The 55,404-nt window shown below is 38.3% G+C and overlaps 4 protein-coding genes across 4 annotated transcripts; 2 read left to right on the top strand and 2 right to left on the bottom strand.

The window, feature by feature from the left end:
* Positions 1-644: 644 nt before the first annotated feature.
* LOC18031188 (probable membrane-associated kinase regulator 6) lies at positions 645-1,511 on the bottom strand. The gene is made up of 2 exons (XM_024190111.1): positions 786-1,511; positions 645-684 (listed from the first exon to the last, which is right to left on the bottom strand). Exons 1-2 carry the CDS (start codon positions 1,450-1,452, stop codon positions 677-679), a joined length of 675 nt encoding a protein of 224 aa, XP_024045879.1. The 5' UTR covers positions 1,453-1,511; the 3' UTR covers positions 645-676.
* A 25,723-nt stretch (positions 1,512-27,234) lies between these two features.
* Positions 27,235-30,803, top strand: LOC18031287 (G-type lectin S-receptor-like serine/threonine-protein kinase At5g24080). The gene is made up of 5 exons (XM_006422008.2): positions 27,235-27,428; positions 28,163-29,529; positions 29,637-29,817; positions 29,917-30,370; positions 30,459-30,803. Exons 1-5 carry the CDS (start codon positions 27,235-27,237, stop codon positions 30,801-30,803), a joined length of 2,541 nt encoding a protein of 846 aa, XP_006422071.2.
* Positions 30,804-35,027: 4,224 nt separating this feature from the next.
* On the top strand, positions 35,028-41,516 carry LOC18032068 (WD repeat-containing protein 91 homolog). Its single transcript, XM_024190145.1, has 16 exons — positions 35,028-35,198; positions 35,464-35,956; positions 36,048-36,170; positions 36,603-36,744; positions 36,845-37,140; positions 37,561-37,619; positions 37,742-37,836; positions 38,206-38,308; positions 38,416-38,510; positions 38,584-38,646; positions 39,493-39,568; positions 39,644-39,752; positions 40,073-40,185; positions 40,323-40,381; positions 40,816-40,924; positions 41,187-41,516. The coding sequence occupies exons 2-16, from the start codon at positions 35,569-35,571 to the stop codon at positions 41,319-41,321; spliced, it is 1,965 nt and encodes a 654-aa protein (XP_024045913.1). The 5' UTR covers positions 35,028-35,198; positions 35,464-35,568; the 3' UTR covers positions 41,322-41,516.
* A 506-nt stretch (positions 41,517-42,022) lies between these two features.
* LOC18031614 (receptor-like protein EIX2) lies at positions 42,023-43,561 on the bottom strand. Its single transcript, XM_006422005.1, has one exon. It carries the CDS (start codon positions 43,559-43,561, stop codon positions 42,023-42,025), a length of 1,539 nt encoding a protein of 512 aa, XP_006422068.1.
* Between the last annotated feature and the right edge of the window lie 11,843 nt (positions 43,562-55,404).

Below are 55,404 nucleotides of genomic sequence, written 5' to 3'. Positions count from 1 at the left end.
TTTTTTTTTTTGAAATGTGTAACCTCCAAGTTAATGTCAAATGAATTTTTTTTCCCCAAAGAATTCTGTTAATTAGATATATTCGAATTAAGCTACAGTCAGTCACCCTTAGATAAATTTTTGAAAAAATAAATAATTAAAAAATCTATAAAAAGATCTAGAGATAAATCCATGAGCTAAATCAAATAACTTCAAGCAAAATGAAAAAGATGAATGCTACATGGTCGATCCTTAACAACATGCAATAATAGGAGATTAATAAATAATAATCCGTTTGCTCTCATCACCATGTGTTCTATGGATTAGAAACATACCTATGAATAAAAAAGTACAGCTGATTTCATTAAGCAAAACACTTTAAAAAACTAAGGGAGAGACATTGAGATTGTTCACATATAATTGGTAGCTTTGCTTCCAAAATGAAAAGAGACAAAGCCAAAATTGTAATATATGCATAATTATTTCTCTCTCTCTCTCTCTCTCTCTCTCAGCCTAGAGCTTCCATCGACAAATTTACATTATCTTCTCAATTAAAGAAGAGAAGCAGAAAGGACAGGCATCACAAGTTGCTGCTCATTTATCTTCTATTCACATGTGAATTTGTCATGGCTAGCTCCTTGCTTTTGTTCCATTCTCCTTTCCTCTTTTACTTTTTTGTACAGTAGCTAGCTCCAATTTATTTTCCTGGAAAGAACAAATAGTAACCAACAATATCAATACCTTATATTTCTTTTTCATTTTTTAAACAGAAAAAGGGTTGGCTAAAATCAAAATGAATCACTTACCAATAGATCTTTTACAATGAAGAACTGCCTCGTAAATGGAGCTGTCAGAATCACAAGACTTGCGCCAATTATCATCAACAGAATAAGCAACGCTTGTTCTTGGAGATGTTTCTGCTGAATATACCCAACTATTCATAACATGAACTCTTGAATTGCCGCCTTCAGCTCTAGAACTTGATCTCTTCCCTCGTATTTTTTGATACAATGGCCTAAGAAAATCCAAATACTTCTGAAATATTCGTTTAGATAATTTTCGACACCTTCTTAAAGAAGTACGATTTGTCTGCTTACTGCCTTGGACCACAAGTTTTGATCCATGTAAAGAGGAAGGCAAGGGTAGAGCTGAATCTGGAGCATCAAAAGCCTCCATCTTCATTTGGTCGACGAATAGAGGCATAACATAACCATTGGAGAAGAGTTCATCAGCATGAACAAGAGCAAGAGGTGACTGTGAAACAGGGAAATCAAATTTGAAGTCCTGAGAGTTTCTAATGAATCTCTTAGATGGTGGCAATCTTGGGTCCATTTCGATGAAAGAAGCTTCATCGCATGCATCAAGCGATGCCCTGAGAGAACTATCCAAGCTTTCTAGAGATGGTTTCAGGTTCACTAACCAACTATACGAAAAACTTTCAATGGAAAGAGGCTGAGAATGAGAAGTTTCCATGGTTACTACTATTATGTAGAAAAAAGAATAGAAGATATACACACAACACAATGAGAGAAAAGAAGATTGCTAGGTGGGTAACAAGAAAGGTCACTCCCTTATGGAACAAATCTTTGTATATTTATATACCTTAATATCCTCTCTTTGCTAACAGTTGTATATGTGGTTGTCTGGCACAAGACAATGAATTTTAATAATTGAAAAGGGAAAAGGAGAAAAGAAACAAAAATGTGAGCCCCCACAGGCACCCATAATGTAATGTTGCATCACAAGTTTACCCCACCTTTTGCTTTTAACTTCACCAACAAGAAGAATAAGACCCCTACTTCTACCTCATAAACATGATTTATACTGATCAAAAGGAATTTAAAGAAAAGAAAGAATAGGTTCATGCATATTCCTTTATTCTACTTAAGAAACCTCTAGAAACTAAGAGAATAATCCGACTTAGAGTAGTATGCTTTAGAATGTTTGTTATAAACCCATATGTTCTCACAATGTGAACTATATTACAAATTAAAAGGCAAGCAGAGGTTTAGATAAACATGAAGCAGGTTCATGCACAAACTCTATTGTTGATTCAAGTTGTCACTAGGCTAGGAATAAAGGATGTGCCATGGCTCTTTATGCTTCAGGAAACTTACGTATCATATACAAAAAATATGACTTGGCTTGGTTTGCTTTTGCCTTGTCATTATCTTTTTTATAATGTTTATTACTTTCTATTTATTCAATTTTGGGTGAGCATGACTAGTTTGAAAGGATCATGAACTCACCATTCTGATGCTTACATTCTAACTACTGGCCTCTGAACTCAACCTAGAAGTTAATACTTTAATAATTTCCACAATATTATATAGATGCTGGTAATGCACTTGATGCTGGTGTGCCACTCAAATGTTGGCCACACAGTTAGTGCTCACCAATGAGTTTTCTTCTCTTATTTATGCTATTAAGGAGTATCTCAATAAGGATTGATAGGTTTCTATCTCCCACGTATACAGAGAGGCGAACTCTGTTGCGGATTACATAGCGAACTTTACTTTTTCTTTGCCTATTGGCCTTACTTTGTATCCCAGTCCTCCGATTGGGGCTAGTTCCCTTCTTATGTATGATGCTTACGAGGTTGCTACCCCCGTCTTTTGTTCTCTAACTCTTGATTGAGCCCCAATTTATCAAAAAAAATAAAAGCCCTAAAGCTTGTACGTAAGTTTTATAATAGAGTATAACAAGCTTGTATGCAACTTTTCAAAGAGTTACATCAAACCAGCATTATACCATATGAAAATAATAATATTAACGTCAAGTTAATAGCGATTGATGAGATTAGTAAAATTCAATTTTGTGCTCTATTCTGGACAAAAATGTAATCGCACAACAATATTAACAGTCTTCGGATTTTATTACAACATCAAAACAAAGCCACAAGAAGACATCCCACATAAATTCGAAAACTCAGCACTGAACAGATAAACAGAAGATGATACACATCGTCATACGTAGCAACAATCTTGTCCTTGAATTAGTTAAAGTGAGACATCTAAAATCGAAGGAAAAGAAGGGAGAAAAGGAAAATATCACTAAGTTCTCTTGGCAAGGAGATTCTAGGCTACTACATCCACTAGGGGTCTGAGTGGTGGTGAAATGCAATCTTCTCGAGACTTAAATGCTTGAGAAAGCAATGTCGATGTCATGTAAAATAGTACTAATTATTATTTGCAGACAATCTACAAAAACAAAAATAGCAGACAGGGGTCCCAAAGCTGTCGGAGAATGAAATAGACATTGACCAAAGTTTCTGCGACAGAAGCCAATTAAAGATTGTAACTTGTAAAGAAGTGGTCCCCCTCATTGTATGCCTTTCAGGACAATAAGCAATTACTAGAGAATCTATGCATCAAAAAGCAATTAGGTTACAAAAATAATGTCTTTCATTGCATAAAGTTTAATCATGAGAAAACATAATTATTCTTTCAGTACATCAAAATAACAACTTCACGCAATAGAACTGCACAGAGTTTCCAACATGAACTTGGAACAAAAAAAAAAAAGAGAGAGAGAGAGAAGCAGGAAAAGAAAATAGTCCATAGTGAGGAAAAAAGTAAATTTACGGTGAGTTGTCTAAATCTCGTTGCATGTTGCAAAGTATACCACCCCATACCCTGCACAAAGGTCTAATGGCACATGCTGGGTTAAGGAAGTGGCCCGGATCCATAATTGTTATTGACAAATCCCTTTCTATGGGGAGTCAGGGTGAATATGCGAGTGTAAATTCACGGTACGGGGCGAAAATCTGACCTTTGATTCGAAAAGGCACCTAGATGAAGCTCTTAAAATGTTTCCACGTTACAATTTTTCTATGGTTGCGGTCTCTAAACTGTCAGTCAATAGACTAAACACAGTGGATCAGATCATGACGAGGCACTAGGCTAGATACGTGTTTTTCAACCTCAACTTAGTTTTCTTATCACAGGAGTATCCTCTAGATGACAGATAGTATATTGTTTTCAGGACAGGACAAAACCTGAAATGCTGTCATTAGAAAGGATTGGTAACACAAGGCAGGACCCCCTAGAATGTCTGTCAAGATAACTCTTGGTAATTTCTAGTTCCTAAATGTCAACACCTTTATAGCAGTTACGGGAAGGCAAAAATGAGTGATATCTGATAAGGGAAAAAAAAAAAAAACCAGAAATCTTGGATAAGAATTGAAGCCAACAGGTTTCTTGGTTGTGCAAAGACAGGCAGCCATTACCAAGCCTAGGAACAAAGTGGTAGCCTCCTCTTCATACTGGAACGTGCCAAGAAAAAGCTATGGACTCAGCAAAATTGAGCACCGGGCAGGCAAATACTTTGTCACTCTGAGGGCGAAGAGGCTGCCGTTAAAGCTATTGGTAAACACTAACAGATGTGGTTAGGAAGTTAAGCTTGATTTTATCTCAAGATTCCTGAATGAAAAGCCTACAATACCTTTATTATTTTTTGTTAAAATTATTATTCAAAACTCATATTTATCATACAAAATAAACTTTTTATTTTACAACAAGAGCTTTTTTATACACCACAATAACAAATGAAGCCTAAGGCTTAAATCTGAACCAATCTGATTGAAGGAGAAGAAATTTGAGAGACACTTGTGAAGGATTACAATATGAGTAAGATCTTTAACCATATCTGTAAAGGGACCGAACGAGGTAAAAATGGCCAACGCACGGCACGACTCATCAAACCAAGGCCCATGGGCTGGCACAGCATAGCCCACTAAGCGAACAGGTGTGCCGTGCCGCGCTCAAATTTTTTTTAGGCTTGGCGTTGCCCACGGCATGAGCCCATGTGTAAGCCATACGCAAAAAAGCATGTCAATCTTTTTTTTCACATGCTTAGCGTGCTTTTTCAAGCCCATTAATGTTAGCCTATATGGCTATAAATATTGATTTTGATGATAACAAACCACATGTATTGATTAAGCAAAGATTTATGAATTGCACTTTTATAATAAGAAAATGATGTTATAGAATCAAAGTGTTTTGGACTAAAATGAATGTATTTTAGAACCTTTGATATTGTTTTAACATTCGGATTTGGACCTAGTTGAAACTATTTAAATATTTTGGGTCATTTTATAATTTCACATAGTTTGGGTGAAATCATAATTCAAAAAGTTTTGGAATTGACAAAGTAATATTTAAAAATTCTAAAATTGGACCTATTTGCAAAGTTTCATAATGTTTTGAGCCATAATACAGTTTTATAAAGTTTTGGGGTCAAACTGTAAAATTAGAAAATATTTCACTGTAGCAGTTACTGTAGCAAGCGGCTAACCAGATCCTGACAAATAGAAATCCGGTTGTTGGGCAGTAAGCTTCTGAGCATAAGCGGCAATCTGGATTTGACAAAGCGGCATAACGGATGTTCAGAAATTCAAAATTATGGCTGTAACGGTAACATTAAATGGCTAACCGGATGTCCATAACCGGCAATCCGGTTACGACCAAAATGTGCATAACGGCTAGTTTTTGAGCTCAAACTATAAGAACTCAAATCCATCTCATTTTCAATCTCTCCAACAAGCAAAAACAAAAAGAACACGAGATATCTTGAGCCTTCAAACTTGCAAAATAAAAACATTGAATCATTTCTTATTCTTCATTTTTGAATATCTACTCATTGAGTGAGTTTCATTGTAACCTTCATTTATTTATCTCAATTGTAAGAGTTTGAGTGTGTGAGACACTTGAGTGAAGAGATTGTGAGATAATCTTTTTGTTGTAAAGGTTCATTGACACCTTGAAGTCAATTGTAATCGGTTGAAGCCTTGGAAAGGCTTGAATAGTGAAATCTTCAAGCTTGGATCGCTTGGAAGCGTGGACGTAGGCGGGGATTGCTGAACCACGTAAAAATTCGTGTGTTTATTTCTCTTCTCTCTTACTTTTTAATTATTGTGCTTTTATTGAACTTATTGCTTTCAATTTTTATTAAGACATTAGATTGCTTGTTGTGTGGATTTGCTAGGATAATTTTTTAAAATTCCAATTCACCCCCCCTCTTGGGTTGCACACTTATATTTCATTTGGTATCAGAGTGAGGTGCTCTTATTTAGACTTAACCGTCTAGAGCTAAAGATCAATGGCAACTCAAAATGATTCTACATTTAGGGAAGGACAGTCCACAACTAGACCACCTTACTTTAATGGAAATGATTGCCCATATTGAAAAATTAGGATGAGAATTTACTTGCAAGCCTTAGATTATGAGATTTGGGAAATTGTTAATGATGGTCCTTTCATGCCTTTGACTAAAAATGAAGTCGGAGAAGATATTTCAAAACCTTCACGAGATTGGAATGAATTCGAAAAGAGAAAAGCCTTTCTAAACTCCAAGGTCATGAATGCCTTATTTTGTGCACTAGATAAGAAAAAGTTTCATAAAGTATCTAGTTGCGAAAGTGCTAATGAGATTTGACACAAACTTGAGGTTGTCTATGAAGGTACAAACCAAGTGAAAGAATCTAAAATAAGTAGGTACACTCGACAATATGAATTGTTCCAAATGGAACAAAATAAAAATGTGTACTCTATGTATACTAGATTTACGGACATAGTGAACACTCTAGGTGCTATAAGGAAGATTTTTTCAAATAGCGAAAAAGTCAAGAAAATCATTAGGTCACTACCTAAGGAATGGAGACAAAAAAGGACTGCCATTGATGAAACAAAAGATTTAAATGTATTACCTATTGATGATTTAATTGGTTCTCTCATTTCATATGAAGAAGATTTGGCAGCTGAAAAAGGGCATGAGGAAAAAAAGAAAAACATTGCTCTCAAGGCTTCAAAACGTGAGAGTGATGAGGAAAGAGAAATGGATGATGAAGAGTTGGCTATGTTGGCTAGAAGATTCAGAAAATTTTACAAGAAGAATAATGAGCAGAGAAAGTTCAGAGGCTACAAGAATAAGAAGGAGAAGAAGGAGCCAATCACTTGTTATGAATGCAAGAAGCCCGGACACATACGACCGGAATGTCCCCTTCTCAACAAACTCAAGAAGAAAGCTATGGTGGCCACATGGGATGATAGCGATGAGGAAACAAGTGATGAAGATAAGCAGCAAGAAATGACAAACTTAGCTCTCATGGCCGTTGGGGAAGAATCATGTGATGAACTTGATAAGGTAAATGTTCTTTCTACACATGATAAATTACATGATACCTTTAAGGATTTGCATGATGAGCTGATGAAGATTGGTAAAAAGAATATATGTCTTAAAAAGAAGATGATAGAGCTTAAAAATGAAAATAAATCATTTAGTGCAAAGATTACATGCCTAGAATTAGAAAATAAAACATTGCATGATAGCATAACATTATTTGAGAATTCTAGCACTTCACATGAGCACTTAGAATCACACATGAATGACTTGAAAAATGAAAATGAAATGCTTAGAAAGAAGAGCAATGAATTAAATGAAATTGTGCTAAAATTCACAAATGGGCAAAAGATGTTGGACAATTTGCTAAACTTACAAAAATGTGTATTTGACAAAAAGTGGCATTGGTTATAAACCAAATTTGAAACAAAAATTTTACAAGAGCTATTTTGTGAAGAATACATCTATTAACAATCAAATTGTATGTTATTATTGTAATCAAGATGATCATATGAAAAATAGATGTGCAGTGAAGAGAAATGCATATTATGGTGTGAAATGTGTTTGGGTTCCGAAAGGAACCATTGCTAACTCTCAAGGATCCAAAAATGTTTGGGTACCTAAAACTTGAGATTTTCTCTACAGAGCTTGAAGAAGAAGAAGAATAAGTGGTACTTGGACAGCGGTTGTTCAAGACACATGACAGAGAATTATTCTTGGCTTTCAAGTTTCACTAAGATCGAAAATGGTGGAGATGTATCGTTTGGAGATAATTCAAAAGGAAAAATCATTGGGATTGGAAATGTCAGTAATGTATCCTTTACTCTCATTGAAAATGTGTGTTTGGTTGAAAACTTGAAACACAATTTGCTTAGTATTAGTCAATTATGCGATAAAAGATATAGAGTTATCTTTGATGAATCAAAATGTGTTATTGAGAATGCATGTGATGGTAAAGTCTTGTTTGTAGGAAATAGATGTGTTAATGTCTATACTATTAATATAGATTGTGCATCATTACATGATAAATGTCTCTCTGCATTGCATGATGATGGTTGGTTGTGGCACAGAAGATTAGGTCATGCAAGCATGGATTTGATTTCAAAATCGTGAAAAATGATTTAGTTAAAGATCTTCCAAAAATCAGTTTTCAAAAAGATAGAATTTGTGAAGCATGCCAATTTGGAAAACAAATCAAGACTTCCTTTAAAAGCAAGAATCATATCTCTACTTCAAAACCACTTCAATTGCTTCATATAGATTTGTTTGGACCTTTTAGATATGCTAGTTTAAGTGACAAATATTATGCATTTGTAATTGTGGATGATTATTTTAGATACACATGGGTATTGTTCTTAACTATAGGGGTGGGCACGGTTCGGTTCGGTTCGGTTCGGTTCGAAATTAAGTAGAACCGATTTAAATCGGTTATTTTATAAAAAGAACCGAATAAGAACCGAACTCAATAAGAACCGAACTCAAACGGTTCTTTTCGGATCGGTTCGGTTCGGTTCGGTTTTTTCGGTTCTTGGCCTATTGAGCTTATTTTTAATTTTTAATTTTTTAGTCCATTGGGCCTCATGAATGTAATAATTTTTTTCAACAATTAATTTATCCTAATTTTATTACAAATATTAACAATAAATACAAAGTATTCAAAACACATTTTATCACTAATATCTTACTAACTATTAATAAGATACTCCCAAAATATGAAATATTAAAATTTCAAAATACATAACCAAACTCCAATACTCCATCTATATAAACATAATCATAATGTTATAAAGAGAAATAACACATGTTTGATTTGAATAAAATCATGTTTGATTTGAATAAAATTATTAACACATGTTTGATTTGAATAAAATAAAAAAATAATTCGGTTTTTCGGTTCGGTTTTTCGGTTCAGCTAAGTGAACCGAATACCGAACCGACATTTCGGTTTTTTTTACAAACGGTATATTCGGTTTTTTTAAAAAATAAAAACCGAACCGAATTAAAAAAAACCGTCGGTTCGGTTCGGTTTTTTTAACACTACGGTTTTTTTGCCCACCCCTACTTAACTAATAAGGATGATGCCATTGATGCATTTCGAATTTTCTATAAAAAGGTTCAAAATGAAAAATGTTATTCTATTACTTGTATTAGAAGTGATCATGGTGGAGAATTTGAAAATCATGCATTTGAAAATTTTTGTAATGACTTTGGCATTGAACATCAATTTTCATCACCTAGGACTTCACAACAAAATGGAGTAGTAGAGAGAAAAAAATAGGTCTATTTAAGAAATGACTAGGACCATGTTGAATGAAAATTATTTGCCTAAGTATTTTTGGGCCGAAGCCGTCAACACTGCTTGTTATATTTTAAATAGGGTGTTGATTAGACTTAATCTTAATAAAACTCCATATGAGCTTTAGAAAGATAGAAAACCCAACATTGGCTATTTTAAAGTTTTTGGATGCAAATGTTTTGTTTTGAACACAAAAGATAATCTTGGTAAATTTGATCCAAAATCTGATGTTGGTATTTTTCTTGGTTATTCAAATTCAAGCAAAGCTTATAGAGTTTATAGCAAAAGAACTTTAGTTGTGGAAGAATCTATGCATGTTACATTTGATGAGTCTAACCCCTCCTCTACGGAGAAAGTCATTGTTGATAATGCAGAAGAAGAAGAACAAGAAGAAGCATCAAATAACAACCAAGAAGACGCACCACATGGAATTCAAGAGGAACATCATGAAGAAACAAATGTAGAGCAAAATGAAGGTACTTATCAAACACTCCCCGAAGAGTGGAGGTATATTTCCTCTCACCTTAAGGATGTAATTTTAGGAGATCCCTCACGAGGTGTTACCACTAGATCATCTCTTAGGAACACATGTAAGCATGCTGCATTTATTTCTCAAATTGAACCAAAATCCTTTGCGGATGCGGAAAATGATGAATTTTGGATTATGGCAATGCAAAATGAGTTGAATCAATTTGAGAGAAATAATGTGCGGGAGTTAGTTCATAATCCAGGACATTAATCCATTATAGGCACTAAATGGGTATTTAGAAACAAAATGGATGAATCTAGTGTGGTTGTAAGAAATAAAGCTAGATTAGTGGCTCAAGGTTACAACCAAGAAGAATGAATTGATTTTGATGAAACTTTTGCACATGTAGCAAGGTTAGAATCCATTAGGATGTTGTTAGCATATGCATGTCATAAGAATTTTATTTTATATCAAATGGATGTCAAGAGTGTTTTCTTAAATGGGTCTATTATGGAGGAAGTTTATGTGAAACAACCTCATGGTTTTGAAAATGAAAAATTTTCAGATCATGTGTATAAGTTATCCAAGGCTTTGTATGGTTTAAAACAAGCGCCTAGAGCTTGGTATGATAGGCTTAAAAACTTCTTGTTGGATAACAATTTTTCAATGGGAAAAGCGGACACAACTCTTTTTGTTAAGCATAAGAACCAAGACATATTTATTGTTTAAATTTATGTTGGTGATATTATTTTTGGTTCTACTAATGAGTTGTTGTGTAAAGATTTTTCATCATGTATGAGCCAAGAATTTGAGATGAGTATGATGGGAGAGTTGAAGTACTTCCTTGGACTTCAAATTAAACAAAACGAGGAAGGAATTTTCATAAACCAAGCCAAGTACGTGAAAGATCTACTCAAAAGATTTGGCTATGATAATGGAATGGCAAAAAGCACTCATATGAGTACTACCATCAAGCTGGACAAAGATGAAAAAGGTAAGGAAGTTGATATAAAGACATATCGAGGTATGATCGGATCCTTACTCTACTTGACTGCTAGTAGACCTGATATTATGTTTAGTGTATGCTTGTGTGCTAGATTTCAATCTTGTCCTAAGGAGTCTCACATGCTTGCTGTCAAACGCATTTTTCGATATTTGATGGCACCATTAATTTTGGCCTTTGGTATCCTAGAGGAACTCATATTGATTTAACTTGTTATTCGGATGCCGATTTTGTTGGGTATAAGGTTGATAGAAAAAGTACTAGTGGAATATGTCACTTCCTAGGACATTCTCTTGTCTCTTGGTTTAGTAAGAAACAAAACTCTCGGTTGCGCTTTCAACCACCGAGGCAGAATATATTGCCGCAGGTAGTTGTTGTGCACAAATTCTTTGGATGAAACAAACCCTTAGAGACTATGGTATTAAACTTGATCAAATACCTATCTTATGTGACAATACTAGTGTTATAAATCTTTCCAAGAATCCCATTCAACATTCTAGGACTAAGCATATAGAAATTAGACATCATTTTCTTAGAGATCATGTTAAAAAAGGAGATGTAATTAAATTTGTTTCTACTGAAAATTAACTTGCGGATATCTTTACAAACCTCTTAGCGAAGAGCATTTTATAAAGATAAGACATGAGCTTGGAATGATGAATGTTGCATCTTGATTTATGTTTTACTACATGGCTTGATATGTTTGTTATTATGTGGATCTATGCTTCATGAATTAGATAGCTTGATATGCTTGTAATTTTATGATTTTATATTTCATGCATTAAATGGCTTATTGAAAGGTTTTAAATCTCAAAATGATTTAAAATTAATCAATTTTAAAAAGCCAAAAATTAAATGGTGTGTGTAATACAAGTATAAGAGCTTGCCAAAAATCAATTAAAGCCAAATAGATTTCCAATGACTAAATCGGTTTATCACTTTCTCTTATCCGGAAAACCGCTTTCTTATTGATTTATCTCGGGACAAGTTCCGGATAACCGGATTTAGCACCCGGTAAGCCGGATTAGCTTTGGCTACTCTCGGGTCATCATTCGGATAATCGGATTTATCAATTCGGAAAACCGGATTTGCTAAGCCTCCTCACTGCCTCCAAACCGGATAACCGGTTCTTAAAACCGAAAAACCGAATTCGAGAAGCAACTTTCTGCCTCCAAACCGGACAACCGGTTAGATAAACCGGAAAGCCGGATATGGTTTTCTTGCTTTCTGCCCTATAACTGGCTAACTGGTTAGTGAAATCCGGTTAGCCGGATTCGCGTGATTACTTTGTTGGACTATAACCAGATTTCCGGTTGAAGTCAAACCGGCAAGTCGGTTATGGGTTGTAAGCTTCTGGTCACAACCGGCTAGCCGGTTAGTAAAATCCGGAAAGCCGATTTCATGAACTATTTCATCTATTCATTTTCCTCACTCATTCGGTATTCCAGTTCTCTCTCTCTCACTAAAAATCGATTGCTCCTCACTTGATTTCACTCAAAAATCCATTTTTTTCTTCCGTTTTCGCATCAATTTGAGTCTCAAAAATCATTTCCCATCACTTTATTTTCTCAAAATCATCCTTAAACTCCATTTTCAACATCCAAATCTCTAGATCCCAAATTTAACCTAGGTTTTGGGCTGATTTTCCTCTCTCTAGATTTCTCCCTCCTTAGCCGTTTTTGATCCAATTTGTTTCTCAAACTATCTTTCAATCTTCATCATCTTCATTCTCTTTGCTGTTTTTATCTTTAAATTCATCAAAATCACAATGTCAAGCTCTCGGCCGGTTCGAAGAAAAGGCAAAGAACCGGTTCAGCCAACCAACTGGTCACGGCAAGCAGGGGGCACCTCCGATCAATCCAATTTCGAGTCCACACATTTTTAAAACAAGAAACATCTAGCCAAACGTTTTTACCAACAGTTCATGACTCGTGAGGTACTCCAAACCTTTTTTGTTTTACCGGATTGGTTGAATCATTTTAGTATTAGCAATAGAACTTTATTGCAATTGTTGGAAGATGTTGGTTGGCTTAATGCACTTGTTGTTGAGGAAAATGTATATCCTGACTTGGTGAAAGTGTTTTACTCGAATATGGATTGTTTTACGGAGAAAGAGAATCGAGTAATCACCACAGTTGAAGGAGTTTTGATTGAGTTTGATGATTCGGAGTTGAACTCCATCCTAGGATCTTCCGATGATGGCCTAGAAATTTTTTCACCTAGGAAACCTCCTAACATTGATGACTATGTTTATATTGATGCTGTTAAGAATATATGTCGTCGTGTCGACCTTTCCAATGAAGATTGTACTATCCAATTTCGCAACAAATGTCTTTGTTTTCAAACTCGGATATTACTTCGTTTTATTCAGAGTATTGTCCTTTCTAGATCAGGCCATTTGGATGAGGTCTCTCATATGGATGTCGCCTTGATTGATTGTATTCTTAGACATCGTCCAGTCGACTTAGGATATACCATTGTCCGAAACATGCTCAGTATACCTAAGATGATTACTCGCTCCCTTCCTTATGGTCATTTCATTACCCGAATCCTGAAATTTTTTGATGTGCCGATTAAAGAACCGTCGTGTAGACCGTCTAAGGGTATCGGGGATGATGCTATTCTCGGCTTAGGCTTTGAGTGGAAAAATAGCACTTGGGTCAAATATACTGAGAACAAGTTTACCTTTCTTGCTCCAAGTGATGATCGGCCACTTAATGCTGTGGTTCCAGCTGATCAGCTACCCATTTTCTCATTCTCATTTCGGGGGCAGCGTAGACGCTGAGATCGTCCCGTGATTGCTTCAGCTCCCGATGTCTCTGCATCTGTTTCATCACCGCCACGGCCTCCTACCTCTGGAGATGTTACTCTTCAGCAGCTTATGGATGAGGTGCAGACACTTTCGGTGCGGCAGATTGAGTTTCAACAGCAGCAGCTTATTCATGGACAGTGCCTTCTCTTTGAGCACTTCGGCATTCTATATCCGTATCCACCTCCTTCACCTCCATCCTCACCACCTGAGTAGTTTTCTTATGCTTGTATTTGGACACACCTACATCTCATTTACTGCATTATGTTCTTTTATTTTTGACTCTATGGATAGTTATTATGCTTTTCGGTTTATGTATTTGTTTTGGATGATATGGATTTGTTTTGATTGATCATTATGGATTGTATGGATTTCCTTATGCTTATGAGTATTTTTTTAACTAATGTGCTTGAGTTGCGACTTTAATGATTAATAGAGGGAGCTTTTATTCTTTTGATGATAAAGGGGGAGAATAATTGAATATGTGTTATAAAAAGTGTTATGAAAATATGCATGTATCCAGAGGGAGTATGCATGTAAAAAGTGTTATAAAAAGTGTTATGAAAATATGCCTGTATCTAGGGGGAGTATGCATGTATGCAGGGGGAGTCTCGTTAAATAATTTTCAAATCATTTTTTTTAACTTGCATTGATTGAGGGGGAGCTTTTCATAACTAGATTAAATTTTTTATAATGTGTTTAGTCATCATCAAAAAAGGGGAGATTGTTAGCCTATATGGCTATAAATATTGATTTTGATGATAACAAACCACATGTATTGATTAAACAAAAATTTATGAATTGCGCTTTTATAATAAGAAAATAATGTTATAGAATCAAAGTGTTTTGGACTAAAATGAATGTATTTTAAAACCTTTGATATTGTTTTAAATTTCGGATTTGGACCTAGTTGAAACTATTTAAATATTTTTGGTCATTCTATAATTTCACATAGTTTGGGTGAAATCATAATTTTAGAAAGTTTTGGGATTGACAAATAATATTTAGAAATTTTGAAATTGGACCTATTTGCAAAGTTTCATAACATTTTGAGCAATAATATAGTTTTATAAAGTTTTGGGGTCAAACTATAAAATTGAAAAATATTTCACTGTAGCAGTTACTGTAGCAAGCGGCTAACCGGATCCTGACAAACGAAAATCCGGTTGTTGGGCAGTAAGCTTCTGAGCATAAGCGACAATCCAGATTTGACAAAGCGGTATACCGGATGTTCAGAAATTCAAAATTGTGGCTGTAACGGTAACATTAAACGGCTAACCGGATGTCCATAACCGGCAATCCGGTTACGATCAAAATGTGCATAACGGCTAGTTTTTGAGCTCAAACTATAAGAACTCAAATCCATCTCATTTTCAATCTCTCCAACAAGCAAAAACAAAAAGAACACGAGATATCTTGAGCCTTCAAACTTGCAAAATAAAAACATTGAATCATTTCTTGTTCTTCATTTTTGAATATCTACTCATTGAGTGAATTTCATTGTAACATTCATTTATTCATCTCAATTGTAAGAGTTTGAGTGTGTGAGACACTTGAGTGAAGAGATTGGGAGATAATCTTTTTGTTGTAAAGGTTCATTGACACCTTGAAGTCAATTGTTATCGGTTGAAGCCTTGGAAAGGCTTGGATAGTGAAATCTTCAAGTTTGGATCGCTTGGAGGCGTGGACGTAGGCGGGGATTGCCGAACCACATAAAAATTCGTGTGTTTGTTTCTCTTCTCTCTTACTATTTAATTATTGTGCTTTTATTGAACTTATTGCTTTCAATTTTTATTAAGATATTAGATTCCTTGTTGTGTGGATTCGCTAGGATAATTTTTTAAAATTCCAATTCACCCCCCCTCTTGGGTTGCACACTTATATTTCAATTAGCTCATCCACTTATAACAACAACAACAACAAAAATTTTTATTAAGGAATAATTAATATTTCACAACTATATATTTAATTTCACAATAATCAATTATAATACAACAATACATAAATTTAATTCTATAGATCATAGTAATGATTAATAAAAATTAAAATTACTATAATTGAATAACGATTACAAGAAGTCACAACTACGAAATATTAATTATAACAAGTCACAAGTCATGACTTACAACTACGAAATGCGGATTACGACTAATCACGACTACAAAAATACGAAATATTGATTGTTAAGTCCGAAATAATGTTTATTAATATTTCATATTATTAATGTCATAAAATTTTAGATTTATCATTTATAAAATCATGATATTTATAATTTTATTTATTAAAATCAAGATATTATTTATTCATTTAATAAATTATAAACATAAAACAATTAGAATTTTTTTAAACTAAGACTTAAATTAATTTTAAAAGCCTATGCTAATAAAATATATTAAAAATTTAATTTCAAAATATTTAGAAAATCATAACATTTTATATTTACTTTTCATTAAAAATTTTTACTTTAATAATACTTTAGCTCACATGCTATTGATGGTCCACGAGCCACGTGCTAACCCATCAATGAAGCGTGCTTATTATGTACTTTTTTGCGTGCTATGTTTTGGCTCATTTCTAATTGTGTTGTGCTTTTAAGGCCCACATGCTTAAAATTCTTAGCCTGGCCCAACCCACGTGCATGCCGTGTCGTGTCGCGTGCCCTACCGAAATATACTCATGCTGTGTTGTGTTGTACGAACACATGCCGTACCACGTGCTGCCCAACCTGTTGGCCATCTTTAGTATGAGGTTTGCTCTATGTGTGTCAAGGACTCCTTTCTAAAGATGATTGTGTCTGCTACAAGTGATATTATCCAAGATCCTATGAACCACAATGAGGCAACATGGGAGGGCCTCTCAACGCCTTCTTTTTTTTTTTTCCCCATTGAAGTTATTTCACAAATACCTGCCATGATAAGGAAGAGGAAGGGAACAAGCATAGTTGGAGAGATTAATACAACGGAGAGTTGTATGCTGCATTCGGGAAGGATGAATCACAGAAACATAACCTGCAAGACTAGAAAAACTCACTTTGCTTTTCTTCCAAAGAAAAATCACAAATTGTTCGACCACGTTTCCCATAAATACAAAAGTTCTGTTGTTTTTATAGATGCTTAAACACAGAACAGTTCATGCAAACATTAAATACATAATTCATGATATTGAGATGTGACATTTACATTAAACATGAAGCTAGAAGACGACTAAAATAATTTAGAAAAGAAGAACCACAATCCAAAAGAAAGTCGCTTGTTATCTAAATAATTGGGGAAACGCTTGACATGAAACCCGAGCTAATGTACCATATATAAATGATTAACACAATCAACGCCTTTATCATTGCCCACGCTTTTGACAGCCATGAAAAGATTTATGCCGTCAATTTTTCTTAAAAGCTTGAAAAGCAAGAAACAAGAGCTTACCGTTTAGAGATATGAAACTCTTATCTATCACAAACGATTTGAATAATCAAATTCTCTCCAAGTCTTCGTGCTTAGAGCTCTCAAATCTTCATCATGAAATTCCTAATTCAACTTCACCAAGTGTTGGCTGTAAGGTGAATTCAAACACATTCTCAGCAAATGACAACGTTTCCAAGTTTGTTCAAAGCTTTAAGTGACTCACGTGAGAAGCATAGCTAGTGTTTAAACTGAAACGACATTATGTGAGATCGTTTTGGTAACACTCAGTTTTAGTTAGATCACGGAGCAATCACGTGACCATCGATTGAAGCTGAGTTCGTTATAAATAGACTTGATTCACACGTGTCAAAGAGCTGTATGTTCTGGGTTGTTAAAGTTGTTAAAGGACGGGTATATATGCTGTTGACCTTCTGGATTGAAGGAGTGTGTGTAAGATATTGAGAGAAACTGGAGAAAAGGTTTACTTGTTCTTGGTTCTCAAAATCTCTGTAACAAAAATTCTTGAATCATTCAATAAAACTGACTGATGAATTCACTCGTGGATGTAAGTAGGGATGGCAAAAATTCCCACAGGGACGGGTACCTTCAGGGATTTTCCCCATTCGGGGAGGGTATGAGGATAATTTCATAACCAATTTCTTATTCGAAGAAGGGACAACGAAATTTTTTTACCCAATTTCTCATTCGGGGAGGGGACGGGGATGATGTGGAATCCCCATCCCCTACCCATTTCCCCATTTTCATTTTTTATTTTATTTTTATTTTTTGAAATTACTAGTAAATAAATTATAAAATTATAAATATTGGTAAAAATAAAAAATATCAAAATATTTATATTATTAAACTTTTAGGCTTAATTAACTAATTAAAGTCCTAAATTTTTATTTAGGACATTAAAAAAATCGGGTAAATTCTATTACCCCAAAAATTTTGTTTTAATTTTAATATTCATTAAATATTTTAAACTTAAATCTATTTTTTTATTTTTAAATGTTATAATTACCCACAACGAATCACAATTTTAATATCTAATCTAATCTAATCTAGTCTAATATAATATTTGCTCTTGATTTACTCCGACTTAATTATTGTGCTGTAAAAGGAATAGTCCACATTTATAAAGTGTCCACGCCACCATTGAAAAAGTTAATTTTGCATCTAAATTCAATTTTATTTATAACAATTTTGTATTAGACTATTAATTTATTCACGATAGTTTGTAAAAGAAGTTTATATCCCTTACATGCTGTGTTACTTACTAATTTAATGTATGTGACTTTTGTAATGGATATTAATGTAAGATATATTTCAAATTTTACTTTTATTTAAATTTTTTATTTTAATATGATTAATTCAAAATCGAAAACAAAAAATATATTAGTTATTCGGGGATCGGAAACCCTTGAGGATCCCCTGTTATTATTTGGGGAGGGGATGATGATTCTCTCAAGTAATCCTGACGGGGACGGGGACATAAGCAAAATATCGAAGATGGATACAGGGAGATTGGTCCCCTCCCCTCCCCTCCCCATTGCCATCCCTAGATGTAAGCCATTAATGGCTGAACCACGTAAATAATCTGTGCTCTGTTCTTTCTAATTGGTTTCTTTGTATTGCTTGGTTTTTGTGTTCGTGAATACTCTTTTGTATCTAGTATGAATAGGTCACTTGATTCTCTAAGTCTAATCTGATCTGTTAAAGCATCTTGATTAATCTTGGTGGAGAATCTTAGGAGGGTCTAATTTTGTAACACTAAGTTTAACCCTTTTAACCTGAAGTATAAATTACAAAAACTCTAAAATTTTTCAGGTTAATTCAGCTGCATATTAAGAATTTAATTGAAAAAAAAAGCAGTGGGCTTAATTGAAGAATATCATGATTCAACTACACTTAGCTTAATCCACTTAAGTTGCAAACGATCTTGAGCTTAAACAAATTTACGTTAGAACAAAAAAACTTTTGATGAAAACCATCACCTGTAACCCAAGAATATTCATGTTGTATCACCAAGAATTAATAACGAATTATGCGGAAGCATACTTGAATCCATAATGCAGGAATATTTATGTTGTATCACCAAGAACCAATAACGAATTATGCAGAAGTGTACTTGAATCCATAATGTGGTAATGCCGTTGTACGGTTGGCCTTCCAGATCAATACATTCTCCTAGAGAATCTTTTAATTTTCTCTGTGCTCTCTTTCTCTGATAATGAGATGTCTGAAAGAATAGAAAGATACATGTGACCTGGGGACTATAATCACTTATATAGGCAACTTTTTCATGTTGTCATTTGATATTCTTAATTTTATCCATCATATAATTAGAATACTATTAGGTCTCTATACATTAAAGACTCACACTTTATTACATACATTAAAGTCCATAATACCGAAAATTTTAATAGATCACTATTAATTAGATTTAACCTTATATAACAGTCCGCAACACATAATTATTCACATATAAACTCAATGTTGGATTAATGATCCAACAATGGTACATTAAAAAATCCAACAATTTGTTTCATTCCCCAAGGATATAAATAACAAAAATCTTTTTTTTTTTTTTCAGTTTGATTATGCTACTTATGGAGAATTTAAACGAGAATATAAAATTTAAATTCTCATTCTCTTTGACAAGAAAACGGTGCGCATTGAAATTCAAATAAGAAATAAGGAGCTTACGTGAGTTAGAGATGTAGATTATGCAGTGACACGTAAGCTCGGGTCGACGGAGTGAAAATGGAGTTTCACAGGGGTCACCCAGCGTGAACAGAGACTAAAACGCACCGTTTTAGCGATTTATGAAAAGGGGTACCGTCGATCCCAGAATGGCAGATTCCTCATGCTAACTTTTTCATAGGGATGTGAGAATGTATCGCCGCCACCATGCATGCCATCATCCATCCATCTTATGTCCGTCGTTAAAAAGTTTTACAAGTCCCACAACAAGGGAACAAGAGCTCTTTCTTTTTTTCTTTTTCTTCTTTTTTTTTTCTTTTTAATATATAAATTATTGCGCATTTCGGCTTAATTTCTTTGACTACAGGCTGTACAGATGTCAATTCTATTTGTTTACTAGCAGTTTGAAGGTTTTCTTGCCTACACGAGGGGCTTAAGGGATGAATCTTTGAAATTAATCCATCTTCGAAAGTCAAATTTTGATTTGAAACACATTTCTCTTGGAATAATGTCAAGGTAAGAAAATATGATCCATGATTAAGTTGAAATTCGGGGAGCAAAAGTAACTTTAGTACCCATTGTACATAATGTATAAGCCACGTCTACAATGTTTTATTATTTACAATATACATAAATGGGATATAAATAATTTAGCGATTGATACGACTTGGCCCATTGCTGTGAATCAGATCGAGCTCCAAGAGACAGCAATGGAAGAAACCCAGCCTACAGAAATGGAAGAAGCCCAACCCTTGAATGAAACTCAAGCTAGAGAGCAGCTCAAGACAGGACCAGCTCGCGCGAGAAAGAAACCAGGATGGCTCAAAGGCTTTGTTATTTGAAGAAAGTTCGAGAATGCTTGGGATATCAGAATAACGAATATTGTCCTGTTTCAATTATTGTTTTGCTGTTATTATCGATTTTATTATATTTAGTTAGTTAAAGGTGCGTGACTATTTCGGCTGGAAGAATATATTTGTATTGTCAAGGGACCCGTGAGGTCATTCAAGAAATATAACATTTTGTCTTTTTCTCACCTTCGTCTTCTTTCTTTTCTCTGCAACTCCCCTGTCCCATTTTTTCTTTCTTTCTTCAAATTCTCTTCCCCACCGATTGGAGCCTGCACTCGCTCAAAGAGTGTCGTATCAACTGGTGCTTTCATTGCATTTCATCTCTTTACACAAAAAAACAACAACAACAAAAAAAAGACTATCACAGAGCCAACGACTGATTCAGCGATTCTCTCTACCGTGAAGACGCTCATTGAAAATCAAACGCTTGCTATTCATCAGACCTTACAACAATATATGTCCACGGTTGATTCTCGATTTGATGAGTTACGTTCCCAAATCAATGGTTCTGTCGGAGCTTCAGTGGGTTCTTCCCGTCCAACGGTGCCGGAACCGACATCTTCGCACGTACTGTCAGGTGTTCCTGATATCTCTCATCTGTTGCGTTCTATGAAAATGGATGTCCCCAAATTTGATGGCACTGATCCGAATGGTTGGGATTTTCGCATCAACGAGTTCTTCGATTTTCATGGCACCCATGACCATTTACGCCTCTGTATTGTATCTTTTCACATGGTGGGGAAAGCAGCAGCATAGTATCAATGGATGAAGGCCAACAACTTGCTAAGCACTTGGCAGAATTTTTTAATCAATCTTAAGCAAAGATTTGGTACATCTATGTATGAAGATCATCAAGGTAACCTCTCCAAACTTACCCAAACATCGACTGTTGCTGATTTTCAATCCGCCTTTGAGGATTTGATGAACAAGGTCATGGCCATCTCCGAACCACTGCTGGTTAGTTTCTTTATCACGGGATTGAAACCCGATATCCGGCGAGAACTATTATTTGCAAGACCCACATCTTTCATGAAGGCTTTTGCTTTAGCCAAAGCTTATGAGGCATGATCAGAAGAAATCAAGACCTCCAGCCGATCTTGGACAAAATGGACACCTTCATCTACTCACACTCGCCAATCCACCATTACTGCTTCACCAAATCCTGCACATAAAACCCCAACAACAAGTCCTCTTCCGAATTTGTCAGCCACTAAACAACCACCTCAACCCCCATTATTGCCCACTCCTACCCTGCCCATTCGTAGATTAACTCCAGCAGAGTTAAGAGAGAAAAGAGAAAAAGGACTATGTTACAATTGCGACAAAAAATATCATGCCACACATCGCTGTCGTAGTAAGTTTCTGTTACTAATGGGTACCGATGATGAAGATGCTGAGCCGAGTGATGACACTTTTATTCATGAACAACCAGAAGAAGTAGTCACAGCTGACATATCCAGTTTGAATGCCTTGACTGGACAATCTAATCCACGATCTTTAAGGGTGTTGGGCATCGTTGCCAGCTCTCAGTTTCAGGTGTTAATCAACAGTGGCAGTACTCATAATTTTCTTAAGCCGCCATTGGCTGAATGACTTGGCCTTTCCATTCAAGCTATAACTCTTTTTCGAGTTTACATTGGCAATGGAGATTTTCTCACTTGTCGTTTTCTCTGCCCTAAGGTGCCTATCAATATGCAGGGGCATGAATTTCTTTTGGACTTCTTCCTTTTGCCAATCGAAGGCCCAAATGTTGTCCTTGGGATTCAATGGTTACAAAGCTTGGGAAGAATTTCTATGGATTACTCTGAGATGACGATGAAGTTTAAGTGGGAGGGACAATCTGTCATTTTACGTGGAGACCCAATTCCAAACCCAAATCTGATCTCTTTTAATCAGTTTCAGGCCTTGCTATCCAACTCCAAAATCGACAGCTTATTTAAACTTCATTATCTACCAACTGAACCACCAGCAACTCACACATCTACCAACACATTACCGGATAATGACTTAGCATTTCCAGAGTCGTTGCCTGAATCTATTACTACTCTCTTTCAAAAATTTAAAGCATTATTTGCTTCACCCACTAGTCTTCCCCCTTAACGGTTATTTGATCACAAAATACATCTTATCCCCAATTCCAAGCCAGTCAACGTTCGCTTGTATTGGTATCCTTATTTTCAGAAAACCGAAATGGAGAAATTGGTGAGAGAATTGTTAACCCAAGGCATCATAAAACCCAGCCAAAGCTCGTTTTCTTCACTGGTAATGCTAGTAAAGAAAAAAGATGGCTCATATAGATTTTGTGTGGATTACCGCGCTGTGAATGTGGTGACAGTAAAGGACAAATTTCCCATCCCCACCATTGATGAATTGTTTGACGAACTGGGTGGTGCTCGGATTTTCAGCAAACTTGATCTACGAGCCGGATATCACCAGATAAGAGTTCACAAGAGGGATACTTATAAAACAGCGTTTCGCACGCATGAAGGACACTACAAGTTTCTTGTTATGCCGTTCGGTTTGACCAACGCGCTGTCCACTTTTCAAGCAACAATGAACCAACTATTTGCTTCTTTTTTATGCAAATTTGTTATTGTCTTTTTTGATGATATATTGGTATATAGTGCATCATTGGCTGATCATGTATATCATTTGGAGCAGGTCATGAGTTGTTTATACACATCTCAATTTTATGTCAAACTCTCCAAATGTTTATTTTGTCAGGAATCAATTGATTATTTGGGCCATATAGTGTCGGCTCGAGGAGTACATGCGGATCTTCAAAAGATCACAGCCATGGTGGATTGGCCTTTACCGAAATCGGTGAAGCAACTGAGAAGGTTCTTGGGGCTGACCGGGTACTACCGACGTTTTATTCAAGGTTATGCAACTATCGCAGCTCCTCTCACTGAGTTGCTTTGTAAGGAGGCTTTTAATTGGAATCCTGCAGCTATTCAAGCTTTTCAAGCATTAAAGAAGGCCCTTGTGGAAGCTCCTGTACTTCACTTGCCGAATTTTATCTTGGAGTTCGTCATTGAGACCGATGCTTCTAATGTTGGGATCAATGCTGTGCTAATGCAAGCCAGGCATCCTCTATCTTATTTTAGCAAAAAGTTGGGTCCTCGAATGCATGCATCCTCGACATATTTGAAGGAATTATATGTTATTGTCGCTGCAGTTCAAAAATGGCGTCAATACCTCATTGGCCGATTTTTCTTTATACGCACTGACCGTAAAAGCATCAAGGAATTGTTTCAACAAGTTATTCACACACCAGAGCAGCAATTTTACATTCGCAAGTTGATGGGTTACACACCAGAGCAGCAATTTTACATTCGCAAGTTGATGGGTTATCAATTCAGAATTGATTATAAAGCTGCTGATGCTTTATCGCGAATTCATGAGGAAAATGTGACGGAAGAACCCAAACCAACAGCTCTTTGTTTGTCATTGGTAAGTCAACCTTCTAGTGAAATATTGGCAGCTTTGTACAAGGAAAATGACTCCCTTCCTGATATGAAGCAACTCCATCAGAGGTATGCAGCCGGTTCACTCACTTATGATTTCTCAGTTCAAGGAGGGTTACTGCTATTTTGACACCGGTATTATCTCAGCCCCCACTCATTATTAAAAACCATGCTACTTAAAGAATTTCATGAGACACCTATGGCAGGACATGCTAGTATTAAAAAGACATTGGTGTGTCTTTCATCTACTTTCTTTTGGCCTAAGATGAGGAAAGATGTGGAGCAACATGTAGCAGCTTGCCTTGTTTACCAGCAAATTAAATATTCAACTCAAGCGCCGGCGGGTCTGTTACAACCTTTACCTGTTCCTTCATTAGTTTGGGATGAGTTAACCATGGATTTCATTATAGGGCTGCCACTTTCGAGAGGATTTGAAATAATTCTAGTTGTTGTAGACCGTTTATCAAAGTCAGCTCACTTTGGAGCCTTGCCTTCTCAATTTACTGCTGTCAAAACAGCAAATTTATTTGCTGACATGGTTGTAAAGTTACATGGATTTCCTAGCTCTATAATTTCATATCGTGATCCTATCTTCATGAGCAACTTTTGGCAGAAATTGTTTGAATTAAGTGGGACACAGTTACGCCACAACACGGCCTATCACCCTCAAACGGATGGTCCAATCCGAAGTAGTTAATAGGGGGCTTGAGCAATATTTACGAGCCTTCACACAAGACAAGCCACAGACATGGTTTTCCTTTTTAGGCTGGGCTGAATTTTGCTACAATACAAGTTATCACAGCAGCTTGCGTATGACTCCCTTTCAAGCCCTTTATGGCCAACTTCCTCCTACAATTCCAAGTTACTCAAAGGGCTCTACTTCAATCCAAGCTTTAGAAGACATGTTAATTGAGAGGGATTCCATGCTTTGCTCATTGAAAGAGAACTTGCGACAAGCACAACACCGAATGGCTCAAAAGGCTAACTTACATCGCCGAGAAACTCAATTGCAGGTGGGTGATAAAGTGCTGGTGCGCCTTCAGCCATATCGTCAGGCATCAGTTGCTAAACGCTCATCTCACAAGCTGGCAAGGCGCTATTATGGACCATTCGCCATGGTTGAGCGCATTGGACCTGTTGCTTACAAGTTAGATTTACCCATGGATTGTCGAATTCACCCGGTGCTTCATATTTCCTTACTCAAACCTTATGTGGGAAACTCCTTCATTGACGTTTATTCACTGCCTCCGGGAAGTGTGGATAACAAGCCCCTTTCATTGCCAATTGCTATTTGTACTGAGCGAAAGATACTTCGACAAGGCAAAGAAATTCCATAAATTTTGGTGCAATGGTCTAATAGCTCACCAGAAAATTCAACTTGGGAGGACTTTGAGGAATTTCGTAAACTCTATCCTGCACTACACCTTGAGGACAAGGTATGCTTTCAAGGAATGGGGAATGAAACGACTTGGCCCATTGCTGTGAATCAGATCGAGCTCCAGGAGACAGCAAGGGAAGAAACCCAGCCTACAGAAATGGAAGAAGCCCAAGCCTTGAATGAGACTCAAGCTAAAGAGCAGCTCAAGACAGGACCAGCTCGCGCGAGAAAGAAACCAGGATGGCTCAAAGACTTTGTTATTTGAAGAAAGTTCGAGAATGCTTGGGATATCAGAATAACGAATATTGTCCTGTTTCAATTATTGTTTTGCTGTTATTATCTATTTTATTATATTTAGTTAGTTAAGGGTGCGTGACTGTTTCGGCTGGAAGAATATATTTGTATTGTCAAGGGACCCATGAGGTCATTCAAGAAATATAACATTTTGTCTTTTTCTCACCTTCGTCTTCTTTCTTTTCTCTGCAACTCCCCTGTCCCATTTTTTCTTTTTTTCTTCAAATTCTCTTCCCCACTGATTGGAGCCTGCACTCGCTCAAAGAGTGTCGTATCAGCGATCAACTTCGCTAATCATAGCATAGAAAACTAGATACATGTGACACAATTATTGAATTTATCATGAAAATAGAGTTGAAGCTGCGGACAAGGGTAGAATTAGAAATTTACATTCAAGGATAGACACAAGAAAATATTGTAAACACAAGGGGGTCAAAAATGTAACTTTCGCATAGAAATAGGCAAAATTTCAATTTATGTCCCTGACCTTTTTGAATTTTTGTCTGACGAGGGGTTGCCAAGCCCCCAGGCCAGAACCTAGTTTGGACCCTGGTTGCAAACTAATTGGACATGATAGTATCACTCACCAATCACCATAACTCGCTAGATTAATGCTTTAATGAAAATTCATGAAGCAAATAAGGAATTCTGATATTACCATACACCATCTAATTTTTTGAATTATATGATCCAACCACTTTTTGTAAGAAGAAGAAAAATGATATTTTTATAAAGATTTTTCAATAGAGGTAACGATAAATTAAATAAATGGTGTAATTATTAAAAGATTAAGTAGTGCATAGTAATTAACTAATTATCAAAATTTCCTCGGTGGCCAAACAACCTAACTGCGGGATGAGACAAAATATATACAATCCACTCTAGCTTTAAATCTGAAACGATCGGCGCATGAAAACCAAGTTGGATCTAATCATTAATTGAAATCCATATACTTCGCATCACTCTGAGCTCAATAATTGGTCACCAAGCCCAAATCTTGTCGCCACCTTTTTGGTGGGAAAAACCGAAAATCCTGAAAAATTTTCATGCAGTTCTATATATACAGTAGCGTTACGTGTCAATAAAACTTAGGGCCTTTCAGTTGGTCGGAGCAGCTTTCAGGCCGTACAGCAGCAAACACGTGCCACAGTACCCACTTGTTCTTCTCACTCCCAGCCGACCAAGTTCTGATGTAAAAATTTTTCAAAGTTTAGCTCACCCACCACTGTACACGTGTTCCGATCTTCCATTTTCGTTCCCCACGCTTTGGACTTTGGACTTTGGTACTTGAATTTCTCAATCATTATAAGAGCTGCCCATGCCAATTTAAGTAAGCTCTTTAACAAACATTATTTCACTGCATCACTTGTATGCTAGCTAGCTCTTCATGGCTATGGCTACTAATTCTATGTGTTACTACTACTTTTCATGGGTTCTGTTTCTTTCGTTCATGCTCGGGTTAATGGATTGTTGCATGGCTAGCCATATTGGCTTGGGCTCGAGGCTGTTGGCTAGCCAGGACCAAGCTTGGATTTCTGATAATGGAACATTTGCTTTTGGGTTCACTCCAATTGTGAACATTCAAGACCGCTTTCAGCTGGGAATCTGGTTCAATGAGCTTCCTGGAGATCGAACTGTTGTCTGGTCAGCTAACAGGTAACTAAATACAAAGACATTTATTAATAATTCTTCATATTTGTTCTTTATGAAACTTTGTCTTAATTATAATATTTCCATTGTATATTCACGTGTAAAAGCGCATGATCACACGTGCTCTTTAGGTAACGCGATAGATTCATAATGTTCAAATTTAGCCACATAGCATGTATGATTCTCTTCCACAGTGCTATGAAAAGAGAAATGCTACTTTTACCCAAAAGAGGAAAGGACCAAAATGCCCGCAAAGCTAAGTAAATGACTTGTAAGGGCATTTGGATCTTTTCAATATTCTGGACATTTCGATCACTGTTCAGGCAAAGTAATATTATATGATCAAAAGTTTTTTAAATATGAGAGTCTAGTTTCTCAGGTATTGGCGTCTTATAAGGTATTGATGTCTATAATACTGAAGAAAGACTCCCAAAATGTATGTGTGTAAATTTAAATAAATTAGAAAACGTATTTGAATGTACCTTTTTCTTTTTCTTTTTTGGTAATTGATGATAATGAAACTCAAGACTCCAATGTCTCTAATTGATCAATCAAACATTAATTAATTTGCACTATTGAGCTTGTATAGCTAGCTTGGCATGCAATCCTACTAGGTTACTGGTTCATGACTTAGAAAAGGCACAATACATTTTCTCATCTCTAGTCCTTAGCAGGTAAACAATATGATGTGATGACAGTAAGCCAACGCTTTGATTTTCTCTTCGTTATCATCTAAATAGAAACTTTCCAGTCACTAAAGATGCAATCCTGGAGTTGGACACAACTGGAAATCTAGTCCTCAACGATGGAGACACCACTATCTGGGCCTCAAACTCCTCTGGCGCCGGCGTTGAGCTTGCTACCATGTCAGAATCAGGAAACTTCATCCTCTACGCCCCAAACAATCAGCCAGTATGGCAAAGCTTTTTGCACCCATCTGATACTCTTCTCCCAAACCAGCCCTTATCTGTTTCTCTTGAACTAACATCTCCAAAATCTCTTCAAAATGGAGGCTATTACTCTCTCAAAATGCTGCAACAGCCAACTTCATTAAGCCTTGCCTTGACATATAACTTGCCTGGATCATATGATGCTGCTAATTCACCTAAGGCTTTTGCAAACAAATCTTACTGGTCTGGACCCGATATTTCGAATGTCACTGGGGATGTTGTTGCTGTGTTAGATGAGGCTGGAAGCTTTGGAATTGTATATGGAGAGTCATCAAATGGGGCTGTTTATGTTTACCAGAATGATGGCGATTATGATGGATTAGCTTCTGCTACAAATAAATCAACTCGGTTAACAGTTCTTCGGAGATTGATACTTGAGACTAATGGTAACTTGCGTTTGTATAGATGGGACAATGATGTTAATGGCTCGCGCCAATGGGTGCCAGAATGGGCAGCAGTATCAAACCCTTGTAACATCGCTGGAATTTGCGGCAAGGGGATATGTAATTTGGATAGAAGCAAGACTAAAGCTTCTTGTACTTGCTTGCCTGGTGATTCCAAAATTGGAAGTGATGGGCTCTGTTCAGACAATTCGTCAGTGAATGGAAAATGTGATCCTAGGCATCGAAATCAATCATCTCACGATTACAGAATTGCATCCGTGCAGCAAACAAACTACTATTTCCCTGAATATTCAGTGATAGCCAATTACAGTGACATTGCCACAGTATCCAAATGTGGTGACGCTTGTTTATCGAACTGTCAGTGTGTTGCTTCTGTTTATGGACTTGATGATGAGAAACCTTATTGTTGGGTTCTGAGGAGCTTGGATTTCGGTGGATTCGAAGACCCTAGCTCAACTCTGTTTGTGAAGTTTATGTCTAATCGGTCACTGACTCCGGGCAGCAACAGAGGATCTGGTGATTCTTCAGAAGATTCTGAGACCCGCCGTACAAAGGTTGTAGTAATTCCTATTGTTCTCAGCATGACTCTCCTTATTGGACTCCTCTGTTTGTTACTGTACTACAACGTTCATAGAAAAAGATTCTTAAAGAGGGCTGTGGAAAACTCTTTGATTGTGTGTGGTGCTCCAGTGAATTTCACTTACCGAGATTTACAGATTCGTACCAGCAACTTTGCGCAGCTACTTGGAACAGGTTAGTGTAGATTATTATTATTATTATTTTCAATACAGAGGAGATAGATACAAGGGAATCGATAACAATTAGGCACTTACAATTCACATTGTTATGTTGTTGTGCAGGAGGATTTGGAAGTGTATACAAGGGAAGCCTTGGAGATGGGACTCTTGTTGCTGTAAAGAAACTTGACAGAGTTTTGCCTCATGGGGAGAAAGAATTTGTAACAGAAGTTAACACCATTGGCTCTATGCATCACATGAACTTGGTTCGTCTATGCGGGTACTGCTCTGAAGGCTCAAACCGGTAAGCAATATTGGATTTTAATTGAATCTGGTAGAATAAACAAATGAAGAAATTTCCCACTAAGCATTGGATTTGATCTTAGAAGTTTGATCATCACAGGCTTTTAGTCTATGAGTTTATGAAGAACGGGTCTTTGGACAAATGGATCTTCCCTTCATATCACCACCGAGATAGGGTACTGGATTGGACTACTCGCTTTAATATAGCGATTGCTACAGCACAAGGGATTGCATATTTTCACGAGCAGTGCAGAAACCGGATCATACACTGTGACATCAAGCCAGAAAACATATTGTTAGATGAAAACTTCTGCCCCAAGGTATCAGATTTCGGACTGGCTAAGTTAATGGGAAGAGAGCACTCTCAAGTTGTCACCATGGTCAGAGGAACACGAGGCTATTTGGCTCCAGAATGGGTTAGCAATCGGCCTATCACTGTAAAAGCCGACGTTTACAGCTATGGAATGCTTCTTTTGGAAATTGTTGGTGGCAGACGAAACCTCGACATGTCTGGTGACGCAGAAGACTTCTTCTACCCCGGCTGGGCTTTCAAGGTACTTGAAAAGATTTTTCGCTTAATTTTTCTTAAATTTATCATTTGTTTGATACTGCTATTAATCACATAAAAGTTCAAAACTCTAGGAGATGACAAATGGGACACCACTGAAAGTCGCGGACAGGCGACTAGAAGGGGCAGTGGAAGAAGAGGAGCTGATGAGAGCTATGAAAGTTGCATTTTGGTGCATTCAAGATGAAGTCTTCATGAGGCCTTCAATGGGGGAAGTGGTGAAGATGTTGGAAGGATCAGCCGATATCAACACACCCCCAATGCCTCAAACAGTCTTGGAATTGATTGAAGAAGGCTTAGATCATGTGTACAAAGCCATGAAGAGAGACTTTAATCAATTTAGCTCCTTCACTATTAATTCTAGTACTCATCTATCATCTCATGCGACCTGCAGTTATTCCTCAATGTCACCCAGATAGCTAGTCTAGGCATTTCAATACAGTTTTTCTTTTATTCTTTCTTTTGTTGTTGTTTTTAGCTAACAAGGAATCTTTGAACCCTCAGTAAGATTATGATGAATCCACAACATGTAAAAGAATTCTCAGACCTGTTATTAACATACATCATGAAACGTAATATTATCGAATTTCTTTTTTTTTTTTTGGGTTAATTTTTATTTGATGATTTTGGACAATCATAGAGGACTAATCTAACATTTGATGTTATCATCCGATTGGAATAACTGTAACTAGTTGACTATCATATTGATTTATCAATAAGCTAGAATATTGATGGTGAAAAAGCTTCTCATTAAGAATAGTCAACACCTAACCAAACAACAATCTCCAGCTAACAACAAGAAAATCATAAAAGTCCTCTGAGTCCTGGACTTGGATGGGAAAAGAATCCGTAGAAAATTTGCTGGGAAAATATCAAGAGAAAAGAAGGCCTTGACTTTCCTTTTCCAATTATAAATTAACTTCGGCAACAATAATTCTAAATAAAAAAGAACGAACAGCATTTTGACTTCCATGTGATGGTATGTAAGGCATCATAGTCTAAATTAAAACTTGTAGAAATTTGGTTCATTTTTAGTACTGTTCATGAAAACAAATCTCAATAAGGCAAGCACTCGTTTGTTAAGTGGTGGACAGCTCTTTGTCTCATTATTAACTCGAAGTATGAGTCCTCCCATGTGCATCATAGAAATTGATTTACTTTCAAGTAGGTCAGCTCCTTCTGAGCTTAGATAACCAAACTAATTAATCTGTAAATTGTAATTTATAATTCGGAAAAGGAAAAAAAATCTAATGAACATCATTTAGTAACTAACTAGAAAATTCCATATAAATACTATATAAATAATGATCAGAACGTCTACGAGAATTATATAATCTCTTTATTGCATTTCACAGAACCTTCAATCTGTAAATTAAAATACAAACAATCTGTAAATTAAAATACAAACCCCCTTATTTAACACAAGACTTGGATTGCGCATGGAGCACGCTAGCTAGTGGATTAAAAATTAAACCTATATAATTAATCTAACACAAGATAAATTAAATTAAGGAAATCAGATGTCACTCCAAAATTTCATACGGCCGCTTAATTAATATATAAAATCAGATTACTTGCAAAGAACAGAAAGCAAATTTTGTATAATTTATACGATAACGCGTAGTGATAGCTGTTTATATACATGAACTTGTTAGGTAATCCAGCGCAACTGTGCAAGAGCAGAAAGTGGGAAAAGTAGATACCATCTATAACTTGCTGCAAAACAGATAATGGAACTCGAAGAGCTTAAAGATGCCTCAAGGGAATTAGGGCACATAAATGAAAGACAAGAAAAGAGAGTTCATTTCTATGAAACAAGAGCTCATGTATTAACAATTGGTTATATTCTTTTCCAGGGAAGTATTCTCATCTCAGTCTCACTTCAATCATCATCCAATCAATGTAAACGTTGGTGGGTGATTTTCACAGTCTCCTTATTATCTTCCTTGATCTTCTTCATGGCATTTGTTGGCGCCGTCAGGAAGTTCTATGAAACTCAGTACCATCTAGATGTGAACTACATAGAGCTGCAAATCATCAACAAGCACATGCAAGAAGCGAAACACGGTCACTCGATAAGAATTGGAGAATCATCACCACCACCATCATCATCCAATGAGCAGAAGCCATTTCATGATGACTGCTTGGAGCCTGATGCATTTGAGTTGTTTAAGCGAAAAGTTCATATTACGGTAACCCTATTGGTTTTGATTGTTTTTAGTGCGGTTACGTTGTACGCATGTCGTTCGTTTCTTTGTAATGGTGGCTCGGAGGTTTGATTTCCCCGTCTTTGTCACCTTGAAGATGAGGGATCCATGTGGCTTCATTTCTCTTGTGGGCTTTAGTCCTGCAAGTTCAAGAACTTACTCATATCTCGTTATAAAACAAAATTGAGGGACTCTTTGGTACCACCGGTGTATAGCACGCTCCCTCTCTGCTAACTTTTTGCCACGTGTGTATGAAGTTAAAATATACACATGACAAGCAGTTAATAGAGAGGGAGCTATGAGCACTCTAGATTTTTCTTTTCTTTTCTTTTTCTCAAAGAAAATCTGGATTAAGATCGATTATCTGTTTTTTACAATTTTTGAGTTATACCACTCCTACTTGTTACATGTTTGATGAAAATTTTAATAAAAAAAAGCATCATTTCGTAGATGAAGTAAGTTTTAAGTATCATTTTATGGATGAAGTCAATTTTAAGTATCATTTCGTGGATAAAATAAGTTTTTCTATAATATTATAACATTAATGAATAACGGAATTTAAAATTGTACGTGGTAAGTGTTAAAGTTTAAAAACTATTAGGGGAAAATGTCATTCTCTCTGAGTGTTATGTAATATGAAATATTCCAATAAACATGTATATCAGTCAAAGTTTTATATACCAGCTAATCTTTATAGTAATCAATTAACATTAGTGAGAAGATGAAACTTTCAATTAATTTTCGCTTATAGATCTCAATAAATATTAGCGATTGAGGAAGACTTAGGTGGAACCGACATGCTATGTCTCTAGTACATTTATCCAGTAAAAATTTAACACATATACATGTATCATAATAATGAAAGAAAATTTCTTTTCAAATGTGACAAGAATTTATTGGATGTTTCCCTTGAGATAGTCTCTTGTAGGTTTTCCCTTAAGTGATCACAGTAATATTATTGAACTACATAAAATTTATTTTTCTACATATTTTTTCGATATTCATTAATCAAAGCAGCAGATAATTAAATAATCTCAACCCTGATCTTACTTTGATTTGAAATATATTGAGGTATGAGTAAATAAATACTTGGATTAGCTTGATCTTATTAATATTAGCTCACAGTTATATAGTGTTAAATAAAAATTTCAGCCGAGCAGCTGGCTGCAGACGTCAGTCCAGGAATTATAAATTTATAATGCATTGCATTATTATTTTCTTAATTTCTTCTGTAAGCATGAATATTGTAAATTTGCGATAGTTGACCTTGTTGCATGATATTGTAATTTATATGATGAATCGATCATCAGATGATCTGTATCAAATAATTAAAATCGAAGTTTGTTTATTTAATTTTTACGGTGTTAATTATTCGTTGAAGTGTGATTGTCTCGTTGTTAATATCAAACTTTGCATACTTATCGTGCACGTCATGCATATTATGGGCCCACCACTTGAAACTCTACACTTTTCTCCATCTCTTTCATACGGCGTGATCAAGGGCAGAACCAGAACGAGATGTTCTGAGGAGGCCGGGCCACGCAGTTACCGGCATCAGAAAAATGTAAGGGATGAAAATGAAAATATACTAAATTACATTATAGTACTTATTGTTGGCCCCATCAGTTTTATTGATTTTATGTTACAACCAGCTTAAATTTACAAGTAATTCGTTTTGGCCCCTCAAACTAAAAGCATAGCTCCGCCCAAAGGTTTGATTAATTAATTATTAAATTTGACTACTAGTATATCTCTAACTTACAAACTACAAATTTGAACTATGATCAACTTTCTATGTCAAGGTAGAACTTATTTATGCTAGCATAAAACATTAATCACAATTCAAACTTCGTAAGGACCGTAAGTTACAAAAAAAAAATCAGTTAATATATATATGTATGAAAAAAAAGAGATATTTATTATTAATAAGAAAAAAATCTTGATATTTCTTACATATTAAAACTATATATTGGACAAAATTTAAAATTTTAGGTCTTATTTTTACTAATAAAAATTAAAATTGAAGACAACTTATATTTTTAGCTAACGTTTAATCTCCCTAACATATTTTTATATCATAAACACGGATTGTGGGCAAAATTATTTCTAAAGGAATGCGTTCTTTATTTCTTTCTATTAACTATTAAGCACATTATGCATGTTAAGCAATAGGCAGAAGGTGCCTGACAAAAATATTAAACTCGTGTGGTTTAGTCATTAATGCATTCTGCGCAGCTAGTTGAATACGATTACTGGCTCTGGTTGGGACCTATTTGATATGACAGTCTATTTATATTCTTATATGAGAAAACGTAAAACTATAGCCATCCAAATGTTATTGACCGTAAAAGAAAAAATGAGTCTCATGACGTGGCATGATGCTATTGGGACTGAGAATTGAGTTCGAGCACTGTTCTAACAGCGGAGTGAGTGCAATTTCACTCAAAAATTGTCGTAGAAGAGGATTTAAGCGCCAAGTTCGTAAATCATTGACGAAATTGTCCTACCGAAAATCCCTAATCGGAAGAAATCGATTCAATCCGTTTCCTCACAGCAATTTCAGTCCGTACGGCTCAGTAATTTACAGTTCCCCTCCATTTCTATACGGTACGCATCGCGCTCTTTCTTTTCGCATACTCTTTGTATCAAAAAATAATTTCAAATTCAGTTACTTTATTTTGATATTATTTGCTTAAATATAAGGTGATTTTAAATTTTTTATGCTTAATTTGTTGCAATGATAATTTACATTTGAGTGCTAGATTCAGTAATTTTGTGATACTTTAAGGATTATCAGGGATAAAGATTAGTGATTTTTATATTCGGTCCGTGAATGAACTTCAATGCATTGATTATGCAACTCTTTGTACAGGGTGTTGCAGCAAATGTGAAGAGATGTTTTTCAGTGAACGGGTCTACAGGGTGTTGCAGCAAATGTGAAGAGATGTCTTTTAGTGAACAGGTCTAGTATGATAAGATGGAGAACATGCAATATGCTGAGGAGCTGGTGAGGGAATTTCTTGTGTTTAGAGGGTTTACGAATACTTTGCAAGCTTTTGAGAAGGAATTAAGCACGGATATAGGTAAAGGATTTCAAGTGGATAAGATATTAAACTTAATCTTCTCGGTGTATATTACCAACTTTCAAGCTGAAAAATTGGTTGGTCTGCTGAGTTTCTTCAAGCAGTGCGTTTCATCATCTGAGACCGTACTCACTGCTACTCTTGCAAAACTAGAGATCTCGATTCTCCGCTACTATATAGTTCATGCCTTACAATCAGGAAGAAAAGACAAAGTTGTAGAGTTTTTTGGAACAAATGGAAATGATCTGTTGCTGAGGGGTCAAGACTGGACTTCATGGTTTGGTGGGTTTGTCTCTTATTCTTTTATTTATTTGTTTGTTTATTTTTATGAAGTAAAATATAGTCCATGTTAAATAATGGGCACGCAATGCAGCCATTCCTTACTTGAAGAATCCAAGTTTGGATCCCCAATTTCGCATATATTTTACGAAAGAATGGTTCGAAGCTTTGCGACTTTCTGTGAGGAACTTTTTTAGTGAGATCTTCAATGGAACTCATATCCTTTTGACTGCAAGTTTGATGCTTTATTTCTATCCCCCTCCTTAAGTTGCAGATGCAACCACAATTTCTTTTATCAGAGGATTTACATTTTCTCTTGGGCACATTTATTGAATGAGAAACTTACTTGCTCTTTAACATTAAAATTGTCCTAGATATTATGATTTTCACAAATAGCATCTCTTTTATTGTCATAAATTTGCCATCAATTTGGTGTATGAACATGGTTTTAACAAAATTGAGGTCATTTATTCATAATTACCACGTTCCACTATTTTTCCATGTTACCAAGCTAGTTCCTAATTTCTCTCCTATATTTTTTTCCACTAAGCTGTGATACGGTAGGCATTTTGTGGTTTTTATACCCCTTGCAAATAAGTTTATTGTTTACTGATTGGAGTTTGAAGTATTTGTCCTTAACCAAAATCAAGTCTCCCTGCCCTCTTGAAGATCAGTTCAGAGAAGAACACTGTTAAGCATCTCAAAAAAGACATCAAGCAGCTTAATATGAAGCTGTCACAACTTCAGGCCTTATTGGAGGAAAAAGAGGCTCAGTTAAGCCGGTTGAAGAAGTAAGAGCTTTATTTATTGTTTCTGCTGGGACTTTAATGTGTTACTTCCCTACGTTGTTTCTATGAAAGCTGGTGATATTTTGGCCCTTTATGATTCCAGTAATTCTGAGACAATAAAATATGCAAACATTGGGCAAACTAAGAACTCAACTTTGGCAAGTGGAGTAAATGAAGAAAGTCTTCTTCTATCTACAAACAGTTCAGAAGCTTGTGCTACTACTGCCACGCATATGGGTTCAGCAGAGATGGGTCAGACATGGGCCAGCTCTCGACCTGCATTGTCAAGGTTTGCTACAAACATGTCTGGAAATGATTCAATTTCTCCTTCAAAGCTTGAGTTTGAAGATGTTGGAGCTGGTGATATCATTCAAATGTTCAATGACGGTCTTTATACTGGTGTGTATACTTTTTGCATCGTTTAGAATCCTTTGTCAATTGAGGATAAAAAATGTTATTTTAGCATCATATTTCTGCCTTACTAAAGAAATTATATGATTCAAATAGTGGGTTCAGTAATAGGCTACCTAGACTTGATATGAAATAAGTGATAGCCTATGATTCAAGCATGAAGCTCTGAGGTGTGGTAATTTTTATATTTAGAGGCTGGTTTTAGTAGCTTTGAGCATCAAAGTATGGAAGCCATGCATTGCCATTGAACTGAAGTTACTGAGAGAACAATTGTTTTTGTTTATGCTATACTGAAATAATTTATGTCCAACGGACTCAAATTTTTGTTTCCTTTCTTTAATAGATCTGGTTACAGTGAAACTTAGAAAAGTTAGTTGGTAGAACTAATTATTGAAGGTTTTGTGGCAGAGAATGGTAGAGATGCACAGGGAGAAGAAGATTTTCCAGAAGTGAAAGTAGACTTCCTGGTAAATTTCTTGTTGAGTGTTGTACCTCCTTTCTTAATTGATTCTGACGTATTGTTTCCTGTACTTTGCTGGTATATTGTGCGTCAATCTCTGTGTGTAACTTCATGTACCATGTTTTTTAGGAGACATTTTTAGGCCACACAAGTCCAATCAGTTGCTGCCGCTTTTCTTCATCCGGAAACAATATAGCCAGTGCTTCTGTGGATGGCACTGTCAGGTACTTGCTGGAAGTAGGCAATATATTCATAGAGATTAACTGCACTATTGTTGCGTGATGGCCTTTGGCTCCTTAGTTACATCACATGGTTTGTTCATGTATTAAATACTACTAGGTATCCCGCTTGACTTAACATCTGTGGTTCATTCTATGCCTGTAGTAATAAAAAACTTAATTTGTGGATGTTAAATTGGTCAGTTCAAATGGATTAATGCTGACTTTGGTTCAAAAACCCTGATATGGATGGACATTGGACAACCTAATGCTGGATAAGAGCCCGAGCATTCCTTAATTGCTTATTGTTCTTCAACTGTTTGATTATTTCTGATATCCACTGTATACTTTTCAATTTATGCATATCCAACAAAGGATATGGACATATGACTCGTCAACTCCAGCTTCTAGAAATGCAACGATATACTGTGGCACAGAGATTATGTCACTTGAGTGGGAGTGTAAATCTGACCGTCTGGTATGATGTGTCAATTTTGGCTATTACATATGCGCTTTTTGATGCTTTGTTGTTTGGCATCAGAAGTACATGTTTCTGAGGTTGTCTTTCTTTCTTTTTGACAAAAGCTTCTAATTGGCACTGCTGATGGAGGCATTAAAGCATGGAATGTTGATGCCAAGAGAGTTGTCTGTGATCTCAATACAACTGACGCATTTCCTAGGTACTTAAGATACTGTTTTAATTAAGGAGTAGAAGATTGTGTGCTCCTGCTTTACATTTTTGTTTTGTGACAGTGTCTTGGACCTAAAGTGCAGTCCTGTAGAACCAATTTTTGTGTCTGCAGCAGCTTCCAGAAGGTACTTTTTTTTATATTTACATTTCTACATGACTACTTTTAAGACGTTTACCTGAATAAAGCATGCTTCACTACTGTTTGGTTAAATATTAGCCAATAAGTTTCCAATTTGTGCACATCTAGTAAATCATAATTTCATTACAATATCATAGTTTGAACCTTTTCCCTGTCAATAGATTTCCTTTACTTACCTTTAAGGTAGTGACACATGTGTTCTATCCTCTTTGTTCTGCGAATGGAGCTTTTGGACAGTTGACATGCCGTGTTTTTCCTGGGACCACTCATTTGCTGGGTTGAGCTGACCATCTGCAGTCCTATATCTTGAAACCTCATACATTCATTGAAATGTTACATACTTATTGAGTTGTAATCATACTAGAAGTTTACTGAAAATTGTCCTAGGTACTAAATCATTTTTATGAATAAAGTCTGTTAGTGTATCTCTAGACCTGCAACTGGTGTTCGTGTATACAGGAGTTATGATTATACTCTTTTTGGTCATATTGATATGAATTGCTAAAAGGAAAAGCATTTTTTAACTAGTACCAAATTATTCACTTTATGTTTGAAAATTCTTACAGAAGTTATGATACACTAGGTGAATTAGTATGCCAGTCTTCTTAAGTGTGAGATTTATATCATTTCAAAAATTAAAAAAATGAAATTTAGATGGTTAAAAACTGGTACTACCTGCTGAGGTGTTATTTTAGAGCATATATCGTCATTTCACATATAGTTTATGAGATTGACCATTTATTCACAATGATGTTACAATCTTTTTCTCTGACTCTCTCACTTTTGATTTCGTTTGGGTGCGAGAGATGAATTTGATCATTTTGCTTTACAGGTATGGCTCAAGTAATATTTATAGTTGGGGGTTTGCCTCATTGACCGTCTGGAACATGAAAACGTGGAAAGCCATGGTATGTGCCTTGAACTTCTTATTTGAATGTTGTTTATTTTATCTGTCCCTTACTGATTTTTAACTTTCTATGAAGACAGTCCTTCCTCTTGGTGAAGATCCACCGGCAATAACTTCCCTATGCTTCAATCACAATGGAAAGATTCTTGCAGCTTCTGCAGTTGATGGAATGATCCACATGTTTGGTATCCTTTTAAAATATGTGGTTTGATGTAATATATATCTAGCTAAGTGGTTATGTATAATTTATCTATAATTTCAACACCCTTTTTCACATTCGCAGTTGTAAAAACTGTGAAGACTAACCAAAGCCTTTGTTTTCCCTTTTTTCTTTTTCATCCAACTCAAATGTTTGGTTGAATACGTTACAGTTGTTCTTGAAAGGCTTATCTACCTTTCTGTTGAAAGGGTGTTCCCATGTCACTTGACAGAAAGAGAAGAGTGCCCAATTTATGCACATGTGAGGCACTCATGCTCGCTATAGACTTGAACCTTAACTTGACAGACATGTCTGCTGGTCTACAAATTACTGGCTGGCCTGCACATGATTCAGCTATCAGTTCAATTCTTTTTGGTCCTGATGAGACCAGCATTTTTAGCTTGGGGTCAGATGGAAAGGCAAGTATTTTCATTTTCCATATTTTTTTTTTTATTTTTTATAAATTTGGATCAATGTTCTTTAATCTGTATAAGTTTTGAGTTTTCCCATTTTATTTTTGTATGGAGACCTGATAGAATCAGTTTTATTTTGTTAGATTATTGAATGGAGCTTGCAAAACCAAGGTCAGGTGCTTTGGACAAGGAATTGTAGCAGGTACTGTAGAGTACTTTGGTGTCTTAGAATATCTGTAACTTGTTGGTGGTATGCTACACTTCAAAGAAAATATTATATGGATCATATACATCACACCTTAATCTTCAATCACTGATTTATGGATTTTTTGATTGTTTTGAGACTAAGAATTGAATTTTTTTTGTTCACAACCATGCAAATGAAAATTTGACATCCAAACATTATCATGTGTGGTCTGCTAAACTTATTGTGTTGAACTCAGCTTGCATTCTTGCCTTTTTATGTCTTCTTTTCATAATTTTTAATTTTTTGGTTTAAAAGACCTTTTAAAATGAGTGTCTTTATGCATAACATGGTTATTTAATGAGGAACATCCATCATGGTCCAATACTTTACTGTTTTGCATCAAAATCATGAAAGAAACTATAATGTGACAAGGTGTTTGTTCTCTGTAGGTTCTGTGATCCTGAGTCCTCAAAATCTTGTAGACATGAGATGGCTTTGGACGTAAATGGGAGGAGACTGCTGGTAACGTCTGGTTCTGTAAGGGCACCTATATATCAGGTTTCTCCCTCTCTCTGTTTCGCAAACACTCATGGGCTGACACACCTTCTCTGTGTGGCTCTGCCAGCATTATTGAACCAGTTATGGTTTGCTTGTAGACTGATTCTTAATGTCCAACCTTTGATACTATAGTTGGTGACTTTTAGCCCAACGGAGAAATCTTTTACTGTTTCAGATTGCCTAATATACTGCTCCATGCTCTCATGATAAATCATAAATTGGAGTTTCTTTCTCTTTTTCTCATTGTATTGACTTGACTTAGGTTCGAGGTCATGCTAGCGGGATGAGAACTCTTCCCCATGGTGCAGCTATAACAACTGTGGATTGGCACCCAACGTTGCCCATGTTCTTAACTGGTTCAGCTGATCACTCGGTTCAAGTAATGTCCCTATCATAGTGGCTTCTCACTTTTGTGTTGTTTTAATTATTAAACTTTTTGTACTGTTTGGAGGATGGAGTGATGTTCGCTTCTGGTTGTCATTTGAAAAAAGTTCCTACTTGAGAGAATATCTTTGAGCATTTAGTATCATGCATACAAGATCGGCTTGCGTTTCAACAGGAAGGGTGGTGGGATTTATTTTGTTGTAATTTGTTGAATAGTTCAAGTTATATAATATATCATTCTTTCTTTGTTGTATATTCTTTTTGCTCCTGGAGAATGTGGAACTGTTTCTGTTAATTAGCTTGGATTGGACTATACAAACAATATTGGCTTGTCACTGGTAAATGAAACATTGGTTTATATAATACCATCATACTACGCAGGAGAATTTGATTTTCTGACATTATTACATTAAGCAAAGCATAGATGATGAGCTACAGAGCCATATACAAGTTCCTTCAAGCATTCACCTAATATCATGTACCATTAAAATAAGACTGCATTGTTTTTGGAAAGCTTCTGAGTATAAAACAAGCACTCTGTAGAATAAAGGAGCGGACGCCATCCGAGAGAGAACAATAGCTCCTGCCAGAGATGTTGAATGGAAAAAAAAAAAAAAAAAAAAAAAAAAAAGACAATGACACATTAGTTTGAGAAGAAAAAGCATTTGAATAATATCATCATAACTAAAACACACTTGGAAACAGCGTTACCATTTAGCTTCTCATCTTTTGCTGAATTTTGCCAATGTTCACTACTGCTGTCACATAGAGCCAATCTTTTGTAACGGTCAAGAAATTGTAGAAACAATGTTTCCACGAATTATTCAGCAGTTGAGTGCCACAAACTCCCCAAAATCCAACAATGAAACCTAGAATCAATGTCACAAAAAACCCAAGAGTTATAAACTGATCCTCATCTTCTGAAGTGTCTGCATCATCTCTGCCTTTAGTAATGGCTGGACCTGGAGCTGATTCTTCATCCCAACACTTAGATGGAAGTGGAAGGCCACAAAGTTCAGGATTTCCATCATACACTGAGGCATTGAAGCTTTGAAGTTGAGTCCCTGTTGGAATTTTGCCCGACAAGTTGTTGTGTGACAAGTCCATGACACTAAGACGATTTACTTGGGAAAGGCTTGAAGGAATACCGCCAGAAAACTGATTTCTAGACAAATCGAGGAAATCTAATGACTGTAACTGACCAATCTTTGGAGTGATATATCCTGTTAAATTGTTTCTTGAAAGGTTTAAGCCAATCAATCCAACAAGATCCATTATCTCTTCAGGAACTTCTCCACCTAATTTATTACTTGAAAGGTCAACACTTTTGACAAGTCCCAGAGTATTTTTATACTCGTATTCACTTCCCTTCCACGTCAACAGTACAATGTCAAAAAATATGTGAACTGGAAGCATTGTTGTACGACTAGGAACAGCATAGCTAAAAGTAATGGCAGAGGAGTTGTAACTCCTTTCTTGGGTCATTGCAGTAAAATTGTTGAAACACTTCGGTATGTTTCCCGAAATATTGTTTAATGAAAGGTCCAAGATCTGAATATCGGCCAGATGACATAGCTGAAAAGGTATCTTTCCATAGAATCTGTTAGACCGGAGATCAAGAACAACTAAATTGAGTAGGCTTTCCCCAATCCATGCTGGTATGTTTCCGGATATAGAATTTTCTTCAAGAGCCACAACTCTAAGGTGCGTAAAATTTTTCAAAAGTGAAGGCAACTCTCCGGAGAAATTATTATGGTGTAAACTCAATGTCAGCATCTTTTGTAGATAACCACAAGAGTTTGGAATTTTTCCAGAAAAGTTATTATTCGCCAAGTTCAAAATCCTCAACATATTGAATTGAAGCCAACAGTCTGGAAGCTTTCCTGAGAGTAAGTTGCTGGAGAGATCAAGATACACCAAATTCTGGCCACTGAATGAACACAAAAAAGAAATTGGCCCCGAAAACTTATTTTTGGAAAGATCTATGTAAAATGCATTAGAAGGAAGTGAAGGACTTGGGCCCTCCAAATGGTTTGAACTGATATCAATTCCAGGAGACTCAAGAATAAACATCGAAGATATATAATTTGGAAATCTACCGGTCATTTGGTTGTGAGAGAAATTTAAATCGGCTAATTTATGGGATGTATCTGAAAACCAATCAGGGATGGAATCTGAGATTCCAGCACTTGAGATATCAAGCACTGAAAAATGTTTTTGAGTTTGAAGCCATTTTGGAAAATGAGGGCCCATCTTTCAAGAGGCGAGGCTAATAGTGTTAAGTTGAAAAGGAGGAATCCAATCATGGCTAAATTCCAAAACCAGGAAGTTATTAGCTAAGTCCAGTAACTTTTAAGTATGAAAAATTTGAGAAGAAGTGTTCAGATATGACACCTTCTAATGAATTCCCACGGAGTGACAGACCCTCAAGCTTGAACATATTCTGAAAGAATTTTGGAATCTCCCCATCAAGCTCATTATCCGAGAGAGTCAGAGTCCTAAGAGAAATCATGGGTCCCGGAGCATCCGGAATCGAACCTTTTAAATGGTTCGAGTCAAGGTAAATTTCAACTGTTGATGCGAAAATCTGGATAAGTTGGTCAGATCTCAGATCCCTGCATCATTATTAAATTTGTTTGGTGGGAAGTGTTGATGCGAGATTCCGGTTCTCCTCGTTCTACGACCAGGATCTCTGCTCGATCAACGTCATCACGACCAGGGGGTCTCCTCGCCAGGCTTCTTCTCCAGAAGTTCCTGCGCACACAGACAAGTCAGAGTACGCCGGTTGTTTTCCCGGCGCAAATCCTCCGACGCTCAAGTCAGATATGAAGGTTCGGGGAACGCTTGCCACAGATCTTATGGCTTTTTCGTGGTTTTCTCTTCTTTAGAATTTCTTTTCTAATCTCAAAAATGCTAACCCTTTTACCTTCGTTGGCTACCTTTTTATAGGCTTCCTCTGAATCCCAGTTTTCCGCTTTCTTCGAGACGGTATGGGACTCTGACTGCCGCGTTATGGGCAAACGTGGGATCTTGCGTGTTACGCCACGGTTCTGGGGAAAGCGTGGCTGTCGTGGTTTTGTGAGATCTTGTTTCCGCTTTTTTGGGGGACGGTATGGGGCTCCGACTGCTGCGTTATGGGCAAACGTGGGATCTTGCGTGTTACGCCACGGTTCTGGGGAAAGCGTGGCTGTCGTGCTTAGATTCTCGGGCTGGAGAGCAGGTCTTGCCAACTGCCGTCGACCGGGTCTCCTCGCCTCTCGACCTCTAGCCGGAATGGCCTTATGCCTCTTACAGGGAATTTGCCTCACAGATGACGTGCTCGTGGACGAGCAGGATATTTCTGCTCCTGTTCCCCCGCGCACCAGGCTTTTACGGAACACACCGGTTCGCAGAACTCTGCCATAGGATATCTGCTTACCATGCCTGGTCTTGTCGACGTATTTCTCCCAAACAACACCGGTTCGCAGAACTCTGCCATCAGATATCTGCTCACCATGCCTGGTCTCGTCGACGTATTTCTCCCAAACACCGGTCCCCCAGTTTCTGGTGTTGGGTAATGTAGTGGACCAGCAGTAGAAACTCGTTAGTACTCGCTCGCGTGGGATTGGAAAAGGCTGCCAAGAATCACGTCGCATTTAATTGCGGATGAGGTGACATGGCAGAAATCCCCCCCTCAATTTGAATTTCAAACCGACGGTTATGAGACCCTCGGGATTCGGCGCTGTTAAATGCTGGCAACCCAAGAGTCCGTCCTCATTAGGAAAACCAAATCCTCTCTGTTAATTATTAACAAATTAATAAAAATATTTTTTGATTACTTTCTTGTGTTGTAATTATGAATTAATTTTCGTTTGAGAATCTGCTTGTCTTTGTCTAGACGAGCAGGTTCCGGCTTTGCTCATGGTTTTGCCACACACCTTTGAAGATTCTTCAATGCCTGGGATTCGGCTCGCCTTCGCGCGGTCGAGCAGATCCTGGCACGCTTGGCATCTGTCTCGCCATAAAACAGGCTTTGAGACTTGGTGAGCCTTTGCATGCCTCAGGAATTTCTTCGAATGCTTTGGAGTCTGCTCGCCTTCTCGTGGTCGAGCAGATCCTGGCATGCTTGGCTTCTGTCTCGCCATAAGACAGGCTTTGAGACTTTGTCGAGCCTTTGCATGCCTTGGATTCTTCGAGGATTGGGTTTCTGCTCACCTTCTCGTGGCCGAGCAGATCCTGGCATGCTTGGCTTCTGTCTCGCCATAAGACATGCTTTGAGATTTTGTTGAGCCTTTGCATGCCTCAAGAATTTCTTCGAATGCTTTGGAGTCTGCTCGCCTTCTCGTGGTCGAGCAGATCCGGGCATGCTTGGCTTCTGTCTCGCCATAAGACAGGCTTTGAGACTTTGTCGAGCCTTTGCATGCCTTGGATTCTTCGAGGATTGGGATTCTGCTCGCCTTCTCGTGGCCGAGCAGATCCTGGCATGCTTGGCTTCTGTCTCGCCATAAGACAGGCTTTAAGACTTTGTTGAGCTTTTGCATGCCTTAGGAATTTCTTCGAATGCTTGGGATTCTGCTAGCCTTCTCGTGGCCGAGCAGATCCTGGCATGCTTGGCTTCTGTCTCGCCATAAAACAGGCTTTGAGACTTGGTGAGCCTTTGCATGCCTTCGATGATTTCTTCAAAGCTTGGGATTCTGCTAGCCTTCTCGTGGCCGAGCAGATCCTGGCATGCTTGGCTTCTGTCTCGCCATAAACAGGCTTTGAGACTTAGTGAGCCTTTGCATGCCTTTGGGAATTTTCTCGGTTTCAAGCGAAAGAAATTCCTCGACGTTCCACTAATGGCAGGATTCGACTTACATGAAATTGTTTGGACATAAAGCGTGAAAGATAAACGATAATGAACATGAGCAAAAATAGCTTTCAAATGTGAACAAGTCTTACTGGAAGTATTTTCGAAGGTGTGCTGCGTTCCATGGGCGTTTCACCTCGTGGCCGTCCGTGCGAGCCAGCTTGTAAGCTCCGGGTCCTGCTATCTGCTTGACTCTATATGGCCCTTCCCAATTCGGTCCCAGCACTCCTTGAGTCGAATCTTTGGTGTTCTGATTCACTCTTCTCAGTACCCAGTCTCCGACCCTGAATTGCCGTATGTTCACCTTCTGGTTATAATACCGAGCAACCCTCTGTTGGTAAATGACTGATCGCTCGGCTGCTTGCTCCCTCCTTTCCGTTAGCAGATCAAGATTCAAACATATCTGCTCGTCGTTCTCCTGTTCATTAAAATGATTTGTCTGGTGTGTGGTCGTTCCTATCTTAGCCGGCACAACCGCTTCATGTCCAAAAGCCAAAGCGAACGGTGTCTCCCCAGTTGCGGTTTTGTGGGTTGTTCTGTATGCCCATAGCACACCTGACAGCTCGTCAACCCACGCACCCTTTTTTGCTCCAAGCCTGGTTTTCAAAAGCCTCTTGATGGTCTTGTTGGCTGCTTCTACTTGTCCATTCGATTGAGGGTGAGCAGGCGAGCAATACTTCAGCTCTATCCCGAGGTTCTGGCAGAAATCCCTGAAGCTGTGATTATCGAACTGCCTGCCATTATCCGTTACCAAGGCATAAGGGATCCCGTATCGACAGACCAGGTTTCTCCACACGAAGTCTGTTGTTTTCTTCTCTGTGATCCTGCTAAGGGCTTCTACCTCTATCCACTTCGTGAAGTAATCTATAGCAACTATTGCATGTGTTGCTGCTCCTCGTGCCTTTGGCAATGGGCCGATCAGATCAATTCCCCATTGAGCAAATGGCCAGGGGGAGGTCATGGAGGTGAGCTTCTCTGGTGGTTGGTTAGAGAAATTTGCAAAACTCTGGCAGCTTACACAACTCCTGGTCTTCTCTTGCGCATCCTGGTGCATTGTCGGCCAGAAATATCCCTGCCTTAGAACCTTGTGGGCCAGGGACCTCCCGCCAGAATGATTTCCGCAAATTCCTTCATGTACTTCTCTCAGTACGTAATCCGCGTCGTCCTCATCCAAACACCGAAGGAACGGTAGTGTATATCCTCGCCGATACAGTACCCCATCAATCATCGTGTATCTCGAGGCCTGGGCTCTAATCTTGCGAGCTCGCAGCTTATCTGGTGGTAATACCCCGTCTCTAAGGTATGAGACTATCGGGTCCCTCCACGAGCATTTTTGTTCTATCCGCAACACCCCCAAATTCTGATCGATACTTGGGCTGGACTTTACCTCCAGAGGGACCGACTTTGGCATTTTTGGGTCGGCTACTGCTGCCATCCTAGCCAAAATGTCTGCTCGACTATTCTGCTCCCTGGGGATTTATATCACCTCCACTGCTTCGAACTTCCCCATCATCTGCCTGACTATCTTCAGGTACTGCTCCATCTTCTCCTCTCTTGGTTGGAATCTTTCACTGACATGATTCGCAACCAGCTGGGAATCAGTTCTGATCTTAACTCTGTCTGCTTTCACGGCCTTAGCCAATTCCAAACCTGCTATCAAGGCTTCATACTCTGCCTGGTTATTCGTGGCTGCAAATTCCAACTTTACAGCATAAGAGATCTCCTCCCCCTCTGGGCCTTCCAAGACAATCCCTGCTCCTGAACCCCGCTCCCCTGATGACCCATCCACAGACATCTGCCATACTTGAGTTTTGTCATTGCCTATAACTGCATCTTGTTGATCTAAGCATACTTCGGGCTCTGTGAATTCAGCTACGAAATCGGCCATTGCCTGGGCTTTTATCGCTGCGCGGGGTTTATAGTATATGTCGAACTCGCTCAGCTCTACAGCCCACTTGACGAGCCGACCAGAGGCATCTGGCTTGTGCAGAGTTTGACGCAATGGCTGGTTTGTTATTACCGAGACCGGGAATGCTTGAAAATATGGCCTCAACTTCCGAGCAGCAACCACAAGGGCAAGTGCCCATTTCTCCAACGGTGGGTATCTGGTCTCAGCGTCGAGCAGGGACTTGCTGGTGTAGTATATCGGATACTGAACTCCTTCTTCCTCTCTCACCAGAACAGAACTGGCGGCCCGATCCGATATCGCCAAATACAGATACAACTTGTCCCCCTCCCTCGGTGTGGACAGCAGAGGAGCTTGCTGCAAGTATCGCTTCAAGTTCCGGAAGGCTTCCTCGCATTCTGGGGTCCATTCCGTTTTCTTTCCCCTCCTTATCACTTGAAAGAATGGCTGACACTTATCTGTAGCCTTGGATACGAATATGCTCAACGCCGCCAACCTCCCCGTGAGGCTCTGCATCTCCTTCAGGTTACGAGGAGACGTCATTTGCACAATCGCCTGGATTTTCTCGGGATTTGCTTCAATCCCCCTATGGCTCACCATGAATCCAAGGAATTTCCCTGACTCCACCCCAAAAGCACACTTCTCCGGGTTGAGCTTCATCTTATACTTCCTCAAAAGCTCGAATGTCTCCTCGAGGTGTCTGACATGTTCCTTCGGGATTTTGGACTTGGTGATCATGTCATCCACGTACACCTCCATGGTTTTCCCAATCAACGGCTTAAAGACTTTGTTCACCAGCCTTTGATAGGTGGCCCCAGCATTTTTGAGACCGAATGGCATTACCCTGTAACAGAACAAACCTTGGTTAGTGATGAAAGCCGTGCTCTCCTCATCCTGCTCGTACATGGGGATCTGGTTGTATCCCGAGAACGCGTCCATGAAGCTAAGCAGACCATGTCCAGCCGTTGAATCTACTAGCTGATCGATCTTTGGTAAAGGGAAGCTGTCTTTTGGGCACGCCTTATTGAGGTCTGTGAAATCCACACACATCCTCCACTTGCCGTTTGCCTTCTTTACCAACACCACATTCGATATCCACTCAGGGTAACTGACTTCCCGAATGAACCCTGCTCTCAAGAGCTTCTCCACCTCGCCATTTATAGCCTCATACCTCTCCTGGTTGAAGCACCTCCTCTTCTGCCTTACTGCCCGAGCACCTTTCTTTATTGCCAGTTTATGACATGCTACCTCAGGGTCAATCCCTGGCATGTCTTCATGTGTCCAAGCAAACACATCAGCATAAGCCTCTAAGCATTTTACCAACTCCTGCTTTTGCTCTCCCTTAAGTCTCGACCCGATTCTAATCGTCTTTCCCAGGTTCTCTGGTCCCAGGCTTACTGTTTCCAGATCCTCTACAAGTTCTTGTCTGCCCTTCTTGTTTTCCACTCGGGTATCGATGGATGTTATCTGCATTGCTTCCCTTGCTGCCGAGGAGTAGCAGTTACTTGTGATCCTCTGGTCTCCTCGTACCACTCCTACTACCCCATTCACCCGGTATTTCAGAGCCAGATAATGGTTGGACAACACCGCTTTGCTCATCCTTAAAAATGGCCGACCTAGGATCATCTGGTAAGGACCTTCCTCATCCACTACGACAAAGTCCAGTATCATTGTTCTTTCTGTCGGGGAGCTCCCAATTGTGATAGGCAGCTCGACCACGCCCAGAGGGACCAGCTTCCCTCATCTGAACCCCTTCAAGGAGGTATTGGTGTATTCCAACTTCCGGTCGGCTATTCCCATCTCTTCCATGGTTGACTTAAATAACACATCAACTGAGCTCCCTGTATCAATCAGTATCCGGTCAAACTTCTTGCTAGCGACAGTAGCCTTGATTACTAAAGCATCCTCGTGGGGGTATAGAATCCCTTCCTCATCCTCATCCGTCCACATGATTGGCACTTGCCTGACCCTTGCTCGTTTGGCTGCTGGGGTGTTGAAGAGTACATTTTTACTGGTCATGGCGTACCTAGCATAATTTTTTCTCGATCTGTTAGAATCTCCGGCCAATGTTGGGCCCCCAGCTATCACCCTTACTGCGGGCTGCTCGCGCCTCAAGTTTCTACCACCCTGCTCCCCTTCACCTGTTGTGGCCACCATCGGGAAAGTCTCATCCATAAACTCGTCCAGGTACCGATTTCTCACCAAATCTTCGACCTGGGTCTTAAGATCTCTACACTCTGCTGTGGTATGGCCATGGGTGCCATGGAACTTACAATAACGTCCTCTATCCCTCCTGTTGGGTAGCTTTGTTATTGGTGTAGGGAGGTGCAGCAGCCCTCGATCCTTTATGGCCTCGTACACCTCATCCAGGGACATCTTCAAGGAAGTGTACCGTCCATAGTCCGGGTTCTGGTCGATCAGGTGCACTGCTCTTTCTCTGTTTGCCCCGCTCTGAGTTGGGGGCGGTGGAAGTATTTCTGGTCTGCTTGCTCTGCTATCGTGGGGATGTTGATGAAGACCACCAGATGCCGACTCATGCCTTCTCCAAGGCTCCCTAGCTGGGGAACGAGGAGGTTGCGCCCTGCTGCGCTGATACTGTGGTGGCCTCTGATGAGGCTGGTAAGCAGTTACCCGACCTCCTGCTCCACTACTGGAGGCCTGGTGGTCCCTCCTCCTGATCGGCTCATTCTCCGGTAATGCTTTCTTCTCTTTCCTCCCCAACCCTTCTAACTGGTCTGTCTTAATCCGTGCAGTCTTCTCCTCTTCAATCTCGATGTCTCTCTTAGCCTGTTCGTATGCGGCTGCATACGTTTGAATAGCTGGGCTTCTCAAATTATACCACAGCCTTCCTATCTTCACCCCTTCTTTCAATCCCCTTAACGCCTGAGGGTGGTTGAAGGCTCCCAAGTCGAGGACAGTCCGATGAAACCTTTTGATGAATTCCCGAAAGGTTTCTTGCTCCCCCTGTTTCATGCTTTTCAGCTCCATCATGTCATCTTCCGGTGCCACTACCCCACTAAACTGCTCCGCGAATTCCTGGCACATCTGCTTGAAGGTTTTAATGCTGCCCCGAGGAAGTTTCCTGTACCATTCTCGTGCACGTCCCTCAAGGGATAGTGGGAACACCCTGCGCCTTTGGGATTGAGATAATCCTTGTACCCCAGTTATGTCGTTGAAGCGCTCTATGTGCACCAGCGGATCAGTTCCTCCCGAGTATCTGAGGTCTGGGAGGCGGAAATCTCTCGGAATAACTGCCCTCATGATCTCTGCTGCGAGCGGTGATTCTCTGTCCAGCATTATCCTCCAACCAGGGGCTCTGTTTCTTCCTTGCATGTCGTCAATTATTTGCGCTAGTCTGCGCACTTCCTCCTCCAGCTGCACTGCACGACCAGGGTCACGTGCTGCAACTTGATCCCACTCTTGCTCTACATCATGCAAGTGTTGCCTCAACTCTGTTTCCTCTGCATTCACCACCCCGTCGTCCTCGTCACTAGTCTGTATTGCCAGGGACTGCTCTCTTTCTCTATGAAATTCTCCCCGCAGAGGTACGTTACCTCTCTCACCACCAAATCTCCCAGTGGTTTGACTTCTCCCCGCACCATCGCCCATCGGGACCTGGTGCCATTCCACCGCCTCTCACCCTTCCCTCTTGGGTTACCCTTCGCTCGCTCCGCAGCTCATGCAGGATAGTTGTCAAGGTCTCCATCTGCTTTTCCATCCGTTCCATCCGGTCGAACATGACTTTTTCCCGTGCTTCACTGACTATCTCCCTCAGCGTCACGGAATCGTTAAGCCTCCTATCACCCCCTTGTGCACTACTTCCTCATGTCTCCATTACTTTTCACTTGCTTCACCCCTCTTCTTGCTATCAACAGAAGCTTTTTGCTCTCATCCCCACAGACGGCGCCAAAATGTTGATGCGAAAATCTGGATAAGTTGGTCAGATCTCAGATCCCTGCATCATCATTAAATTTGTTTGGTGGGAAGTGTTTATGCGAGATTCCGGTTCTCCTCGTTCTACGACCAGGATCTCTGCTCGATCAACGTCATCATGACCAGGGGGTCTCCTCGCCAGGCTTCTTCTCCAGAAGTTCCTGCGCACACAGACAAGTCAGAGTACGTCGGTCGTTTTCCCGGCGCAAACCCTCCGACGCTCAAGTCAGATATGAAGGTTCGGGGAACGCTTGCCACAGATCTTATGGCTTTTTCGTGGTTTTCTCTTCTTTAGAATTTCTTTTCTAATCTCAAAAATGCTAACCCTTTTACCTTCGTTGGCTACCTTTTTATAGGCTTCCTCTGAATCCCAGTTTTCCGCTTTCTTCGAGACGGTATGGGACTCTGACTGCCGCGTTATGGGCAAACGTGGGATCTTGCGTGTTACGCCACGGTTCTGGGGAAAGCGTGGCTGTCGTGGTTTTGTGAGATCTTGTTTCCGCTTTTTTGGGGGACGGTATGGGGCTCCGACTGCTGCGTTATGCTGCGTTATGGGCAAACGTGGGATCTTGCGTGTTACGCCACGGTTCTGGGGAAAGCGTGGCTGTCGTGCCTAGATTCTCGGGCTGGAGAGCAGGTCTTGCCAACTGCCGTCGACCGGGTCTCCTCGCCTCTCGACCTCTAGCCGGAATGGCCTTATGCCTCTTACAGGGAATTTGCCTCGCGGATGACGTGCTCGTGGACGAGCAGGATATTTCTGCTCCTGTTCCCCCGCGCACCAGGCTTTTACGGAACACACCGGTTCGCAGAACTCTGCCATAGGATATCTGCTCACCATGCCTGGTCTCGTCGACGTATTTCTCCCAAACAACACCGGTTCGCAGAACTCTGCCATCAGATATCTGCTCACCATGTCTGGTCTCGTCGACGTATTTCTCCCAAACATCAACAATGTTGCTACTAACATTGAATAGCCAAGGGTATATAGAAGCAGTGAGATTGTTATAGGAGAGGCCTAGGGTTTCAAGAGATGGACTAGAATTGAGGTGTGAAAATGACCGATGAATGGTTGGTTGAAGTTGAAGATCACATTGCTCTAGATACAATGTTTTTAGAGAAGGGATCTTATCAACCTCTTGAAGCCAATCAGTGGATTTACTAAGATTACAGCTACTTAGATCAAGATATCTTAAAGAAAAAAGCTGAGAAATCCAATCAAGATTTCCAGCCCTTAATAATTTATTGTACCCGAGACTAAGGTACTGCAATCTTGAAAGGTTTCCAAGCAGAGGAGGAATTGGTCCACTGAAAGAAGCAGCAAAGAGATCGAGGTATTCCAATTTGCTGAGTGAACCAATGAACATAGGAATTTGGCTTCCACTGAAATTGTTGAAACTAAGGTCTAAATGTCTTAAATAATGCAGCTTAAGCAAAGCAGGATTAAGTGTACCTCTCAAGGACGCATTTCCGGACATCACTCTCGTTTGAATATCAAGAACTTTTACTCTTCCTGTGCCGTGAAGATCAAGAACTTTTACGTGACCCGTTTGGTTGCTACATCGAACTCCTCTCCAATTGCAACAATCTTTTTTCTCACCTTCGCTTCCCCAGGAGGAAAGAAAGCCAAATTCATCCACCAGGCCTTGTTTGAATTTCAGAAGCGCTTTTCTTTCCTCTTCTATGCACCTTATGCTACTAGAATCTGCAGTTTTTGGCTCTAAGTGCAACAAAATGATCGCAGAAAACAAAACCCTATATTGAAACAAAATGAACCATTTAGATGACATTGCTAACATTGATATATTTTTTTCCAATTTTTCCTTTTTCCATGGAGTTTAAGTTCTACTTGCTTTTTATATCCTGCACTGAAATATCTCTACTCTGTCCGACTCAACTAGTCTTCAGTCAGGAAAGACTTTTGATAGAAGAATTTGCTAGTCTTTCTTGTTTTCTTGCTCAGTTTCTCTTTTTGAAAATCATAAATTCATCAAAGATTCTCAGTATGAGTTTCGTAAATGCTGAATTTTGGTTCAGGGCACTGAAAATGATTTGGAGTCCAACAATTTTTTAACAGATGACTGACGGCTAATTCGTTAAGCTTCTATGAGACAATAATGTGCGTTGATGAGACACTATTAGGATGTGATAGTACGTATGAGATGATTAAAGAAGACAAAAGTCTCAGGCGAAAATATTATCAATAATATGTGGTGCAGCACCTATTTTTCTATGTACAAAAAATCATTATTAAAAATTTAATTAAGAATTAAGATTTTTCTTACGAACTCTCATAATTTTGATAATAGAAAATAACTTTGGCGAGATTCTTCTATTGCTATTTACAAGTAGGAGATTTAGATTATTTGGTTTTTTTGTAATCTATTTTTAACTGTTAATTCCTTAATTTATTTTACCATTACGTTATTTCTTTTTAGAGTAGGATTTAATGTTCCCCTTAAATGGTTGTTTTATTATTTTCATTTTTAAGAAATCTCTAGCTCTACAAAGTGTTAAAAAGAAAAAGAAAATACAATGAAAAGCTCATTATTTAAAATTTTTCCCCGAATAAAAAGGGGGAAAATAAATATATTTCCGCTGTTTCTCTTCCCATTTTTGTTCCCTAGACTCTTCTACATTTATCACCTATCAAACATCCCTCCCAAACTTTCCACACCATATAGTATTGAAAACGCTGAAATTGGGCCAAGGCAATGAAAATGCAAGTTTGGATCCCAAATCTCGCAAATATTTCTCCAAATATACCCCTATTTTAGACGAGTCTAATGACTAATATCTTTAAGCTGCACATGTTCCCGGGGGATTTTGGAATTCCTCCTTCAAGTTAGTTAGAATAGAGATAGAGATATGTAAGAGAAGCCATCTTCATAGAAGTATCAGGAATTGAACCTTGTAACTGGTTAGAATGAAAGTCAAGTGAAATAAAATTTTCCCTATCATTGAACAGCCAAGACTATACGGAAGAAGTGAGATTGTTTTCGGAGAGACAAGGGCCTCAAGGATGCACTAGAATTGAGGATATTAAGAGACGAAGGATTGACAGATGGAAGGTCATACGAGTATAAGACGAGGTTTCTAGAGAATGGAGCTCTATGGACCAGTCAGCCCAGCAATCAAAGACACAGCCCAAGCAATTCAACAGACAGCCCAGAAATCAGATCAAACAAGACCAGTAATCTGCTGTCACCACTCTCATAGACAAGACTTGCAGAGCAAGGCTGAGTGAACTTGTCACTGAAGGAAACGTGATTCCTGTTTTTATGAAAACAAAATTCTGTCTGCACAAATGGTACACACCACATTGAGAAATAGTGATTTACTCCATTTCTTGTATAAATATCACTCTTTGCAAACTTTTCATCAATCAATGAAATCATAATCATTCCAGCTCATCACACAAATTCTTAGCTA

Source organism: Citrus clementina, unplaced genomic scaffold, assembly GCF_000493195.1.
Source record: "Citrus clementina cultivar Clemenules unplaced genomic scaffold, Citrus_clementina_v1.0 scaffold_9, whole genome shotgun sequence".
NCBI classification, from domain to species: Eukaryota; Viridiplantae; Streptophyta; class Magnoliopsida; order Sapindales; family Rutaceae; genus Citrus; species Citrus x clementina.
The sequence above is the reverse complement of the archived record's forward strand: the minus strand, read 5'-3'. Positions and strand labels throughout refer to the sequence as shown.

Excerpts from the sequence above, each read along its gene's own strand:
- LOC18031188 (XM_024190111.1), bottom strand. The coding sequence starts at position 1,452 with ATGGAAACTTCTCATTCTCAGCCTCTTTCCATTGAAAGTTTTTCGTAT.
- LOC18031287 (XM_006422008.2), top strand. The coding sequence starts at position 27,235 with ATGGATTGTTGCATGGCTAGCCATATTGGCTTGGGCTCGAGGCTGTTG. Across the intron at positions 29,818-29,916 it reads TGCTCTGAAGGCTCAAACCG|GCTTTTAGTCTATGAGTTTA; the intron begins GTAAGCAATATT and ends TGATCATCACAG. Across the intron at positions 30,371-30,458 it reads ACCCCGGCTGGGCTTTCAAG|GAGATGACAAATGGGACACC; the intron begins GTACTTGAAAAG and ends TCAAAACTCTAG.
- LOC18032068 (XM_024190145.1), top strand. The coding sequence starts at position 35,569 with ATGGAGAACATGCAATATGCTGAGGAGCTGGTGAGGGAATTTCTTGTG. Across the intron at positions 38,309-38,415 it reads AGTGTAAATCTGACCGTCTG|CTTCTAATTGGCACTGCTGA; the intron begins GTATGATGTGTC and ends TTTTGACAAAAG. Across the intron at positions 39,753-40,072 it reads TGGAATGATCCACATGTTTG|ACATGTCTGCTGGTCTACAA; the intron begins GTATCCTTTTAA and ends TTAACTTGACAG.
- LOC18031614 (XM_006422005.1), bottom strand. The coding sequence starts at position 43,561 with ATGGGCCCTCATTTTCCAAAATGGCTTCAAACTCAAAAACATTTTTCA.